The sequence below is a fragment of the Amblyomma americanum genome, chromosome 1, assembly GCF_052857255.1.
Source record: "Amblyomma americanum isolate KBUSLIRL-KWMA chromosome 1, ASM5285725v1, whole genome shotgun sequence".
In the NCBI taxonomy this organism is placed as follows: domain Eukaryota; kingdom Metazoa; phylum Arthropoda; class Arachnida; order Ixodida; family Ixodidae; genus Amblyomma; species Amblyomma americanum.
In genome coordinates this window covers 223,051,927-223,124,015 of record NC_135497.1, presented here as the reverse complement: position 1 = coordinate 223,124,015, position 72,089 = coordinate 223,051,927, and the positions used below count along the sequence as shown (strand labels likewise).

The window sequence follows — 72,089 nt, the reverse complement described above, 5'->3', positions numbered from 1 at the left end:
TTCATTGGAGGATAACCGAACTTCAAAAAAATATAGCAACTTGAAAACAGAGTCTACCTGTTTGTCACCTTTTATTGTACAGCACGTAGGAGAATTGACATCTGAGACAAATGTTATAATACTGAACTGTCGCTGCGCAGCAAAGCATCATTTGAAATCCGTCTAGATGCTGAACATGAATGCGAAGCAGATAAATGCCTGCGTGTCTAGCTTACGTGTGATGCATTGCATGCTTGCATGTCGGAATATTGTACTGAATAGTTGCCTTATTGATTGAGAGCGACGTTGGTGATTTCAAGAAGTGCAGAATCATGCAAGGATAGCAGAGGCTGGTCTGGTGGTTGGACGGGCCAATTATCCATAAGCATAAAGAGTAATAAACATGCTATAAAACTGCTAGTTTTAAAATGCCAAGGAACACATTGTGTTCACAGACATTCCTGATTTTTTTGGTATCACCAGTGTCATAGGAAAGGTTTACCAAAGCCAGTTAACATGCAAGCTATGCCGCGGGGTTCACGCCAAAGCTAGAACTGCGTTGAGAATGCCTTTCGTTCAACATTGCAGAAGACTTGGTCAAAGCAACTTGTAGAAAATGCTGAAATGAACTGTGATCAAGCTTCTGTGCGTGATGAAAATGCCAAAGCATGATTTTTACGCTTTGCGCGCTATTTATTATAATTTACTATTTGACGCTCAGATCTCCTGCATTAAACTCATTTATTACATAGTGTGTAGTATAAAATGTGCCTGCAAAAGTTTTCGCAAGACAAAGGTTATATCCGACGTAATTACCCACATGACAAGAAGAGCTTTCAGCTAACAGGAACCGCCGATTAACTTTGTAATTTTGAAGTTCAAGCGCTACCTATGTGAAGAGTTAGCGCTGTTTTTGGCTGCGGTCTGCTTTGTCTTTGTGCTTGACTTCGTTTATGTTGTGTGCCTGTAGCGAAACTGTGCAGCAGGCTTTGCTGCTAAGGTTTTGGCTTGAGGTTTTAATTAAGAAAAACAAAAGGCAAGCTAATCTACTGCCCAGCTGATTGTGTTATTGCTTGCCTACCTTACCTTGAACACTTTGCATACGATGCATCCGTTTTATATTTCCACATTTCTATAGATATGCATCAACAGCTGAGGTGCCCGCCATTGGGGATATCTGTCCGTACATTGGCTGGTGGTTCTTCTTCGACTAGCCTCTGAGCACTAAGTTCACGACAACAAAATGGCTACAGGCTCTCCTCTGCCTTGATGGGAAGCCGCACTGATTTACTTTCTGAAGGTTGTGAAAATTAAAGAGATGCCATAAAACAAAGCATTTATTTTAGCACTTCTTTTTCACCTACATAGTGCAGAAACCAGCATTGGGGAAATCAAGCACAGGAATTCCTAACATTCTGAGCTGCAAGTTATATGTAAATGGCATGTAATCTCCCACACCACCATGCAGGACGTGAAAAGCATTGCAGTGTATAACTATGCGTGGTTAATTTTGTGTCTGAGTGAGGTTCTTATGCACGTACCAAAGCCTCAGTAAACGGGTGCACCTCTCTCAGTGCTGGAATAGCTGCTATGTCACTTGCCTATCCATACCCTTAACGCACATTAGTAGAGGTTTTCAGCCACAAAGTCTCGGTGTATTCACGGTGGAATTCGTACTGGCAGAAAGAATGCAGTAGGACTGAAAATGCAATACATTTGTCACGCAGTTGCATTTTTGCATTACAGACGAACTGAAATTCAGTTGCTTGAGACAGTTGTCATGCATGCAGCTTGTGCTGTAATTATTCCATAAGTCATAAGAAATATTCGAGAAAAGCAGTTGAGCTGACAAGAACATTAATCGACAGCAAACAGATTCTGCACGTTTGCTAAGGTTGTGAAGCAATGTTAAGTACAGACTTTTGAGAGGAGCTCAACACGCCGATTGTGCCAGTTTTAGCACAGCAACTAAAACGCGGTCTACCTTGCTTGCAGGCAACGACAGCACCGGTGCCAGGGCGTGGCAAGAAACCCTTGCAGCTCCGATGCAGTGCACGTGAGAGCTTTGCAAAGGCTAGAAAATAAAAAAAATATTTTCAATTTCATGGCGTTACATCTAGAAGCGATACATGCTCAATGAGGGACGCCGTAGTGAAAGGCTCCGGATTAGTTTAGACGGCTTCTATCGCACAGCACACGGGCGCCTTTCGCGCTTCGTCTCCTTCGAAACGCGGCCGCCGCGTCCCGGATATAACGGGTCCTCCGATTCGGTCGCCGAGTGCCCTAACCACCAGGCCACCGCGGCTGGTGTAGATAAAGCACCGCAAGTATTCCGAGGATTTGCAAGATGCCAGCTCTTCGCCGTCGTAGCCACTCTGCTACAATGTGCGCCTCAGTGCGCTCGTACGTAAGGCTAGGCTACGGTTGCTGGTAGTCCATATATTCAGCGCCTGGTAGCGTGAAACCTCTGGGGAATATGTACCCTAACATATATTAGAGATATATGTAGCAGACGCATCATAATAGTAGCAACAAGATAATTTTTTAGCGAGTGAATGAAGCGTCTAAAACTTCTGCGCGAACAGACGACGCACGCCGAAACGTTCGCACTTGCAACGCTCTTTTGCCATTATTTCAAATACGGAACGTCGAGCGCGGACATAATATTGCACGTACACCATCCTTACCTTTTTACGGCTTCATTAGCGCGTATTAGCGCATGAAGTGCTGAAATGAAGCTTGCCAGATCTGCATTTAAAGCAAAGCGCTGTACACACGCATCTCGCCGAACGACCCGCAAGTCGGAGTACCCAGCATGCCTTGCGGCCCGTTCACATTGGGCACCACCTATGGACCTCCTGCATGTTTGTAAACAAACGAGGTGGCGCTGCAGTCGCTAGCGAGCTCGTGGTAGGCAAAAGGTCGGGGAGTGGCGTCGCGGATAGGTGTTGAGCGCGGGTTTTCAAGGCTTGTAGGCGCGTTTCCAGTTTCTGCGAATCATAGCAATGGTCGATGCTTCCAACTTAGTAATTTGTCGAAGTACACGAGCTCGCGTTGGTCACGTGCGGCCTATAAAGAGAAATAGTTTGCCACTGTGTATTGTATATATGGTTTAGTAGTAAACATGTTGAAAGTGTTCCTGCCGTTTATTTATGCGCTAGGCATTGAATAAAACAAGTTTTGACACTCTGCACTAGCCGGAATCATTTTACTTCGGTACAGTAGTGAGGGGAAGTGCTGGCGTTGTTTCGTCGGAGCAGACAAGCGCTCATCGTCTGCTGACATACGTACGTGTCGCGCTGCGCGAAAAGTGGGGACAGCGTCGTGTCCCCGATCTCCTGTCTCGCTTAGCGCTGTTTTTAGCCGCATGACCACGCACCAGCCAGGCCGACTTGTCCTCTTGTTAAGCTGGTCGATTTAGTGAAAGTTTTTGATTTCTAGAATTATTTTCTTTCCTAGCCCTGAAGTCTAGTTTCGTGACTGAAAATTATAGCAAAATATTGAATACAAATTTATAAATTACGCTTTTTAGAAGTGTGGTCGTCAAAAATTGTGAGGTAATTTCTTTGATTTCAGTGCCGCCTTTCTTTGAACAAAGCGAAAGCGAAGATGCCATGAACGAGGGAATAAACTTTAAGGTTCCTTTTCTGACCTCTCACATTTTCTGCGACTGGATCACTCACCTTCGTAATTCGCATGAAAATCAAATGATTCCATTTGTCGCAAACTATTCCTGAGACGTTGAGGAGCGTAATAAATCTCGATTTTTTGCCCTACATGTGCAGTATTGTGTTAGTTATTTTTGTAAGAAACGTTTTCATGTAACTATGCATGCATAAGTACTGATCATACAGAAAAAGAACTAATCGCGTCATCATACAGAACAGGGCTTTATGTACATGCTGGCATAAAAAAACTGCGCACTATCTACTCAATTATTTGAGACCTTGGGGGGACTTGACGACGGTGTTAATTATAATTGCCCAGAACTGCACCAGGTATAGCTATAAATAAAAGGAATGACTGAAACTAGCGTAGGAATTTCATATTTGCACCAAGTTTAGTTACATATCGCATGCATGAATAACGAAAACACTTTTCATGCCGCGCCCCCTCTCAATCTCGCCACGCGTCTGTTAGTAGCACGCCTGCGGCTGCTTCTTTCCAAACAAGCTTCGCGATCATGTATTATTACCTCATGAAACATGACACATGCATGATACAATGAAAAAGCATATGGCGTTTAGCACACTTAAGGTACGCTATTCTAAGCACACCAACGCGACCGCGCATGATTGACACAACTTACCAGACTTCTTTCTACTCGAATGAAATAATTACGTCGTCATATCAAGAAACAGTTTCAAGTAAATATTAAATGTCACAAAACGCGCCATTAAAACATGGTGTGCTATTAACAAAAAAACGCATTCCTTGGGGGCGAGTGAACCTGTCGGCGCCCCGTGCACCCCGGCTCAAGGTGATAAGTACATGTGCAGCTGCATATTTCTTTTTTTCCTTGAGCAATTATCAGCCTACTATCCTGAAGTTCAGGTGAATGAACGCAGCAACTTGCATGCTATTAAGTGCATTGAGTGGCAGTGCCTATCGACTCCCAGACTTCGCGCTTTACTGCCGTGGCCCAATGCCTGTTAGCCAGTTTCCGAATGCGGCATTTATGCGCGAGAAACCTATCGAGGCTAATTTAATATTTTTTATGCTACTACGCGGATCCAGCAGTGACGCAGCTGGTCAATATATGCTGCTTCTGCAGTGCACAGGCTTGAAGCAGCCGCCGCTAACTGCGGCAGCTGCGGTAGGCACGGGCAAGCGGAACCTGTTTTGCCTACCATGCGAAAGTCGCTGCTAACATCAGCGCCACCGCATTCTCGTGACGTCGTGGGGTGAAGGAGGTCCATACATGCTGCGTCTGCAGTGCGCAGGCATCATACAGCAGCCGGTAGCTGCGGCAGCTGCGGTAGGCACGGGCAGGCGGAACCTGTTTTGCCTACCATGCGAAAGTCGCTACTGACATCAGCGCCACAGCATCTTCGTGACGTCGATGGGCGATACACGAACACTAGCACCAACAAGGGTGGGGGTGCTGCCACTCTTGGAAGGGGTCGTCGCCGCCAAGACCGGTTGTCGGGAGGAGCCGCCACTTTTTTTTTTGCATTCCGCTCCCGCCGACTCCCACCCTATAGTAGGATACAACTAAAAAAACAGCAGTTGTTACCACGGGAACACGATCCGCGGTATACTGTATTACTCTGCTAGCCAATCCCAAAAGTAAACGAAATCAGCTTTTTACTGTTCTACTTTATTAAACAAGCCAGGTATAAACATTCTTGGGCTTATAACTTTTTTCTCGTGATTAGCTTCTTGTTTAGGTGACAAGAGAAGTTTTAACAACGGAATATGTTTTTGTCGAGGAGGAATTCTGTGCGCCAGCCCTTAATGTCGGCGGAGCTTCACTGCAGACTTCAGTTGTACCCGACTATAGACAGGGAAGGCGGCATTCTTCACATAGTCTCTTTGCAGAATGCCTGCGAACAGTAAAATGGATTTATATGGGCGCCACCTCTCAACAGAAAACATGTCAAGCTGAGCTGCTTATTTCTACGACGGTTGTCCTTCGCATCCAAGCAGTTTTCCTGGGCAATGAACGCTACGAGTTTTCCCTAACAAGCAGGCTACTTGAAAACTACCTTGAAAATCTTTTTTTTGGTAGTACGCCTAATGAAGCCAGTGCCGACGGCATATGATTTAAAACGTGCTCTGAGGCTTGTGAGTCTGAGCCAGCTTCCACATACAAAGCGAACAACAAGCTATGAGCTTGATGATCGAGAGTACCTCGTCAATCTCTTTTCAAAAGCAAAGAAGTTGTGCTCAGAAAATTTGCCTGAAGAAATAGACGACTCCGAGATTTTGTTCATTGAAGAGCTGACGTAAACGGAATGTTCCATTTTATACTGCCTTGGAGGCTTCATCCTGAAAAGCGTCCTAAAATCCCTACCTTGCTCCCAATGCAAGGATGCTTTCATCGGAACAGCAAGCAATGAATATGCCTCTATGACAGTTCTCTAGAAGTATGTAAGTGATGGACGGAACTTGATTTATCCGAGCAGCGAAGTGATCCGCACTCTCAAGAACTACGACGAGTACTTCACAGGCGCTGTCACGTGGTGTACAAACAAAATACAAACGATGAAGTCCGCGCTGAAATTTCTCACAGAGTACTTTGCTAAGGTAGACCAGCCATGCCTCAACACATGCGCAGATCACAAGGAAGCAAAAGGCAAAATGCTGATAGCCACCTATACAAGGCTGCGGCTACGCTTCCATCTACGTCAGTACCCAGCCACACGTGCTGGAGGTCACGGAAGCAAAACTTGTGCTGGTGTTAGTCTTCCTTAAAGACGCTGTGATCAGAGTTAACATTTCGTGTGCATGCATGCACATAAGCGTGAGAGAAATTTAAGCGTAAAAATCATAAGCTGTATTACACTTGCAGTGAATCGTCGTTCGTAATCATTTTGTAGATATTGTATTGTGCATCAAGGTATTAAATCATTGTTCTTGCGTGCGCCTAAGTCTTTATCTTTTGTTTGCATAGTGTATGCATGACACAGTGTGCCACCATTGCATCTGGAAGTAAGTATGCCATTCGTTCGTACTTTAATATGCAGCTGTTCATATGGCGTATTTCACCTTCTTTCCGCTATATCCACACGTAAGCGCAATGATAGCATGTTCACGACGCCGGTATGACAACGACGGTGAGCAGTTGCCCACCGTGCTCACCTATCGCAAAACAAAGGAAGATATCTTCTATACTTCCACCAATCGTCTTGAAATAGTGAATGTATCACCGAATCTTTACTCTTACGTTTCATCTAAACTAGAAAAGGAATTATTACCAAAGTCCAATTCAAGCTCAGACTTCAAGTGGGGCCACCTCTATCTAGGCGCGTCACGCAGCAAACGCGCGCCTCGTGACCTGCGGATGCAAGAAAATGGCGGTCGCGCTAGCAGACGACGCGGTTGTCCTCACCCTAAGCTGAGAGCGGGAGCGCATCGAGGCGCCCTAGCACCAACATTTGATTTGGAGAATCCTTTCTAGACAAAAGAAATCAGTCTCGAAAGTTTGCGGACAAAGGTTGTATATTGTAAATGATCGGCCCGCTTTAGAGTTCCTGTTCGCGGCATGAACGCTCGGTGGCCTATAGTCTACATAATGCAAGCGTATTATAAACCGATCTCACACACCATTTTCATGGATCCTTTATTAAAAGCAACGGGTATCGCGGGAACCCAATTATTTCTGAAGGCTCCTATTTTCTACATTGAGTATTCGCTCTTTTTCGCGTAGTGTTCAAAGTGTTCGTGTAGGTGGAGAGCTTCTTTACTCTCTGGTCCAATAAAAGAAACGGTGATGAGTTGGGAGCCCCGAGCCCTACAGCAACCCCTGCACTCTTTGCGAAGAAACGCGACAGAAAGCCCAGTCCCTCTAGTAGCGACTCAGTAGGGTGCCGCTAAGTTCGACACGAAACTGCCGAGTATATTTTTAGTTGAAGCGATCGCCACCGTGCGGCTGCCTGTGTAGCCCTTGTCCCCGAAGAAACCGCGGACAAGATGTGGTTAAGGAGCTGAAAGGATTCCAAGAAAAGTTGAGGGAACCTGAAAGAGCTTCCATCCATGAAGATTCCAGACAGCCCCGCGGTCCTCCGATTGTTGTACACCGGACCCCGCTTCGCCCGTGCACAGGCGCCGCTATATCCGGCATGCTCAGATGTCTGCGCCCCATTTGCGCCTGCACGCGTGTCGCGCCTCGCGCATGCGCAGACAGGCTTCAGCGTACGCCCATGCGCGTAGGCTTAAGCCCCCCCCCCCCCCCCCCCTCAATAGACACTTTGCGAGGTGTACACACGAAGCTCCTACGCGCAAAGCGCCGCGCCGCGACGGTCGTGGAAAGCGGTGCGTATCTCCATGGCCAGTTGCCGTCGCGCGCTGGGGCTCGCGCATCGCTCGTGTACAGGAACACTAGCGCTGCAGTGTCGTTGCTAGACTGCATAGGCTGAAAAAGGCCGGAACTTGCATGCTACAATGAGCGCCGCCTCTCGACATCAGCAGTGAATAGTTCGTTATTTATTATTTTATTCTGAGCCATCACCGCAGGTGAACCAAGAAAAAACGAAGAAACGGCGCGAAAGGCCGTACCGGATGTTGGGAGAGCTGCGCTCTTATTGGTGAACGTCGGTCAGAAACCGGCGACCCCCTCTCGGGCGTGTGCGCGCGGGCGCAAATACTTGACATTGTCAGATTACTGCGCCCTCCCCGCGCACCGCTCGCGCATGCGCAGACCGGTTTTCCAGACGCTCGTGCGCGTAAGCGCTTCGCGTGTTGGCCTCAGAAGTGTGTATCGAGTTGGGGCGTTATGGTATGTGTCCATCGAGCTACCGCGCGGTCGCTTCTCGCGCGTAGCAAGCAGCCGCCAGCGACTGCAACGTCAAATGGCCAGGCAAAGTACTACATTCGAAAAATGAAAAATAACCGCCGTCTGGGACCCGCCGCAGTAGCTCAGTGGTTAGGGCGCTCGGCTACTGATCCGAGTTCTCTGGTTCGAACCCTACCGCGGCGGCTGCGTTTTTATGGAGGCAAAACGCTAAAGCGCCCGTGTGCTGTGCGATGTCAGTGCGCGTTAAAGATCCCCAGGTGGTCGAAATAATTCCGGAGCCCTCCACTACGACACCTCTTTCTTCCTTTCTTCTTTCACTCCCTCCTTTATCCTTTCCCTTACTGCGCGGTTCAGGTGTCCGCCGATATGTGAGGCGGATATTGCGCCATTTCCTTTCCCCAACAATGATAATAATAATAATAATAATTGGTTTTTTGGGGGAAAGGAAATGGCGCAGTATCTGTCTCATATATCGTTGGACACCTGAACCGCGCCGTAAGGGAAGGGTAAAGGAGCGAGTGAAAGAAGAAAGGAAGAGAGAGGTGCCTTAGTGGAGGGCTCCGGAATAATTTCGACCACCTGGGGATCTTTAACGTGCACTGACATCGCACAGCACACGGGCGCCTTAGCGTTTTTTCTCCATAAAAACGCAGCCGCCGCGATCGGGTTCCCCAACAACCAATTTTCAATTTTCAACCGCCGCGGTGGTTCAGTGGTTAGTGCTCACGGGTACTGATCGGTCGTTCCCGCAACCGTTGAGCCCTGGTGGTGTCATAATCGTACATGTCAAAAAACACGTTGCAGCGTAGCCGCTACTAATGTATTATTTCCTACGAAGATAAGGGGTTAGATAGGCGTTTCACAAAAGATTTAAAAATCTTAGCGCGAAAGAAGAAATGGTTAATGAGATTTAAATATAGAAATTTGCTGTACCTCGGCTTCTTCGCCGTATGCCTATGCATACCATGCTGCTGTTTCTTCATTCCTTAGACTACACAGCTCAATGGAAATGGAAATGCTTGAACAGCGATGCCGATAGCAACAGGGATCCCGGAGGAGTTGAGGTTCGAGTACCTGGGATCGAACCCGACCGCGGCGGCCGCGTTTCGATGGAGGCGAAACGCAAAAGGCTCCCGTGTGCTGCGCGATGTCAGTGCACGTTAAAGATTCCCAGTTGATTGAAATTATTCCGGAGCCCTCCACTAAGGCACCTCTCTCTTCATTTTTTCTTTCACTGCCGGCTTTATCCCTGACCTTATGGCGCGGTTCAGGTGTCTGCCGACATTTGAGACAGATACTGCACCGTTTCCTTCCCCCAAAAACCAATTTTCGAGCAAAGCGGCAACATAAAAACAATAAACAAATTGCATATCTTACGTATATGTAACACTTAGCACTTACAACTTCCAAAAAAAAATTATTTTCGATTGAAGCGGTGTAAACCACGCAGACATACCGTACACTGTATCGCCACCGAGCGGAGCGGTAGCAAGCTGTGGCGTGCAGGACGCGTATGGAAGAATGCCCGCAAGCGGACTGCAACTTGGTGAAGGCGGCATTGAAGAAAGGCGGCGATGGCTGCATTCGCTGCTCGTGGCCAGCCGAGCCGGAACGAAGAGGCGTTCGCAACAAGAAACAAATTTTATGATTCGTGTAACTTAAGTCCACCCGTACGAGTGGTGGGCTAGATGTACTCGGTGTGGACCGTGATTAATGTGGTCTCGGGCTGCATAGGACAAAACGCGCTATCAGTTTGAGTAGAAAGCGCGGTCTTTGCACCGGTGCTCCTGCTCCTCAAAAAGTCAAGTGCTAATACCGGAGTAACGCATAGCCAACTAAAATGTGCCGTACTTGCATATGCTGCATTCATTGGTTGGATTATAACGCGTGATGGTTGAAAATGCTTGCCGTGATCAATATTATCTGTAATGCACGGTGGCCGCGTTTTGCCAATGGCCTTATTAACGTGGTCTTGAGTTCGACGTTTTAGAAACCTTTCTGAAGAAATGTCTTACTGCAGACGTCTTAATGAAGTTCCTTAAAAATTCTTGCCGTCGACATCTATAAGACGTTTCATCTAGCGCAAGACATGTGAAGCCGTTTCGAGCCTTTCAGGACTCTTCTAAGCCCCGTTTCACATGTATGCGATTTTCTCCCGCGACGCTGCGAATTCTGTCGGTGTGCGACTGGGGAGAGCCGTCGGTCTAGTCGCAGACGGGTTGCGATCGAGGTCCGTCCTGTGGTATTCAGTAGCAGTGTCGGTGTATTCGCTCTGGGACTGACCATTGGGGAGCGCCGAGAAGGCGTGCGACGTGCGGTCACGTGGGAGCTTTTACCGCGGTGGAAGCAAAACTGTTTATTCTGATGAAAACATACGTAATAATGCCTTGAATCTAAAAATACGCTGGCCATACTATCATAAACACATTCCGTGTGACGTTTCTGTCGCGTTTAAAAATGGGATGCCTATGCAAACATCGAGCAACTTTGGCTGTTCCTCCGACCGAATTCGTTGTGTCGGTGTTGCATGTGAAAGCACTGACCGAAAATCGCACTGCGGCCGGACCGACTACACCGGATGTTTTCGGTCCAGTCGAAGCATGTGAAACGGGCCTGAGACGTTTTGTGTTTCGTGGGATATATGCAGGTGATATTCAAGTTTTCGCTCTCCTGGTGGCGAAGTCTCGCGCATGAGTTGGCGCTGATTTCCATCAACGTACGGTGATGGAAATAAACTTATTATTATTATCACGTCCCGCCAATCTGCAAATGGTTGTTTTAGCTGGCACCTGAACAGCAGCGAACGTGACACTTTTTGCCGTTAAGCTACGTTGCGGTCTTTATATAATGCGCGCATCGAGGCACCCCATTTGCGAACACGAGGAACAAGCTGAGACAGGTACTGGCAACGGTCGTATTGCACCCTTTCAACTACTGTCCTCGGACGCTGGTGGCAACCGCCCGGAGTTCCAGATCACGCAGGTTAAGGGGCATCCCCCTTTCTGCTTTTCGAAAACGAAAACAATGGAGGGCGAAACCACTTTAGTGGGTAGTGCAAGAAGTGCAAACGCAGTCTGTTAACGAGGGTTTTTATTTGGAAAATATCGTTCTGTAAGCGCTCTCCTCCATCCATTTTGCAAGTTGTCAATTAATTATTAAAGGCGCGTGCTGGGGGGGGGGGGGGGGGCTAGAGGGGTTTCACAACACCTGAAACTTCAAGCCATTCGATATGAAGGAGAAATATGCCTTCAGTTTGGAACAATTGATAATTGAATAATAAATGGCCATAAAGCGAAAATGAAATAACGATACAAAATTACTGTTAAAGACACAAATAAAGATAGGTTGTTTCCTGTCCTTGACTTCCTCTCTCCCCCTCCCCCTCATCAAGAAATGTTCCAGGGTTCCTGTCCGGCTTTTTCACAAAATGCCGCTGTGAGGACGGCCTAATTCGAAGGGCTTCACAGCTGGTTCGGCAGTGGATACAGCTACGTCGGCCGGACTCGTACGTTTTGTTCCCGAGTACGTCATAGAGATATACCGACCAGTACTTTTTAAGATGAGGCTAAAGGGACCTCAAACGCATTCTTTTTCCTCGAATACGTCAGGCGGATCTGACCAATGTCTTTTTCTTTAATTCTGCCCATTTTACTCTCGCTCGCCGGTCTGCTTGATTTTGTTTTCAGTACACTCGTTTGGATTGCAATAGCTACAGGAATAGTATATACCCTTGGTTCAAGAATGTTCACGCACTGCCCGGAATGGGGTGATTGGCGTTCGGTGCGCGTACTTCAAGAGCGCGGCAATGAACTGCATATTCTAGCTGCTATAGGCGCATGTCCTCCCGTCGCACCATTTGCTGCACGTCGTAGGTTGCAATGCGAACTGAAAAATTGATCCTGGCTATTTCCATGATAACATGACGCATATATATATGGGACTTTCTGCCGTGTGACGAATTCCGCTTCACGAACTTTGAGGCCTTCCTTCTGGCGAGCCGTTTTCTGCAGTTTTAAGCTGAGTACGCTCCTCATATCTGCTAGCGTGTGGTGTCTGACGGCTGAGTGGCTGAGCGCGGTTCGTTTAGCCATCGTCTCGATGATTCGGCTCACGCTCTACATCGAACCCGAGGTAGGTTAAACTTCATGTACGCGAAATATCGCGAGAAGACAAAGCTGCTGGCTGTGCGCTTGCCTACAGTCTTCCATAAACAACGTCGATCCGGAAGCGGATCGTTCATGCTTCCGGCTTTAAGATTTCTATCCCATGCACGTTTGCATGGATCAAGTCTTCTGCTCAGTAGGCTCGCCAGCCTGGTCGTCACCGCTGTACCACCGTAGGCCTCAAACAGATTCGACATGCTTTTTGGCCATGGGTGGGATATAGACCAAATTTTTTGAACTTATGAACATTCATTTGCTCTGTTTGCGGGTGATGAAGAGCCAGCATATATCATTTCTTACGGATTACGTATACCGACGGGTGCTGTGCATGGTGAGATGCGTATTGCGACAGGTACGGGCGCCTGATCCAGTTAATTCGTATCAGCGCGCTTCAGAGCCGGTACAGAATCGCAGATGGCACCAATGTTTGCGATAGCTTGCTCAAATTACGAGCACATGGAGGTAAACTGGAATGTGATATATATATATATATATATATATATATATATATATATATATATATATATATATATATATATATATATATATATGTTTGGGTGCACAGAGTTGAAACTGTCAATGAAATGGATAAGTTGTTGTTCTGTGTTTGTCCATATTATAAAAATATCATCCAAACATAAAGTTTACGCACACCTACTCTGCCAGTCAAATAAATTTTCTTGATGTTGACATTCTGGTGGACAAGGGGTCAGTTAGTACAACCGTTTATAGAAAACCAACCGACTCACAAAAATATCTACATTTTCAAAGCGCCCATCCCCGTCACTGCAAAACCAGCATCCCTTATTCGCAGGCCCATCGTTTTCGAAGAATCTGCTCTAACGACCTAGACTTTCATGAAAACTCCGAACACATGCGCAACGTGCTCTTAACACAGCGCTATCCACGTTCCCTTATTGATGACGCCATAAGCAGAGCTTCAAATCTTAACCGTAGTCAAATACTCCAGGGGCACCAAATAGATAACCGAAATGATTACACTACAAACCTTATCCTCACATTTAACAGTAACGCACCGAACATAAACAGAATTCTTAATAAGCACTTTAACATTCTCCAGCAAAGTCAACGACTGTCGAAAATATTTACATGCGCACCCCGCGTGATTTACAGGCGTGCCAAAAACATTCAGAACCACCTAGTACACTCCAAGGAACACAAAACCCCAAAATATGCATGCCAGCCCTGTGGTAAGGGTCGCTGCAAAGTTTGCAAGCACATGCAGACTACGTGTTCCGCAACTAGTACGAGGTCAGTTTTCCAGCATTCAATCAACGGTAACTTTGACTGCGACTCATCAAACATTATTTACCTTCTTGAATGCACTTTGTGTAACCAGCAATACATAGGACAGACAAACACTGCATTCCGCATTCGATTTAACAATCACCGGGCACACGCCAAGTCTCTTCCAAACCTTCCCCTATCCAAGCATGCAAACGCAGAAGGACACCCATTTGACCAACTAAAAGTAACAATTATTCAAGGGGGCTTCAAAAACAGGCGAGAACGTGAACAGCGTGAATCCTATTTTATCCACAAGTTTAATACTATTCAAGAAGGTCTTAACGAAAAGCCTGGTACCCTTTCTTTTATTCACGACCTCAAAACAAAATAATACTATATTTCTCGTTAATTGGCTAACTCAGATATACCTTTTATAACTCCTAGTGTATATCCCAGGCAATCATACCCCTCCTTACTTACACTATCTTGCCTCGTGCAGTATTGATAAGCTTTTGACGTTCTTTCCTTACATTTTCCGACAATTTGAAATATTTGCACACAGCTAGCCCAGCCCTCCTCCCCTACAAACAAGTATTCCCGGCGAGGTCGGTTCAACGACCCACCCACGGAGAGGGGTGCACCGTTCAGTGAAACCCAGACCCCGTGAGTGAGTTCTTAGACATGTGCTCGTTAACGTAGCCCACTCCTTCCTTAACGTTCTAGCCCTCGGCTCACCGGAAATTAGTGAGACCCCAAAAGGCGCCGGGTTCGGCCTGTTCGTCACTGCCAGTGTCATTTGCGCAGCGGCTCCTCTTCGGCCACGCATCTGCAGCGGCGCCCTTTGTGTTTGTGAATTTTGTTTGTGTGTTTTGTTTGCACGTTTTGCTTTCGTATGCCTGTGGTTGCCGTGCTGCCCATGTCCCCCACACCGTCTTCCTCTCCCTTTCTCTCGTTTCACCATCTCCTTTTGTACCCCACCCTTCCTTACTATACTAGTTTTCCCCCTTTTTTCTTTTATTTCTATTTTTTTGCTTCCTCCCCCAATATTGTCCCTGTCTGCTCCCCGCACCCCCATCTTTATTTTTTACTTTTTTAAATTTTTTGAACCGTTGTTGCTATTTGCGTGTTACACTCCTTTCTCCCTCCTCTTGAGCTCACAAACTTAAAACGTCCATCTGACGCGAGACCACTACAGTCCTGAAGAAGACCGCACCGCGGTCGAAACGTTGATAAATAAAAGTGTCTTTGTAGAAGTGCCCACTTCTCTTAAATCTTTATTCTGCGGAGCCAACGCAACCTACGTTCGTAACATATATATATATATATATATATATATATATATATATATATATATATATATATATATATATATATATATATATATATATATATATATATATATATATATATATGTGCTGACAAACCTCGCATAATTCGCGTCGCCTACCGTTGTCGCTTGCATGCAACAGCGGTATGAAGACGCCGATCTGTGTCATTTGTGGGAGTGTGGAGATGTAAGAATGTGCGATCGAACTCACTTTTGCATTTCCTCAAAAGTGTCGAATATAGCGTTGCGGGAAAGTGCGCGTAGCAGGCAGCATGACGGGAGAATCGGCTGGGTCCGCCGGACGTACCCTTAAGGGCGGTTCACATGCAAGCGATTGAGCGAACTCAGCGACCAGCGGCACGGCGCAGCGATGCTTTTCGCAGGGTTCCGTTTCACATGCGTCGCTCCACAGCGTTTACTGCCGCTGCGAATCTCAGTGTTGCTGGCAAAGAATACGAGCTCGCGGTTGGTTTCGGTGGTTTGCAAACGTCAACATGGACAATGTTTATGCATTATTTTGCCACGATTACTCAAATTTTGTTAAGAAATAAAGAACTCTTCTTTTTTAAATATCAACTGCTTCTTATCTTGATGGTAATAATATCTTTTTTTAAGTCCGTACGTGCGGTGTAACCATTGGCCTGTGCGCTGCAATTGCACTTCGCACGGCCTGAATGTCCCTGTCAGCAGCCTCCACTTCCTGCCGCCTTTTCTTCTGTCGCTTGTTTCCCCTATGTGGGAGAACCTCTGGTGAAGTTGCTGCCATACAGGATGGTCCTGGTTCATCAGGAAGGCCTGGGACACTATACATGCATTCAAATTCATTTGGCGATGCTTCTACTTCTTTCGAGCCTGGCGATGCTGGGCTGCAGCTGGCGTGGCTCGTCTCGGCTGCTGCGCTGGCCACCTGCACGTGGCTCACTGCGTCGAGGTTGCAGAAGCTCCTGAGTAGAATGTACAGGCTGTTAATTGCTGTCACTTACACATTCAATTCATCATTAGTATCATTGCTTACCGTCTCGTTTCCATGGAGTCCCTCAGGAACTCCATCTGCTTTAAATGTGGCCAGGCCGTCTTTGCAGTGGCTCCTGACCCACTCTTCTTCCCATCTTTTTCGTCTTTAGTTTTTCGCCTGTACGTATCTTTTAGATTTTTCCACCGAGCAATAATCTCCTCAACTGTTACTGAAATATGGAGCAGCATAGAGCAAATTAGGAAACAATGGCAGACATGTGGCCCAAAGTTTAGCAGGAACATGTACAAATTCTCATCTGTTAGCACACAAGAATATTGCAGAAAATGTTTACAACACACGATTCAGTACGGAAGCACGAGTTTTTTTTTTTTCTTCTAAAAGGCAGTTTTACTGATTATGCATGCATGCATGACTGAACTGAGGCACACACAAGATGAATGATTTATTTTGCGGACACGCACGAGATGATTTTGCGCGGTTCAGAAGCTGCAGATTAATGCTACGTACAAGACTACGATGAGCGGGCAGTGCCGCGGGACGGAGCGCTCGCTCTACATACACGCAAGAGACGATTTTACTAGGCTCTCAGCGCCCGGATTAACTCCACGCCTGAGAAAGGTCACCTCCCGCATTTACAAACGTAGCTGAGAACATGAAAACGTGCACGTCGTGCATTTCACGATTGAAGTGAAGGGTACAAAATGATGCAGCTAGCGTGTCTTAAGAACCAAAAACATTTGCTCACGGCTGCGTGATGCCGACAATTTTCATACAGCTCATCTACGCACAATAGCTGGCGCACCGAAAAATAAACACCGAGCAGTACGCAGGAATGCGCGGGGACATAAAACAGTTTTTGACACGCTGCAGAATCCTGCCAGTGTGACGAGGAAAATTTGTTGGCTGCACAATGAAAAAATATGGCTGATAATCTTCGAGCTCGCCACAAAGCGTGCTTTCACTTACCGGTGTCGTCAATTGCTCGAATTGCGTCCCTCACTTCTTCCCAAAGGGACTCCTTGGTCGACTTATTGCGGAAGTTATCTTTAACATCCCACAGAAGTGGGCGCTTGGATACTTCGATGATCAGCACCTCATTGAACAGTCCACGCGACATGTCGTGGTGTCGGAAGCGCGTGTAGCAAACAAACATTGTCGTCTTTCCCGCACGAATCCTCTTCTTGTCACGTGGCTTTTCTGCCGTGCAGTCATTGGTCAGAGGGCGGAGCTATCGCTCTGTCGCTGCGAAAATTTCCAACTTGTTGGAACCCCGTCGCTCCGGCCCGCCGAGCCGCCGCGACGGGCCGAAACAGGTTTTTCCGTCGCTGCGACAGGATTCGCTGGCATTTTCGCTTGCATGTGAAACGGGCTTTAGACACTTCGGGCTAGGCTACCCATTTTGTCTGTACGCGTATGGTTCAGGTGTCCAACGATATATGAGACAGATACTGCGCCATTTCCTTTCCACCAAAAACCAATTATTATGTACGCGTATGTGCAATGCTTGCTGATGCTGCGACGAGATGGTCTTTATCGTCATCAGCGTTAACTATTGAACCGAGATTTACTGCTCACGCTCGAAGTGTTCCTTGTTTGTGTGTCCGAATACGCGAACACGCGACTGTATAAATGGCTTGGCTCACCTCGGAGTTTGTGAGCTTACTAGTCGGCTCCGCGAAGTGGCTTCTTCGCTAATCTGCGTGATAACATCGACTGCTGGGGCAGTGTGAGAAAAAGATAGCATTTTTGAAAGGACCGAGGGCGTTTCTCCACAGAATGGGAAATCACAGGGACTCGGAAAGTGGTTATTGGTTTGGTTTTCTGGGGGTTTAACGTCCCAAAGCGATTCACGCTGTGAGGGACGGCGTAGTGAAGGGCTTCGGAATTTTCGACCACCTTGAGTTCTTTAACGTGACCTGACATCGCGGAGTACACCTAGCATTTCGATTCCATAGAAATTCGAGCGCCACGGCTGGGATCGAACCCTCGTCTTTCAGCACAGCTGACTGGTCAGCTGAGCAGTGGGTTAGCAGTGGGTTAAAGAAAAAGTACAACAAATACATATAATATGCAGCCTACAGCGATGAGCGCAAATGAACGCATAGGTACAAACAAAAGCACAATGTGCAGAGAAAAAGAACTTAAAAATGACAAAGAATAGAATCGGCCACAGGCACGGATGTGCAGGAATGTGCATCTTTCATGGCGGATGAACTACTTCGGGATGTACATGAGCGAATGAACTCTGGTAACGAATTCCAGTGCACAATCGAGCGAAAAAAAAACGAATTTGAACACGTTAGTTATTTGAGAGCCTAACCGTAGAATTCACGATGCAAATCAGAATTTCAATGATTCGATGCTGCGACGTGAAGAAAGTGGGGTTCGGTTCAAGGAATAAAGTGTAGAAGAAAGTGAAAAGTCGCGATCATAACGATGGCATAAATCGCGCAGCCTTTTTCTGGAATGCTTATAACTTCTTAATCTCTAACTGCTTATATCAGTTCCAAACTAAAGATGCATAATCAAAAACGGGACTTATTATAGATTCATACATTTGTAACTGTTGTTGTTATAATGTTTAACTTCCCAAAGCGGCTCTGGCTATGAGGGAATCCATAGTGGAGGGCTCCAGATATTTTCGACCACCTGGTGTTCTTCAACGTGCACTGACATCGCAGAGTACATGGGCCGCTAGTATATTCCGCCTCCATCAAAATGCGACTGCCGCTGCCTGGATCAAACCCGCATCTTTCGTGTCAGCAGCCGAGCGACATAACCACTGACCCCTCCTGGACGCTTGCATGAATGAGTGTGTCCGTAGGAGAGTTGGTTAGCGTTCGCCGTAGGCAACCTAATTTTTTTAGAGCTTCGCTACAAATAAATAAATGTGATTAGACCATGAGGTCCCAGAAAAAAAAAATTGTGTCACGTAGTGGTCGACTCCAGTCCGGTGAGCAGCTAGGAAGAGGGCGGAAATGCCTTCCAAACAAAACTCTTTATTTGGGCTGACCTGCGCCCGCAAAGAACTGAATCACTCGGCGGCGGCGTAGTAACAAGCGTGCTCGGCGGTCGTCGAACGAATCTTGAAAGCAGGAACTGGTGGGCGAGTTCTTTATCACCATCCGTATCTTTATCACAAAAAGAACTTCGCTTCCTGAATTGCCCATCTTAGCTTGCAGGGAGCCTAAGGGGAGCCGGGCGCATGAATGTGCTCTTTGCGGTGGTTTCTATTTTGGTGCCAAAGCGTCTTTTTACGCGCAGCGTGCCAAATAAATGTCAGTCGGTAGTTCAGCGCAGTGTTGTGCGTTTCCTCCTTCCTCTGCTCTCTTCTTATGCCTTGGGCCTTGCGTTGTTTCGCGTATATAATTAATTTAAATCTGTTAGCGAACTTTCTATTACGGCATGCAAAGTTACAACAGTCAAGAACGACATAGAATCGGTTCCGTCTGGATGCGATCAATCGAGATAAATCTGGTAGTGTCTTGCATCGCAAACAAAGGGATAAAGCCGAGTGCCGGCAGCTTTATAGAATGAAAAACTGTACAGTGATTCGCGGCAATTGGGTACAATTGGGCTTTATAATTGGCATGTCCACTTCGTCCGAAATAGGCAACTGAAACCAACTGGATATTACAATAGGTTCCAATTAGACATTACGACTGGTGCCAATTGGAATGTCCAATTGTAACCTATTGGTTTCAAATACACAATTGGAACCAATTAGACATTCCAACTGGACCAAATTGGAAACCCCAAATACACCTTCGCCATGGGTGTAGGCATAGAAAATAGTAACCAACTAGCCCCAGCAGAAAGTGTTGCTGGAACAGAAGAAACCGGCGTTTGAAATGAAGCCGATGGGAGAAATGGAGAGAGCAATCGTAGCTAGAACACGAGACGATCGGAGGAGATCGGCGGAAAGAATACTGGGGCAGTGCCACGAACCGGGGTCTAGCCGATGCTTAAGATCGGCCTCCGTCAACACATCTCCACACCTGTCAGCTCGGCATAGAACGACTAGCCGAAGACGAAATCAGAGCAACGGCAAGCGATCCCCAGCCTGGCCACGGCAAATATACCCAGCCCTTCATCGAGCCCTTGCCATGCCACGCCGACGCAGTCCCAGTGATGAAGAACACACGTCCTGTAAGCGACATCAAGGCAGTTGATCTATTTAAATATGTCTGAAATTCATTTCTCGAGTCAGTGCTTCTATCTCCTCGCGCCCAGTGTGGACCCAGGTACATTCTAAGAAACAATTCATCACATTCCCGACTTGGAGCTCGGCCATTATGAGACCTCAACGCTCGAAATTGCCCCGTTGGCAGGGGCGGCCATCTTTTAGAATAGAAAGGGTGGCCTTGTTTTCGAGGAATCTTTATATTACACCATCCACCTTGCATTCGAAAAGCGCTGGGTTCGATACCCACCCTGGTACAAGCAAAAAAAAAACATGGAGTCCAACTAGGCATACAATAGGTCAGCCAATTGTGCTCATGAATCAAATTAGACAACCTAATTGGTTTTCTTACATCTAGTTGGGAAGTGCAATTGCAGCAGACAGTTGGTAGGTGACTGACCTTCCAGTCGGAGTTTCCAACTGGAAGCTATGACTGAAATCTGCTTATTGCTCTGTGCAAGCACAGAACAGAGAAACAATGAGGCTCTTTGAAAAAACACATGGGCAGCTTAATATGCTTAATTGTTTTCATCATTTGTGCCATCTATGTAGTCGTGTTTATTACAATAACTTCACACAACAGACCAGCGGTATTGGCTTCAGGAGGAGGGTCCAATGAGTGGTGTATATAAGCTCGAAGAAAAAAGGTATCTTAGTGGACATATAATGAACATTCCGGTTATGTATCACTTCTTCAGGATTCTAGTGTTATGATTTATGTGTCATGCATGCTTGTCTGTGTTCCACTACGACCGTTCTTACAGGCGCCAAAATGGTTCCACTTAAGTATTTGAAACCAGTTGGTTCCAATCGCATACAACTGGAACCATTGGTTTAATATACACAATTGAAACCGATTAAACTTTCAAACTGCAGGGTTCCCATTTTCATTCCAATAGGTTCCAATTCGTTCCAGAAACACAACTGGGAACTTCCCAATTGGACTGGACCAAATGGTTTTTTTTAGCTTTAACAGTGCAGCCGGGTAGCCACCGGCTTTCTAATGGGTACAAGATTTTCCCCGCGATGGTGCTCAGCTCTTCTGGGGTGCAATGTTTGGAAAAGAGTCTCGGGGTCAGTGATTCGTTCCGCCGTCAAACAATTGTTTCAGGGCGGATGGGGTTTCCCATTTGAAAGGCCCAATTTTTTCCAACTGCGTATTTGGAACCAACTGAAAGCGCCGTTTGGACGTTCGAATGGTTCCAAATACAAACTTGGAACCAAGTTGAAAACTCAACTGGACCCAATGGCTTTTTTGAGCTGGTAGCTAAAAAAAGTCCACTTGTGGCCCTTTTTATCTCAAACAGGCAGACAACCGCAGCTATCCGCACTTTTCGAAGACCACAGTGATGCTGTGAAATTTCTCTGCTTTCGAAGGATATACCCCAGGCAAAAAAAGTCATAGGGTCCATTGGGCTTTCCCAACTTGAGCTTTCTTTTGGTTCCGAACAAACAATTGGAACCATCTGAACCTTCCAATTGGTCACGCTGGTTTTTTTCGATTGGGTAACAGTTAATTAACAGATCTTATAGGCTTCAATTGGTCCAGATTTTCTATTAAAAATCAACTGGATCTAATTGTTCCAACATTCCAAAGGCAACCAACTGTATCCAATTAGTTCCAAAAACACAACTGGAAATTTCCTTCCCTCTCGCACTGGAGGACATGCAAGCGGTCATCTATGACCACCTCCAAGAGCACCACCGAAATTCGCGCATCGCACGAGGGATGTGCATGGACATCATCAGTGGTCGCTCTCTAGCTGAAAGGGCTGCAGCGCGCGATGATCCTCCGTGGGCATGTAGGATGCGTGTGGCCCGGGGACGGATGGCTGCGCCACGGATTAGCTACAAGCGATGTGTGTGGCGATTGTGACGCAGTTGAAACACTGGAGCACTTGTTCCTCCGCTGTACCGCGTTCACCCAACCACACGTCACGATATGTTAGCAGCGCATAGGGTTCAGGGGCTCATCCCGGACAATGTGTCGGCGCTCCAGTGACCGCAAGACAGTGCGCGCTCCCGTGAGATGTGCTAGACCTCCTCTCTGTTCCGCGCCAGGTAGTTACCCGCCGTGAAAAAACGCTCCGCGTGTGCTACCTTCCGATGCTTTACAGCTCGGCGTCCCCACTCCAGCTTTTTTTGCACAGTAAGCCACGAGCGTGTTTTCCATTTTTTTTTATTTTTTCCCTCTACCGAGGCAGGACACGGCAAGCGGGCGGCATATCAAAACTTACCTTGAGCGGCCGGTATGCGACGGAGAAGTAAGATACTGTGTGCACATCGATGCCCGAGCATACAGACAATGGCCCCGCGTTATGTTCCGACTGCCGGTGGGAAACCCATCTGTGCCGGCATGAAAGACATCACGTGGGCCGCGAGCGGCAGTTCCTCCCCACCAAGCAATTCGCACGCCCGCGCACCCAGTACCCTTCGCAGCCATGTGTGACAGCACCCAACATGCATTTTTATGTGTACGCTGCCGCCCTACCCCTATCTTTTCTATCTCTCCTCTTTCTTTCCCTTTCCCTGTCCTTTCCCTCAAGTTACGTGCAACTCAGGTGCTTCAGGTTTATGGCAGATGCTGCGGCTAGCATCGTCTTCTTATTACATTGTTATTTTTATTCATAAATAGCCACTAACAACAATTTCCCAATTTGACCAAATGGTTTTTTCTGCCTGGGTTGAGACACGCTCGTTAGAGCGCACGAACGCTAATTCGCAGTGAAAACAGCCCTCCTGTAAACACGGTAACACAAACCACCTGTGCAGGCTGGGGTGTTCTAAACGGCGTTTACGCCAGAAAGGGCCCAGCAGGTCACACCGAAAGGATAAAAGTGTGGTATTTGGAGTTTAAGCGTTTGTAGGACATCGGTTAGGTTTAGAACATTGATTATGATTAGAATAAGTCCCTGCAACTGTGGTACACATGTAAAATTTTCTCACCGTGCTTTTCTTGTACGCAAAAAAAAACTACACATATCTACCGTTTTTTTGTGTTTTGCCATCTGTTTAGTGCTTAAACAGCTGTGTATTTTTACTTTTTAAAAAGAGTTTTCGGTGGTATACTGTGTTTTTGCAAGTGTATGTTTAGATTTCGACTCAGCGCAATTTAAAGCAAAACAAATGGCAGGAAAAGTACAATTCCTAATGCCTAGCGAGAGTCCAAATTTACCAGTTACTAAAAGTCTTTAGTGATTAAATTCCAATTCTAGACAAACTTATGCAAGGTTTGAAGGCAGTTTTTTCAACTTCTCAGGCTACGTTTTGCCTGACAGCGCTCAGTATAAAGGGCTCACTCGTGGTATCATCTTTTGTAGTACAGTGTTTCAAAAGAGATGTGGAGGTTTTTGAGCATTATATAGCTCTACATATAAGATGAGCTTTTCAGGTTACCTGTAAACATTTTGTATGAATTACGTGACAAGCCGGAGTTCAGCAAAGATGGCTGCAAATGCACTATAGTGATCAGGAATTTGTTTTAGAGTGCGCACCAGCAGATGAAAGTGAGTAAGACAACTGAGCCTTGTTGTAGCATGCTACTGAGAAGTGCAAGTGTTCATAACAGTGAAAAAAGCCACAGAACAAAAATGACGCGTGTGCTAGCATTGAGTGCTGCAGTCTATGAAGATGACTATGCATACCGTGCAGCCAGGAAGGAAATTACAGGCTTAGAAAAGTGCGTTCACTTGTAAATGAAAAAACATTTAGCGGGGACACTTCTCCTTCCACCCATCACACCGAGCATGGAAGAATTGAGGATTTGCACCCTCAGCTATGTGCAACACCAAGACTTTATAGGTTGCGCTAGACCACGCAAAAGCAGGTCTGCATGAACTCCTAGAGTCGATGCAAAATGTCAAGTTTTATTGCTCGTGTAATGCTTTAAGCCATTCCACAATTGAACTGGTCAAAAAGCTTGTAAAGCACTTTTCAGCTCTATGCAAATGTTCATGTGTCAGAAGGACAGTAGTACAAATACATACTTTTTTTCTTAAGAAGCAGTGGTTGAATAGACTTAAAATATCAGCCAGTTGCTACTCATTCTGAGTACCATTTTACCATTTGCATGCATGTGAAATTTTGGAAAATTTCATGCCTCACCAAGGTTTAACGTCCCGGAATCACACATGGGAGGATGGACGCCGTAGTGGAGGGCTCCTGATTAATTTAGATCCCTGGGGTCCTTTAATGTGTGCAGACATCCCACAGCGCACTGGAGTTTGTGCAATCTCCAAAGCCACATTTGAAATAAGGAAGTAATTACTTATTATCATTCACCTAAGTACAGCCATAGGTGCCAAGCATCAATGCCAATCAGCAATAACTTCCTTTTTTAAAATCTTACTTCAGTTCGGGGCTTTCCCCTAAACACATTGCACTAAGGCTACTTCTGTAGAATCCAGGCAGTCACTATATACATCACTAAAAACAGCACATGGAAACGGGGCAAAGAGATGATCTTGCTTCCATTTATTCTATTTAGTCATGTTTTCGATCCATCTACTAGCCCAGTGGCAGACTATACTTACATCATACTCTCCAAATGAAATAAAAGAATAAACCAGAACAGGAACATTAGCATGACTCGCCGTTTCAGAATTAGGCCAGGAATATTGTAGAAAAGCTCAACACAAGCTTACTCAACTGGATACATATCACAGTTTGAGAGTGGCTTGAACGCAGTACTTGCACTACAGCTGATGATAACAGAAACAGATCAATTGTTCACTTAGTCACTAAAGGTAACAACTAAAATGAATACAATGAAAAGTAATTACAAATGTGTTTTGTAGTCAACTTCCTGAAAGCTGCCTAAGAAACAAGAATGTATGAATGTGGCATTCTTCGGTAGTAATCCTTTAGGTTTGTCAATTACATATCGTCGAAATGTTGCCAAGGCAGGGTTATATGCATTTGCCTTCACAGTCGCATCATTAATGAGAAAGTTTGAGCCATGTTAACAAAAAATACAATGAAGAAACGTAACAAGCAAGTATTGTTCGCACCAAAAATCCATGACAACACAAAGGCAAGCAGTCTACTCATGCATGACAACTGTTCAAGCCTAGAAAGAAAATATTCATGAATGCAGGTCTACTGAAAGTTTATTTGAAGTTGAACACAGACGAACTCAGCTGGCTGCATCTGATCACAGTTGACAAATCTTGAAATGTCCAGTGGGCATACGATCCCACTCTCACATGCTAGCTTCTATTGGCTGCCGGGCCAACATTAGTCCCTTTCATGGCCACTTTCAAATCACTCATGACTTAATGTGGAGTGCATGGGGAGACTGCGAAAACCAGGTGCTCATACGGAGTGAGCTGTGCAGCGAACTGAGGAAGGAAAAAAATTACAGGACCTGGAGGAGAGGAAGAGAGCGAAAAGTTACCGTGGAGAGCGGTAAAAGCGAGCAACGCGAGTGCATGGCGGCTGATAAGAGTCCCACTTTTTCAACGTTTCCCATTTCCATAGTTCATGGCACGAACGGGAGCCTTGAAGCTGGCTGCCTCCTGCTGCTCCTGTTGGTAGGCTAGAGGATGGATCTTGAAGCCATACAGCCTGTACAGTGAGCCAGGGAAAGAGAGAGAAAAGAAAAGGGGATTCAGGTTAATAAAAGAACCAATATTTGCTTTGAGCTGAAGCCACAAAACCTTATCTCTAGCCTTCTCAAAAGAGGGGTCTCATTAGTTCAAGAACAAATAAATTGAGCAGTGAGGACACCAGGCAAATGAGCAAGGACACTATTAAACAAAGTGAAATTTCTTCGTGAAGAAACCCTGACCAACGTCCCCATTAGACGTTCTTAGCATACCGAAGACGTACAACTAGAGACGTATACCGGTTTAACGAACCCAGCTTGCGCATGCGCAGTGGCATTGTTGGGGTGAGAGAGAGCCACTGCATGTGCAGCCGGAGTCCGGTAATCCGGTATACGTCTCCGGTATGCTAAAAACATCTATTGTCAACGACTAGAAATGCGTTTGAGAGAGTAGGGCTCCTAAATAGCAATGTCAAGCGAAAGAGCATTTTTGCTACATGCACAACAGGAGCAGAGAAATTTATGTATGACATTAAGATTCTACGGTTTCTCTCAAGTGTAAATCATCCCGCTATTTTGCATTGCCTTGTGCTTCGGGGAGCATCGCCCGCCTACCATGGCTGCAGACAGTGCCATTGCCCATGACAACCCAGCTCCCACCACTATCACCTGCAATATCACATCATCATGACATAATAGAGGAGCCATAAGCAAGTAAGGAGACCTAACTTCTGCATTTTGGGTGTGCTACCTGCCACGCAGGACTACGCAACTTAACAGAGTTATTCACAGCAGCATAGTCTACCCAGAATATAATATTGAGACAAGGTATTATGGCAACAAATGCACGAGCTCGCAAAGGTGCTCATTAACGCTCTTTCTGCATAGACTTTGCAGTACAAGTCGAATCTTAAACTCCTCACGTGTGTCAAAGGCTGCACTGAGAAAGCAAGCTGATGCTTAAATAATGCCGCCTGCATGAGCATGAGCTTTTGATACTGAACCAAGAAAGCACACATCTACCAGCCCAATGTCAAGGCTGCATGCACAAGCCTTGCCTATATGATGCCGAAGCATTGTTAAAGTGGACTGATAAAACTGCACGTTAACTTGTAAAGTGTTTTCAGAGTGGCTGTTGGCGCTGTGCGGGAGTGGACATTCCCTCTCAGTTTGTTCTGGTAACCAGGTGATGATTTTCCATCTATTTTCATTACCTATTAAGCCTGGAATACATGGATCTGCGCCGTCGGGCGAAAAACGCCGCAATCTGGCCCCACCAGATATTGACGCGTTGCGTCCAGTGAGACCGGAAGCAGCAGCCGAAGCAAACCAATAGCAGCGCAGAAAGCCAGCTCTTCCGCTCTTGGCTGCCTCCGTGCCGCTAACACGGCCGCCATGGCCGACGAGCAATGCGATGGTTATTGCACGGAAATGTTATCGTGAAAATAAACGCATTACCAGACATGAAATGTCACTTTTTTTTAGAACACGACCGAATCTTGGATCGAAATGCCTGCCTTTCATCCCAGAAGCGAAGGTGCCGAAGAAAACCGGAGCCGATGGTAGCCATGGCTGAGCGGGCGTCAAAAGGTACACGACCGCATGCATTCGAGCACGCAAAACCTTATGCATACCTATGCACACGTTCTGCAATCAGTACAGTGGTGTCCAAATGAAGAATTTCGTTATTCTAACAAAGGAGTCAGCGTCGCAGCTCTCAAAGAGCTCCACGCTCAATGGTATTTGTCTCTTGTTGATCACAGTGCTTTCGCTCCGAAAGATACGCGGCGGCGGGCTGCCGCTTATTCGTTCCATGTATCTCCGGCCAGGCGCTGCGCCGACTCGACGTATCCTGCCACTCGAACATCGTCGCAAAATACGTCGCATGCATCCCGGGCTTTAAGAGTCTGTGCATGAGCACTGTATATTAGGCATACATCAAATAAAGTGTTCATGAACATTAGCACCCATCCTGTCTTATTCTCTGCATCCCCATTTCTAGTTTGCGCTGCTGCTCTTGTTTTTTGAATTCGTAGAAGTGCACAGCACTAGTTCACTGCATAACAAAACAGTACATCCACTCACCGAGGCACAAACTTATTTGTGGGACTCTTGGGCCGGTACTCTGGATGCACCATGAACAGCATATGAGGAAAGCCAGTGCCAAAGTAGGCACCATCAGTGTGATGGTGCAGCGAAGATTTGGGCCCATACACGTCCATGCACTTGGGGCAGTACAGTTTTACCATCACTTCTCCTGGCACATCTGATAGACCTGTCAACAAAAAAAGCAAAGGTAAACTGCTGATTCAGATTTGTAGCAATCTTCTCAGCTATCAGTATACTAGGAACATTATACCTCTGCCTTGAAAGAAATGCATGCACTAATACTTGGTTCAACAATTTAAAACTATGACTATGGCAGGAAGCATACGCACATGCTGAGGCACAAACTGATTTGTAGGCCACAAATGCTCACTAGAATTAAGAGATAGTTGCAATTAAGTGTACGTACCGAAAATTCCAGCTGCTAAGTGTTCTACCAGATGACTGCCTTGCTATTCATGAGGTAGTTAAATGGAAAGGTATAACCACTCGGCAGGCAAGAAACCGATAAAAACTTTCCCACTACCTTGAACAGTCTCTCTTCTGTATTCCAACTATTTCATTCCAGCAAGACCTACTACAGTAAGAGCTTGGTAATTCGAAAATAAAGGGACCAGAAAAATGCTCGAATAATTTGAAGTTAGAACTAGCGAATGACCCTAAAAGCACCGTCAAGAACTGCTTTCATTTAGTAATTTTTGTAGTGAAAGACAGCACAATGGTGAACTGCTTTTTAGATGGGCACAGCCCTGGACAGGCGACAGGCTGCAGCGAAGCTGAAACCAGACGACCCAACGTGTCACGTGACTGACACACAACGCATGTCCGTTGAGTGTTGATTTTACCCCTCCCCCAACAGACAAAACATCCCCTATGCTCCTTGGCATCAGTTACTGTTGGCTTCTGTCATGTATGTCATAATGAGCACCTCTTTTCCTTTCCCTTGTCTGTCCCATACCCATACAAGTTGTTCAACATGCTCGTCCATTCACAGCCACCAGTATAGCTCTCGGAATCTGCTCTTCGCACAGCTGAATCTGGGATGTGATTCATGTGCGATGTCCGTGAGGCGCCGTCGCAAACTTTCAAGAACAGTGATTCTGTCATCCCAGCAGGGTGCGTCCGATAGGACGGACTACTCCGTGCACAGAAGGTAGTACGGCATAAGATGTTGCGGCAGTGATTTCTTGTCAAGCCATGCTGTAGATCTAAACTGTAGGGCTTGGGAAACAATCACATCAGTGATAGATACCTCTTGCAGCCCTTGTAATTAACAGCAGGGAACAGCATATAGTAGTGTGGGCAGCTAAGAAAAAAATAAAGGTTGTCTTCACTAGTGTTCCACTGGATAGAATGCATGATGTGGGTGGTAAAGGAAGGCGCAAAAGAGCGTCCGCAACAGAGTTGCCGTTGCCTTTGCAATGCTCAAAAGTATAGTTGTAGTGTAACAGGGGGGCTTACCAGCGTGGAATTCGCAACAGCCGATGGCCCCTTTTTTTGTCGACAACAAAGTAATAAGTGCACTGTGATTCGTGCGCAGAACAAAAGGCTGGCCCCACACTTACACCTGCCAGCGTTCGCATGCCCGAACGCAAGCTAGAACCTCATGTTCGCCAACAGATTACGTTTCTTTCTTTCGGAGTCAAGGTATGGGAAGCAAAAGGCAACAGTTTGCAGGGAATGACCACTGTCTTGCTGAAGCACCGCTCCTAGTCTGTAGCCAGAAACATATGTGGTTACAATCACAGGAAGGGCAGGATAAAAAATGCAGTATGTCGTACGACGTCAACGTGGATTTCAGTAGCTTGAAGGTTGAGTCTGCAGCAATAGTCCAAGTGAAGGTAGAGTTGCTTCCACGAAGAGGGGCACGCATGGGCTCCACGACATCAGAGAAATGCAGGAAGAACTTGCGAGTAGAATCACACACGACACAGGAATGAGTGAAGCTCGCCGATGTTGGACAGAGCTGGGGCCTTGACAATTGCTCTACGGAAGAAGAAAGCGGAAACAGTCCACTAAAACGAATGTGTGGCGAAGGCAGAGTCCGGCTTGGGACAAGCGCTCGGGAACAGAAAGAAGGTTCATCAGGTGCTTTTTCCGAGCGGTTTCATGGACAATGATATCGTTTAAGCAGACGAGAACCCCCTTGCGCTCGCGTAGAATTAAGTGTGTCATCTTCTGAAAAGCGGAAAGTGCACAAGCAAGTCCAAAGCAAAAGTGCTTGAACCTGGACAGCCCACCATGTGCAACGAAAGTTGTCAGTTCCCGACTCTCAGAGCACAGTGGTATTTGGTGATAAGCCGAGGTGAGGTCCAGCTTAGAAAAATGCCGTGACCAAGCCAAGCTATGGGGCAGCTGTTCCATTTGCAGCAATGAGGTACCCGTAGGGGAGGGGGAACACGCACGCTGGCTTTCGCTGAATTCAGGTGTGCAGAGGACAATAAACTTTGAGGAGGGCTCGAGCAGGCCGCATGAGTGGTGTTGACAGTGAATAAACAGAACTGAAACATGATTGCGTATCCATAGCTAGGGCTTATCATCCGCATTATCGCCTGCGTTATCACCATTTCTGTTATGTGCTTCATATCACCTTAACACAACCAAAAATTTGGTGTCCATCCTTATTTCAAAAAATAAATAAATAAGAAAAACACAGCATACCCGGAATACAAAGAGCAGCAGAAAAGTTTTGCTACAATAAAATATGCAACAGAAACATTTCTTCACTGTACAGAACATCCTGAGATGTACTGAGCATTGAATGACTGCCTCCATTGCTGAAGGTTCACAAAGAAATACGAGTACAAAAGTCTAATGCCTGTGACCGTTCAGTAATTTTAGGCTTATGGTTTATGAGGTTTAATGTCCTAAAGTGATTCGCACTATGAGGGACACCATAGTGGAGGGCTTCAGATAACATCGACCAACTCAGGTTCTTTAAACGCACTGAACTCGCACAGTACATGGGCCTCTAGCATTTCGCCTCCATCGAAATGCGACCGCTGCGCCATTATCGAGCCCGTGTCTTTCGTGTCAGCAGTTAACCACCATGACCCCTGAGCCACTACGGCAGCCATTCAGGAATTTTAAAATATACTCACCAATTGGCAGCATCTGCTGACTCTCGCAGTACACCCGAGGGCAGTAACCAAAGTCACCATGCTGGTACTTCTCAATCTGCATGCACACACACACACACGCACACACAAACATGCACAAAGATTTAGATTCTTTTATTTTCCCTGAAGACCCTTTTTAGACATATTTCATTGCCAGCAGATTAAAAAATATATATAAAAAAGGTGGCGTGCAACACTCCTAGAAATAATGTGCGTTATGGCTCAGGTGAATATTTAACGCTGCACATATTCAGTTGCAAAAAATAGAGAATTTGGTGCATGCAAACACAAGTCACTTTTGAAAATTTCAGACAAGCAAAAAAAAATTTTAACTAGGTTTTTGCGGCGTTTTTGCTCACATTTATCTCTCCCTATATTAACACTCCACACAAGCACTTTGTGAGTACGGTTTTTAATTCTAACCCAAGATGCATCTTAAGGGGGACAATACCCTAAAGTGGGAACTTTTGAACCGCTTGCTCAATTTCACTGAAACTTGCGGTGATGGTTTATATTACTCCTGGGACCATCTCTTGACAACCTTCCTTATTTGGCTGGGGTGTTTTCTTGAACATTTGAGCACTGAAAACAAAGTGGGGCGATTTTCAATCTTGTGAGTTCATTTTTCTTCTTTCCTATATTTTCAGCAAACTGTCCGCTTTCCTAGAAAACCTACTCTTCCAATATTACTGTATATTAGTATTGTAACAGGCTTTCTGGAGCGCAATTTTGTGAGGAACACAACTGTGACTCCGTTTTCTTTTTTTTATACTAAAAAAATGCATTAAGAATGGTGAAAAATGAATAACCAATGTCATTCATTATGTGGTAGCCTTCTTTAAACAAGCAAAAGTTAAGCAAAATTTGATAGTTGTGTGCTCTGGACACTCCTAAGGCATCAAAACAAAAAATTTGGAAAATGATTTTTATTTTCTTTATGATAGAAGCAGGCATAGTCATCCTTGTTATAAAGGTTGCCATAGCGTGCTTTATATTTATTCTAAAAAAAGAACCTTGGGAGAGATGGTCCCGGCAGATGGACCCACAAGTTTAAATGAAACTGAGCAAGCAGTTCAAAAGTTCACTCTTTAGGGTAGTGTCCCCCCTTAAAACCCTAAATGTTATAAGCCATTTGGATCTCAACAAAGTGTTCCACTGAGACATGCAATAAAAAAATTGGCATTTTAACATGCTTGGATATTTTCCACAACATAAAACTCAGTCAGGAACTGCATGTACGAAAGGAAGTGCAGTCAAGAAGGTAATCCTGACCAGCGAGTGAGCATCACTCGATTTACAAAGGAGCAATTTTTATAGTTAAAACGGGAACTGATGCACAGACCATGAGAGCAATGCCCTGGTTCGTGAGAATGTAGCGGGCATGGATGAGGCCATACAGCATCTCTGCTGCCTGCTCGATCAAAATACTCGGGTTGGCATTGTCTTCCAACTCATTATCTGCAGTAAGTATTGTACAGAAAAGCACAAATCAGGCAGACATATGGAACAAAAAGATGCTTGCTAACAGCAGCATTGAACTTAATCTAAATAAATTCTATCACATTTCTTGAATAATTCTGACACTATATTAGCTTTTATATTTGTCAGCATATTTACAGCCCATTCTGGCCTATCGGTAGGACACTGCATGACGATCAGCTTGCCCAACCCTGGCCGAGGAGTCTTCTTATTCATAAAGTGGCCTGCACGGTCAGAAAGGAGGTTCAAGTGCACTTGAACATGCTGCTTTCATTGTGTGTATGGCGCAAACATTGCAAGATGGCTGCTACCTAATCTGGGGCGATGGGAGTCGCTGCACTCAAGTGCAAGCAACAGGCAACAGAACAGCACTTTATGCATAGTCTTTAAACATGCTTTCACTGCTGTGGGTAATGTGCATGCAGATTCCGAGCAAGAGTAGTGTTTGGTAGAGTACAGCCAAGAGCGCATGAAGTTGACAGGCATACTGTATATTATGTGTCTCTGACCTAAAAAAAAGTTAATGGCACTGCCATACATGAAATGGGACTGCAGTTTTAAATCTGTCATGGAACTGTGGCAATACCACCAAATAAAAATATGGAGCATGTTATGAGACCTCATACTCAACATAGCCTTATCCACTGAAATTTAGAAATTGCTAGTAGAAAGTGAATTAATGCTAGCAACTGTTATCATGGAGCCATACATGCCTGAACGAAACAGACAACATGATCCAGTGAAAATTTGTTACATTACATGCAGTGCACTCTGGACAATGTATAAGGTCAAATGAGGACATAGCATGAGAAAACGTACCACATAACAATAGAATAGCATAAGCAAGAAGCCCAATAGCATACCTGGCACAAGATCCAGAATCATGTCTAGAGCTTGCCTGTAGTGAGGAACCTGCTCACTCAATCCAGTCAAATTAAACTTGTCCTGGATATAATCTTCGTCCACCTGCAAATGACACATATCATTAGATGGCGTATTATTGGTGTGAAATAGCAATGATTCAGCTTTCATCAGTTTAAAAGAGCTGCCAATTTTGTGATGGCTACATCTAAATGTCAAAAAACAAATGGTTTCTCTCGGGGCAGCCAAAGATCAGTAAATGCCATCAGCCTAAGGAGGAGATAATGCAGTACTTAAGGCAGCACCATTACATCATAAGATGGTACAGTCTTTCGACCACCTCAGCATCCAAAATATGCCTCACCTCCGCTGAAACCCTGCACACAGACCTGCCTACCATTCCACGAAGCGGCATTAAAGGGCGAAATACCTTCGAAAAGAGCACATCAACTCGCTCAATCACTGCATTGTGTTGTCATGAACACGTGAGCGAAAACACACTTCTACACGCAGCAGAGAACCCACAATCGCGCGTGAAAGTTAGAGACCCCTTTCCGGCGACTTCACATGTTAGCACCCTTCTCCGGCGCACCGCTCCAGCATATAGCAGTTTACAAGTGGCTACTACTTATTTTTTAAGACATCAGGCAGCTACCATGGCCACAGCCAGTAAGCGGCGCAGCTCTGGCGGGTCGGGAAACTCCTCCTCTGGCGGCGGGGCTGGCGGAGGAGCGGGTACCTTTCAGCGTGCCAAAAGGGACGAGAGGAGAGTGAAAGGCGCGAAGACACTGAAATTCTAATTTTAACTACAGATAACTCAGCTTTACAAAGCTTATCAAAAAAAATTCTTGCTGGAGGACACTTCGTGAATTTTGGATTGATAGTCACTGGCACATTCCCTAGAGTCCCTCACTGCTGCCACAACAAACTTCTCAATATACCGAGTGGAACCATTTTAAAATAGCGAAAACAGCAATCCGAAACCGAAACTCAGTGCATGGCCAGGGACAATGCTTCATGTGCCAGTGCTGATGCCAAAAACGTTAATAGAAAAACACTCATACACACGTTGAATGGCTGAAGTAGTGACTGAAAGCTAAGAGGTATTGCACAGAATGCTTGACCTAATGCAAGCCTAAATGTTTTGTTAGTAAAGTGGGAGTGAATATTAATGTGAAGAGCATATTTGTGAAGTCGAAAATGTAGTTTTACCCATAGAAATTGCCTCAATGAAGGCGATGTAAACGGCCAAATTTAAAATCGATTTTCAGCAGAATGAAATGACGCATGGCTGCCAATCTTGGCGGTAGTAATCAGGAGCGAGAGAAAAACCTCCTGTATAAGTTTCATTAGAATAAGGTATCCTTGATAAAATCCTAGAGCTGCCTTTTAAGAAAGAGAAGTTACCGCACATATAACCACAGGATAACGTACGGCTATAAACATAAAAGGAAGAGGGTTGACAACTAGCAGCAAATTTGGGGAATTTAACATGTTCAGGGCTAGCAATGAAGCCAAATCAAGGCATCACTGACAATTAAAGACATACAGCTGCCTCACGTTTATAAATGCACACAGAAAAATGAAGAATGACCTAAAAGCTTCAGCTGTGGCCCCACTTAATACCTCATATGTTTGTGCTGATGTGCTCCACCACTAGACATGCTGGCACTGTAGTCAATGTTATGTAGTTTGTAGGATCATGACTGCTTTCTGCTGCGGTGAGAAGGTTCAACTGAGTTCTGGCCACCTAATCACAAAAATTTGAAACATTTTATTGTTGAAGAATTCTCCCTCAAGCCGTCTAATGTGAGTTTGTAATGGTGAAAAGTGCTTCTTGGATGCTAAGAAATAGAGACTGCAGGGAACACACAACCAAGCTACAGTGTTCAACAGCACTGCTCACTTGTAATTCACTGACATTGTCATGTGGTTAACTGAAAGAAAACGCAATATACTTTTATACCATGCATATCTTCAGGTTACAAAGTGTTTTTCCACTTCCCCCCCCCCCGACTCCCCTAAGAAAGAATGAAATTCATTCAAAAGATCCATCTTGGCATTGTCCTAAGCTCTAAACTCAAACTACGGTTAAACCAGATTTAATGAAATGGTAACGTAGAGGCAGGAAAAAGCTATGCCGCGGCATCGTATTTGCAGAGAACCCGTGCATGCGCGTATGAAAAGTCCCCGAATGTGGCCCGAATCACTTGAGCGTGAAAAGCACAATGTGGTTAAATGGATTCAAAGTCAAGGTGGAAGACGCCGCCAACTACAGAGTCTTTTGTACCACGCAGCGGTGCAGCTTGCAGCCCTGTCAAAACGAAACCAGGGCCGTGTCTTGGCCGCCTAGATGTTACGCTTGGCGCTGCCAACAAGCTGCGAAACATTCTGGCAGAATAAGTGAGAAATCACCTTTTCTTTATTCGCTATTCCTAGACAACTTCGCTTAATTGGTTTTAGGGGTCATTTGTTTCGTTTTTTCAGGTAACTGAGGACACTGAACTCTACGGGCACTTGCCGGGGAATCAAAATTCGTTCGTTAGATCAGTAGCTTCGCAAAATCGGGTTTCGTTAGATCAAGATTCAACTTTATTGCAAGCAGCCCACCGAAACTTGCACTGCCATTGCTTCTTTTCCTCATCATCACAACACAACCACCAAATCTAGGACGCATCAACATCCCAACATCAGCCCATGCATCATCCCGCATCAGCCCAACATCAGCCCACAAGTGCGTGCATGACTTTCTTCCCATGGCTCCCCTTGTGCTTGAAGTGAATAAAAACGCTATTCAATGCATCACAACATAAGGTCCTTCCCACTCTGTCTGGCGTTAGTTAATGTCAACATCCGAAAATAAAAAAGAATACTCGAGCCCCCAGCTGAGGACTGCTGTACATAGCCCAGCAGTTTTACTATATCTTGCTTAAGGCAGCTCCTTCCTAAATGATGGAGGCATAGGCAATCTCAAAGGGGGGGTATATAAGTTTGGGACAGAGCGGGGAATGTTTTGCAGTAATGTATGAGTGCAGTGCCAAATGCCAAACCTGTTGATAGGCGAAGCTCATGTAAAAGGAGTGCTGATGGAGCAGTATAGGATGCAGCAATAAACAAGTAGGGCCCATATTCTAACTTCAATTCCCTCGACACAACTTGTCAATATCAAGACATGCCTGATTTTGTGACTATCTCTTGTTGTGCAACCTCCGACTGTGAAGACGAGGCTACACTCTCAGCAAATCTTGGAGGTGTGCTGGTACAATAGTCGGATACAACTTAAGTCTGCAGTGAAGCTCCGCCCACATTAAGGACCACCTCACAGAAGTCTTCCACGACAAAAAAGTAGTCCGTAGTTAAAAGATTTCTCGTTACTGAAACAAGAAACTGATCACCAGAAAAAAAAATTATAAGCTCTAGAATTCTGACACCGGGCTCACTTAGTAAAGTCAAACATTAAAAGGCCAATTTGGTTTACTATTGTGTTTGGTTAGCGGAACAATACAGGGCACCGTGGACCGTGGCCCAGTGTAAGCAACTACTGCTTTTTTTAGTTGTATCCTACTATAGACCACTCATAGTAATAAGGCAACTCAGACATCACAACGGTTGCATAGCAATTATGCTCTAAAGGAGCAGCCAGTTTTAGTTCCTTTTGCTACAGATCAAAAATGTGCTCTTGGAAATATTTTAATAAAGCGATATAATCTTATTAGGATATATAATTTCTTTTTAAGTGTGTAGTGCTTTAATTTTGAAAAGTGGTTTAAGCAACTAAGGTGAGATTCAGCTTTTCCATACCCACAGAGATATTAAAATTTACCGTGACACTTTTGGTTGGAAATTAGTGCCACAAGTGTCCCCTTGTATTGCTTCAATGAATTGGCAAATAATTTTGAACTAAGTTGACTATCGGTCTATGAATAGCAGCACCGAATTGTTTCAGTAATCTCATTTCTTATTTAAGAGACTGAAAACAATTTTAAGAACAATTTTTTTACCCTGGGAAGGTTAGCATCTAAGGGTACCTGATTATACAATGGTTTTAATAGAACAGTGCAGAAGATTTTTGCACAAACTTTTTTTTTTAATTGACGTCCTCGTTTTTATGCATCTCAATACTGGAAACCATGATAAGCAAGTGCAAGAGTGACTGAATGTTGGCAAGAGAACTGACATGGCCACTGCAGCCAGACAGTAGGCAGTTTCAGTACAGCTTGGTGCCCATGTGTGTTATTTTGCACTTACATCAATTGTCCCACTAATGTGCACCTCCTCGATGGTAATTTATGTGAACTGCACCTTTGACGGACTGACAAATGCAAAAACACTGTGGCGCCATCTAATAACTCAAAGCACTTCATCACTGCCAGTCATACTCTTGTTCATAATAATAAGATGGATTGAAAAAAATGGAAACCACAGCAAAATATAATCAATATTTTCGAAAACAAAAAATGATGTGCATTTAAAATAAAAATCACATTTTAAATAGACGTGGACAGATGCAGGATGCATCAATAATGCCAGAACTTCGCTCAAGCTTGTTTCATGAAATTTTCAGCGCCAAAATAAAATTATAAAACCTTCCTCATTTAATCGGTATTGAAATGCCCAAATCTGTCAATATGAGCAAGATATTTCAGTTTCCATCATAATATCTTGAAATGTCTAGATCAGTCGACAGTCCCTTCAACAAGTGAGTAAAAGTACTTCTTGATTGTCTGCTTAAGGTGCTCCACTGGCTTGTGTGACAGGGGATGTAGCGCTGTCTGTGTCTATGGATTCCCAATATTTTGCGCATCACCCGGAAAACCTGGAGATCAAAAGTGCTGCCTAGGTCTGTATGTATTTCTAGTGAGACACCATACCGGCAATCTATCTTGTCTAAAATGATCAAGGTGACAGTGTCTGCTGACAAGTCACAGTTGCAACGCCGTTTTTTTTTCCTGAAGTGTACAACCGAACACACCATGAAATTGACAGGACCGCTAGTACCGATGCTTGGAGGCGCACCACTCAATGTGATGGTAAAGCATTAAGTTCGGCGGCACGGATAACGTGGATACATCATGCACCTGCACGCGCTTACAACAGCTGAACTGCAGTAGTACAGAGCTTTGAGCTAGTTGGCAAGAAATCTTTGAAAACTAACAATGCAAAAGAAAGATGATGCTACAAAGCTCTCAAAAGGCGCAAATTGGCCCTTGGAGTCTTTAAACCGGAGAAACCAAGCGGGCAAAGAATGGTCGAAACTGAACAGAAAGCAAGTGCCACAAAGGTTGCGATGAAAGTAAGTAATGGTTTCGAGGACAGCAAACAACTCGTGCTAGCCGATGCAATAGTTTTGCTCAGCCTTACAGTGGACTTGACTACAGTAAGCAATGACTTCTGCACCTCCCGTTTCTGGGAAGGTATGACGCTGAGTGCCGTACCACTTGCATTGGAATTTCGGGCTTGAAGTAAAGAAGACAGGGGTGACAAAGGTACTCCTGCGAAACTCGGGGCCACTTTTAGACGCACAGAAGCCTGCTGCACCTTGTTTGTTTACATAGAGGGCCTTTTTTCTCTGTCAGAGAATGGAGTGGTCTCGCAAACTATGCAAAGTGTTTCAAGTGCTGGTGTTATATACAGAAACCCGAAAATGCCTTCCGGTCATGCCAAACCTCAGGACGTCGCCGGCTGACAAAAAACTATTTTTGCTGGATTGCTTTTTACACCCTTCTCAAGTTGACATGCGTGAGATAAGCTGCCCTCCGCTGGTATAAATTGCATTTTTTTGGTATTCAGCCTGAACGTGGCTCAACACAGGCATAGGAAGCATACATAGCAAAATAACTTTTCAAAACCAATTTAAATACATTACTAATTACTTTAATACCAATATCTCAAAAGCAATAAACTACATTACAATTACTGTCTCCCAAAACCTAATAACATAATGTTACAATGAAGAGTAATGAAAATTACTTCTTAGTTTCAACAAAAAAAAGTTGTGCATTGGTCATAGTTCCTACAAAACTTTCATATTTCGTTGTTTGCACCGCCACTGAGCTTCAAAGTGGGCACTGGAAATTTTGCTCCTTTTTGAATAAAGGTAGCCCTAGTCCTCTGAACAGCCACTTTACTGATGTAGATGAGGACAACTTAATCGCAAATTTTAATTGCTCGCATCACTCTCCAGTGAGAAGTCAATCGTTCAATGCGCAGTATGGTCCCACCCTCTTGATTTTGAAGAATTTTTAGTACGCGTAAACAGTGGGAGTGCATAGACTGCCTGTTAACGCTCATCGTCCTGGGAATGCACCAGGGTGCAGACAAGCTGTCATTTCTGCTGTTAAATTGTCTAGTTCTGGAGGTACGTTGGCGGAAAAAATAGCATGTCGTGGTGCCGCTATCGTCCATACTGCCCTTGAACTAAAAATATGGGCTCATATCCAGCCTCAAAAACTAATTTTCCCTAGAACTCACTACCAAGTTTGTTAGATGTCATTTGAGACTTGTCCGTGCGGCCACAGCGCAATATATATCCAGCAGTCTTAAAGAAACCACTCGCTTAAGCACTCGCAGTGCGTCTGTGGGAAGGTGCAGTACTGCATACCATGGCCGTGTAACTCTCCCGGTGGCCCTGCGGCACGGCACTCTGTTTGTGCGACCATATGCAGTGCTGGAGGATGCGTAGCAGTCCTATTAATGGACTCATCACCAAGGCGGTGCCGATGAGCACACGCACATCGCCTCTCATCCGTGTGCGCCACTTCACTGGAGTGCTGACTATTGCTGGCCGCATAGTTTTCTTGCTTTGTGGACACTTAACCCCGCAAACGCGAGGCCAGAGCACAGCCGATACAAGGAGGAGCATTCACTCATTACTCAGCAAAAGTAATTGCGCTATAATTATTTACTTTCACATGAAATTAGTGCTCCAAAATAATTCATTACACTACCAAATTTCGAGCCCAGAAAAGTGATGAATTGCATTAAAACATACCGAGAAAAGTAACTTAATTACAGTAATTTCATTACAGTAATTCAATTACTGCCATTTCTGATAGGAAGTCATGCCAGATTATAGGCTGCTTGGATGACTGCGGTGCCAAGGGCCAGAATGTCGTCGAGATATACCAGACAGGTGTCTAGAGAGAGCCCTTGCAATGGTGTTCAGAAGTGACAGCCACGCTGCGTAACTTGGAAATGCCACAAGCCCTCCCTCGCGGAAAAGGAGGTCTTCTCGTGGTCTTCCACAGCCATCCCTATTTGCCAATACTTAAAAGCATGTCTAACATTGAAAAGCGACACCCCTAACAATATATTCACCCTTGGCCTCTACTGACAGCAAAGCAGGGGCTACTATGACACTATGAGAAAGTCCAGTGATGGAGGTGTCCCAAACCAACACAAAATGGCAATGTGTATACTACAGGTCATTACTGCGTAAATAATGGCTGCTGGAAACATCGCACATTGCGAGCAAATCACCGCCAATGTAGACGCCCTGGCGGTAGGCGGTTTGTGATATCCTACATGCTACGTCAAGGAGCGTAAGGCGCACCTTGGCTTTCTGCTGGAGAACACTTGCACAATTGCTGATTAAACTACCGAAAACGACTTCAAATGCCAGCACCTTTCTGCCGCTATTGTGCCCATAAGTCGCCAACTCGTAATCCTAAACAAAACAAAAACAAAAAAGACGAGGGAGGGTACGGAAGCGACGGCGTTAAAGGCGGGAAGATGCAAGAATAACATGCAAAGGTAGGCACGCTTGCAGTAAATGCCGCCTTCTGACGGGAGTCAGCCGACGTCGCAGTGTTAGAAAAATTTGTTCACTTGCCTCGCAGAAGAACTCGTTCCCCCGTAGACCGCAAAACCAAGATATCCATGACACTTCCTCGGAAGAACTCATTGTCTCAGACAGCTTACCTGGACAGAATCACAAAAACAAATGCGCAGATGAAGCAGGGCAGCAAATGTGAATGTGCTACTGCCAGGTGCGAGCGCTCGAACAAAAGCCGCGAGCATCCGCTCGTGCATCATCACGATAATCTTCCTCTTCGGTGGGGTGTGCAATGGGTAAGTCTGAATCATGAGACGTGTTTAGTGCCATATCAGTAACAGGTAAGTTGAAATTTCAACGCGTGGAGTCTCTGAAAATCAATAAATACAGGAATGGTTCGCGCACATGATTGGACCGTGTATGCGAACGCTATATGAACCTTACAAAAAGTAGACCACTAACCGATTTCAAACAAGAACACGAGGCAAGAAAAACGCCTGGTCGTTAAAATCGCGGACAACGGCTACAAATGCCCGCGATTTTAAGGACTAGGTTGTGAACTCTTCACACAGAAGATCAAGCAGCCGCAGAAAGGAACGCTAGGCAGCACGGCAGGATTTGCAGCATGTCACCAATGACTAGGTCGTTTTCTACGTTCATAGGTCGCGGGGAGAGGCCTTGCCACTCCTGACGCAGTGGTGCAGCCATGCGCCACTGCCACGGGAGGCTGCTCATCGGTGGGGTCTGCGAGACTGGCGTTGCTCTTTCCGAGCAACCTCTGGCGAACAGTCATTGATTTAAATAGCGGCCATCTTGCCACGGTGTGTAGTTTCCTCACAGTCGAATGTGAAGGTTGTCACCTGCCACAGTGGCCAGATGACGTCCCCTAGGTCGCGTGGCCTAGATGGCAGTTGGGCCTCTGCTGTTTCGCTGACAACGCTGGCACTGGCTTTTAAAAAGAACGCGAGCCTTAACGCTCCAGCGTTAAAACTTGGGACGCTTAAGTCACCTTAAGAGTGGTATATTAGATATTATAGTTGTATTTGTCGCTGCTTCAACTGCAACTTCTTTGTGTGCTTACGTAGGTTTCTTTGACATTTTCGGGCCATCAACCGCAATATTCGCATGATTAGGGGATGCAGCCAGGGATACATACTGACTAAGTACAAACCAAAACTCTAGTGCAACATTCAGACTGCAAGCTGCAGAAGCAGGTATGCGCCATGCTGTCACAGTGCCGACATTTGGGTATGTCGCATTTTAACGACATATCCCATTGTCCAGAAAATTCAGCGTCTTCATCGTTGTAAGCGGAAAATAACCGGAAAAGAAGCCCATGTTGGCAACCTATGTCCCGTGACATTATGGTGTAGTCACAACCTGCCCACCGGATTGTGAACAAACTGACCACCGTGGCAGGTAGCAGTTAAATTAATGAGTGGTCGCGAGAAGTTGCCCAGGAAAAGCAACCTGAGACGCACAAGCCCCACCGATGGCTGCAAGTGCCATCGCAGGGCGATCGCTTAACCAATGCACTACTGCGCCGGGAGGGGTATGTTGACTCCCAGGTATCTATGAATGTAGACAACCACGAAATTAAACCCTCATAAACCACCGCATTAATCGGTCATAAACCAAACCATCCAAAAGCTACCGCGTCGTACCCTTAAAAGGGCTCTGAAAGGGGCGCAAATAAAGTTGCGGTATTCCTGGGATCTTAAAGAACGCCGCTTCACGAATATTGTCCAGCAAGATTATTGTTTTTAATGCGTTTTGTAGAAGCTGAGTTATCTGTAGTAGGCAGCGCCTGTGTCTGTCCGCTCCTTTAGTCCTGTCTTTTTGCGCTGTACCTTTTCCTGCGAAATGTACCGACTAGCCCAGACTAACATCCTTTCGAGTCAAAATTTGAACTTCAGCGTCTTCGCGCCTTTCCCTCTCTCTTCACTTTTTGCCATGCTTTTTGCGCGCTGGAAGGTCGGCGCTCCTCTCCGCCAGCCCCACCTCCGGGAGCGGAACTTCCTGACCCGGCGGAGCTGCGCGGCTTATTGGCCGCGGCCATGGCAGCTGCCTGATGCCCGGTAGAATCTAACCAATAGCCATTTGAGCATGAAAAGGTCGCCGGGAAGGGCTCGCCAAATTTCGCGCGTGATTGTGGGTCCCCTGCTGTGTGTAGAAATGTATTATTTAGCTCAGGTTTTCACGATATCACAATATTTTCATTAAGCGAGTTGATGTGCTCTCTTCGGACGGTGTTTCAGAGCCCCCTTAATATTTTTTTCTAATTTTTATTTACTCACAACATTGTGGGCAGGTTGTGATGACGTCTCAAGGTCACGTGTCCTCTATCCACCAATCGGCGAATTTCGCCTCGGACGTCGCCGGGACCTGGTGCGACGGCAACTGTCATGTTTCCGCAGTAAAAGGAAAAAAAGTGCGGGGCAAAATCTCTCCTCAAAGGCCTGCCACAGGAAAACGTCGCCTCAGCAATGCGCCCCCGGGAAACCTGAAAGGCACGGAGGGCGGAAAGTAAGCACAGTGTAGTGATACCGAAAACGAACGCACCCCAAGCAGCAGAGGGGATGAAGAAGAAATGCCGGGGTGCAGCCAGTTTTGTTGCAATACCATCCGCCAAGGGCAGGGAAGGGGATGGATGAGGCGGAAAAAAGTTTTTATAAAAAATATGAAACAGTAAATATGAAAAATCAGAACCTTAGAAAGGCAAGAACAGGACCCCATAGTCACAACATCAACAAAATTGGTGGGGACACTTCGGATCCGCCTTAAGAGTATGACGCGATATCGTTATTCTGTTTATGTCCATATCAGTGGCGTAGCCAGAAATTTTGGTCGAGGAGGGCTCCGGTTGCAGCGCGCCCTCCTGCTTATATAATCTGTAGAGGGATCAAATACACTAATCATAATTGCATTGCCATTGCCAATGATATTGCGTAATAAATGCTGCAAATTCTTGAACTCTAGGCAGTGTAGAGGCGAGTAAAATAAGTATTCTTCATAAAAGAATATATTCGTATGTCCCAAAACTGTGGCAGAAATACTAACTGATATCATTGCTTCCATCTTTTTTGTCTTGTATTTAGTAAGTAAAGAAAATGCCTCATGAATTTTAGAACTATATCAGTTGGAAACCAGCAATGTAGCGCATGTCAGTGATGTGAATAATCATGTTGAGGACAAATATTTGAACAAATCTTTGTCATTCAAAAACCTTGTTTACAATTTTGTACATATGCAATGGCCAGGAAAAATCTTAGTGACACTGTCCTTGGTTCCAGTGTATTGCGCAGGCGCAGCTGCCACCGGCCGAGTATTTTAAGTAATTGCACCGAAATTATAGTCGCAACAGAGATCACATATAAAAAGCAGGAATTCTGGTAAATATACACTAGAAACGCGGAGATAGGATGGAATACTACAAATGCAAAGATACAGCTTGAGAAAGGGCAAAAAAGCGTCGCTGGAAACAAAGTTCGCTCCATGTATACACAAAACATGGCAAGAATATATTTAAATAAACGTATATTCTCTAATAAATCTACATACCTAAGTTAAAGTTGCCATATATAATATGTCAAACAAACCAAATAAACATGTTGCGCAATCACAGATAGTAACCTTTATGCATAAAATGATAGAGTATCCTGCAAAAAAACTATGATCGCAGAATTCGTGATATGTATTTGAGCCATGCTATGGAGGCGACAGCACCATATGGATAGAATAATAAAGGAAGAATGCAGAAATCAATACGAAAATGTGTGTTTTCCCTGCCTGCAAAATGGCAGCAATCATTCTGCACAGAAAATTAAAGAAAGGTATTGGTCTGGTTCAAAAAAGAGGTAAAAGCAGGTAGATGAAAAAAAGGAAAGAAAAGGACACACGAAAGCCACTGATGATGCGACAAGTTAAACTACAAAATATCCGAGAGTTTTTGTTGGGAAACGCCTTGTGGGCCAGGTTTACGTGTACTAGCCAGGCTCTCAATGAGCAATGTCGGTCATATTGGTTAATGATGTCGTCGTAATTTTCGTATTCGCTTGATAACTTTGATCATGATGCTGTTACAATAAACGCCGAAAATTTGCGGTTTTAAAGGCTAATGAATGGTCATACGTTTTCCTAACTGCGCGTCTATAAACCTGAAGGAACAGAGCTTTTTACTTGCATTGGTTTTGCTGCTTCGCTATGTAAAGGACAGAGTTGATGAGAAATTTATTTCCATAAAGTTTAATAATACTAATAATTGGTTTTGGGGGAATGGAAATGGCGCAGTATCTGTTTCATATATCGTTGGACACCTGAACCGCGCCGTAAGGGAAGGGATAAAGGAGGGAGTGAAAGAAGATAGGAAGAAGAGGTGCCGTAGTGGAGGGCTCCGGAATAATTTCGACCACCTGGGGATCTTTAACGTGCACTGACATCGCGCAGCACACGGGCGCCTTAGCGTTTTTCCTCCATAAAGTTTCGGAATTGAAATCCATGCGCTCCGTAGATACCGCGCGCGGCCGTCGCGAGATGTCGCGACGAGCCTGCTTGTCATCGAAACGCCCTTGAAAACTCGGATGGGGCTCCTTGCATTATGTGACTCCAGGTGCATGGAGTTAATGGCCACGAAATTCAGCCCGAGTTCGCAATGTTCGCGCCTAAATGCCTTTTCGAGCATGAAAAAGACGCTCTAGACAAAATCCAGCATGAATTCCAGCGCCGGTAGTTGTTTTGATCGGCGGTGCACTACAGTATGAAAAAATTGCGAGAGGGGGGGGGGGGGGGGAATGAAGACCCAAAAGCCACCCCTCTGGCTAGCTACGCCCCTGGCCCATATGTGCGGAATTGAGCATTCTATACTTTTAATTCATAGTTCGCTATGAGTCCTTCCTCACACCACTCCTGTCGCAGCTGTGCAGCGGTTAAGCGATGCGCCACTGCCCTGAGATATGGCATGGTACTGCCACCGGTGGGTCTTGTGCGACCAATGTTGCTGTTCCCGGGCAGCTCTCGCGACCAGTTATTAATTGCACCGCTACCTGCGACGGTGGCCAGTTTGATCACAATCCAGTGGGCATGGTTGTGATGGCGTCACAAGGTCACGTAACCTAGGCCCCCCACCTAGGTTGCTTCTCCGCAGATTTGTCACTCAACGTCGTCGTCGCCGACGACGACCCAGGATATTTGCAGAACCGGAGCCTTAACGCTGTCGCCTTAATAAAGAAGGAAAAAACAGCGCACGGAAGACGGGAACAGAAGGGAAAACGCAGCTCGATGACCATAACCGTTAGCAGAAAGCTACGCCTTTTCTCTTTAAATGGGCTCTGAAAATGGTTCTCAGTTATGTTGTGGTATGCCTAGGGTGTTAAATGACGCCGCTTCACAAATATCATCCAGCAAGAATTTTTTCAAGGCGCTTTGAGGAAACTGAGTTACCTGTAGTTAAAATTTAGTTTTCTGCGTTTTCACACCTTTCTGTTACCTCTCGTCACTTTTGCATATTGAAATGTAAGCGCTCCTCCCCCGGAAACACCCACTCGGCTCTCCGCCGGCTGTCGACGCGCGCGGGAGTTCCCCGGGGTGCGGAGCTTCCGGCCGCAGCCTTGGTAGCTGCGTGACGCCAGAAATAGCTGGCACGGCGAACCAATGACAGCTCTCAGCTGCTGACGCAATGAGCACTGCATGACGTTTTGCGCGAGGATTCGGGCGAAAGCCCAGCACCGCTGGTCGCCCCGAGTCGTAGAAGCGCGAACTTTTAAAACTACAACCTTTCTACGGAAAGTTCCGAGGCTGAGTCCTCAGGGCGACGGCGTCGCAGTACTTCACGCATGTGTTGGAGCACGCGGATATAAAACTACTGATTCACTGTCTGCCCTTGTGGGACGAACTCGTGGTGTATGACACCTCTGGAATCGAAAAAAACTATCAGCATCGTCTTTGTTTTGGTCTTCTGTCGCCTCACCTTTCACGACGCTGGAGAGCTTGTGGACCGCCATTTGGTGCTCTGCCTCTTTGAGGATCGTATTGAAAACACCATGTTTCGTGTTCAGCAATGATGCTGTCTACGAATGCAGCATCCTTCTCTGCCTCAGAGAGCAAATCAGCGCTCACTGATGCCCGCGTGTCCTTCTGGTCCTGTGTGAGGGAGCGCGGCACAAGTCTGGCATTCAGCTTTCCTTTCCCGAAGTTGTCACGCAAAATTTGGTGGCATGTTTTCTTACTAATGTCGAGAGCATCTGTTAGCATGCGGACTGTAGTGGTGTGGTCTTGCTGTACGACTTCCCTGATCCGAGCCTCGTTGTTTTTGTTCGGTGAGGTTGTAGGGCGCCCCTATCTTGCGTCGTCTTCCACCGACGTTCTCCCCGAAACGAACCTATTGTGCCACTCGAAAACTAACGCCCGCGATAATGTCTCGTTGCTCTAAGCGTCACAAAGAAGCTCATACGTCTGTGCGGCTGTCTTGCGAAGCTTCACACAGAATTTTATGTTTACACTCTGTTCGAGGTGGACGTCCAGCTCTCCACATTCACTCACAGTAGGATGCGCAGAAGACTAGTGACAAATTATTTTTTCTACATGCGGTGTCATCTAGAGGCTGTCGCAGCAATTAACATAAATAGCTCAGGTTAGCCCGAAAAGATGGCGCTACACATACGCAGACCATTAGGGTGCCTCGATGCCAGCCACGGGTGGAGACAACTTAAGCGACGCCGCGATATTGAATCACAACTGGCCTCTCCCACGTACCCTGAAATGTTCGACTAGTAGCCCAGTGTAGCTCTCGCTGCAAAAGGCCGTTCAAGTTAAAGCACTTTGAAGCGCGCCGAGAGCATGAACAGCGCCGTTACAAATGCTAGCGCCGCTGATCCCGTGTGATTCAATGTGATTCAATAAGGTGGTTGTCTCCACCCCTTCGGCGCTGGAATGGAGGCACCCTAGCAGAACATAGTGTTCCTCTAAATGCTCCCGCAAATGCTCCCTGCGGGAGCATTTACAGGAGGAGGAGGAGGAAAAATCTTTTCTTGCTCTATTAAGCAGAGGTGTTAGCGGCTTCCGGATGTCTTCATCCCTTGGGCTGAAGTCCCGCCGCCGCTAGAGGCGCAACAGCCCTACCGCTGGCTCCACGCCTGCATCTGCGGCGGCGGGTGGTTTTTGCCTGCTTTCGCGCTGTAGCCCGCTGGTTCATGTGAGCGCAGCACCGAAATCAACGAAAGCAAAATGCAGAAGTTTAAGCTGCGTATCTTCAACACAGTGCACTTGTGCACAAATTCTTCGTCACAAACTTTGCTCGATGAAAACATTTAAAATGAGGGATCATACTCACATTTCTCAGACCTATGTCGAGCATTTGTGGCTTTAAATCCAGAAGGAAATACTCTCATCACTTCCTCGCGTATGTCTCATGGTCCGTCATTAAATGACAAGTTAATGCTAAGGGGAAAAGAACGAAATTGTTCCGCTCGTCCCATGAAAATGTACTGTATCGAGGAAAATATTCTCTACGACGCGTGAGCCGTAAATCCGAGAGCGCCCTAGCTGGTGCCTTGAGCCGATACTTGCAAAGTTGAAAGTCAGACTCATGTACACCAACGTTGAACTGTCAAATAAACTGATTGCTGGGAGATGTATATAGTACATAATTACTCCGATATCGCTTTTCGCCCGTCCGGAATGCACTCATTTTCACCCTCATATTCATCACAACTTTCTCGGACGACATGCCTGTATCGATAGCTCGAACGATTGATAATTACTAATATGCGAGCAAGTGTCAAGAAGTATTGTAATGCATTGTTCCGTGCTCGAAGCCAATGGCACGCGGCCTTTCCGCTTTTGTTGTAAAACGAGAGGCCACCAGATTTCTCTGGAATGACAGTAGCCGCGCACATGTCTCTCTTCATCTTCAAAATTTTGATAAGCGCATTAGGCGTCTAATGTTTCAAGTTCCTTGTCACCTTTCAATTTTGTTTTATCGCTGCGTCGCCTGTTTGAGGACACGAGTTCGCCCAATAAACAATTTTCGACTTGGACGCAAGCTTCCTCGTCATCGTTCACAGATATTGACGCGTAATGAGTATCGCAATTTCAGAGAGAATGTATGTCCAGTGGTTGACTTCGGCTACCATAAAGAGCACCATTTTTTTGTTTCCGGGGTGTCCTGAAGCTGCCTAAAAAATGTTTTAAATATCTTTGCGAAAGATCTCAGATTATGCAGTAGAATGTGCCCATTAATCTCTTTAATTCGGAGACTTTTATTAAGATGTAAGCATCGCAAATGTACCTTTTTATTTCCTTACATTGTAAGCAAAGCCTGCTGGTATAACGCGCATTGCTGTGAGTTTTAGTGGAGCTCCTTTAGGTTGCTGAAAACTTCTTTTTGGGGCGCAACTTTGTTTCCTGAATGATGTGAGGAAAGTTTGTGCCCTCGGGAGTTTTGTCGAAAGCGATGACGAGGTTACAGAGATGCAGGGGAATAATGCGAAGTTTTTATATTCATCGCCTCTCAGATAAGTCTGTTCGCTCGTAAAGGCCTATTATATTGACAGAACGCAGTTCCGTACTAATTTTGCTTTGCTGGCAAATGATGTTTGCACTTACTGTCAACAACTGACTTAATGTTTGCGTCAGACTTCAAAATGTTGTTCCAAGACGAGATCTTGGACGTCGCGTGCGTGCAATGTGCTCTTACCCTGCGGCCAGGTTTGGGTTAATTCTATACCCGTGTCTTTCGCGAATGGCATGATTCGTTTTCCTGGAGAGCACCATGAATCTTGCTAACGCCGTCGTTGTGCAAAATTAAAGCAGCTGCGCTTGAAATTTCAGGACCTATATGTACGCTGCAGAATCTTTTACTCTCTGAAACCTTCCATCCAAGTATTACATGTCGCATATCATTCTACAGACTCATAAAGAACCTGCCTGAAGACGAACTATGTAAGCTGATAGCCATGCTTTTTAGCCAAATATAAGGGCAGAATGTGTTGACGTCTGTGCTCGAAGCATACGTTCGATCATACACAGTCGCACTGAAGGAAAGAGCGCGCAAACGTTAATCTGTTGTTTTGGGATTTCTCCCATGGCGAAGGGGCTGACTACGCGGTCTTTGCGTAAAGCGTAAGAGGTAAAATATGAAGGCTTGACGGTTACCACTGGCGCGGGCCGAACTGGGAGCGCGCGCGCGCGTTCTCCTTCCGCGTCAACGGCGGTTGCAGCGGCGGAGCGGTGGCGCAGTTGCGACCCCACCGAGGTGCGGCGGGAGGCGGAAACAGACGAAGGCCGTAATGGGGTCTGCATGTTTGCAAACAAAGGTGGTGGCGCTGCAGTCGCTAGCGGGCTCGCGGTAGGCAAGAGGCCAGGGAGTGGCGTCGCGGAGAGGTGTTGAGCGCGGGTTTTCAAGCCTTGTAGGCGCGTTTCCAGTTCCTGCGAATCACAACAGCGGTTGATGCTTTCAATTTAGTAACTTCTCCAAGTACACGGACTCTCGCTGGCTACATACGGCGTGTTCAGAGAAATAGTTCTCCACTGTGCATTGTATAGGTATATGGTTAGTGGAAAACAGAGAGCGTTTCTGTCGTTGATTTACACGCGCGGCATTGAATAAAATATAAAAAATGACACTGTGCACTGGCTGTAATAGTTTTACTTCGAGACAGTAGAGAGGGGAAGCGCTGGCGTTGTTTCAGCGGTACAGACATGCTCTCACCGTTACCGTTAGTTGGCACACGTGTCGCGAAGTACGAAGAGTGGGGACAGCGTCAGGTGCCCGATCTCCTGTTTCACGAGTAAGCGCTGTTTCTGGCCGCAAGATCACGAAAAAGCCAGGCCGAATTCTCCCCTTGCTAAACTGGTCAATTTGGTGACTTTTTTAAATTCTGGAATTATTTTCTTCCCAGGCACTCGGGTCTTCTAATTCGGGACCAAAATTGTAGCAAAATGTTCAGTTCAAATTTTAAAAAAATACGCTTTTTAGATGTGTGGGCGTCCAAACCTGCGAGGTGGCTGCGCTTCTGATGGTCCTGGAGTGCATGAAGCGAATTCCGCAGAATTTCGACGATGGCCCACCACCATCTTAATATTACGAGGAATAGAGATCACAGGTTTCGTTGATTTCAGTGCCGCATTTCTTTGACCACAGCGAAAGCGAAGAAGCCATGAATAGTGAATAAACTTGAAGGTTCGTTTTCTGACTTTTCATATTATCTGCGAATGGTATCACTCATCCCTTTGTAATTTCTTAACGAATGAAAATAGAATGATACTATCTGTTGCGAGCGATTGCTGAGAGGTTGATGAGTGTAACAAATGTCTCGTTTTTTTTTCCTACGCGTGCAATAGTATGTTAGTTATTATTGTAAGAAAGATTTTCATGTGACTATGCACGCATAAGTACAGAACATGTAAAAAAAAAGAACTAGTAGCGCCAACATACAGAACGGCTTAGTGAACATGCTGGCATAACAAATGGCCCACTTCCTATTTAATTATTCAAGACCCGGGTGTAACCTGACGAGGCTGTCAACTATAATTACGCAAGAACTGTACCAGGCATAGCTGAAAATAAAACGCATTACTGAAATTAACATAGCAGTTTCATATTTGCACCAAATTTGTTTAAATATCTCATGCATAAATAATGAAAACACTTTTGTTTGCCGCGTCCCCTCTGAATCACTCTACGTGTATCTGTTAGCAGCCCGCCTGCGGCCGCTTCCTTCCAAACAAGCTTCGCGATCATGTACTACCTCACGAAACAGATTATGACACATGCATGATGCAATGAAAAAGCATGTGGGCTTTAGCACACTTAAAGTACCCTATTCTAAGCATGCCAACGTGACCGCGCAAGATTGACATAACTTACCAGACTTCTTTCTACTCGAATCAAATAATTATGCCTGCCATATTAGAAATTGTTTGAAGTGAATATTAAATACCATAAAACGTGCCTGTTACACGTTCGTATAACTTTTACACCCGTTGAAACATGATGTGCTATCAACAAAATAACGCATTCCTTGGTGGCGAGTGAAGCTGCCGGCGCCCTTTGCACACCGGCTCAAGGAGATAAATACGTGCGCAGCTACATATGTGCTTTTTTTTTCCTTGTGAAATTTTAAGCGTAGTGCGGTGAAGTTCAGGCGAATGAGCAGAGCGACTTCCCTGCAACGAAGCACTCTGACTGACAGCTCCGATCGACACCCAGACTTCGCGCTTTACTACCACGGGCCATTTCCTGATGTGGTATTTATCTGAGATAAAGCAATCAAGAATAATGTAATTTTATTTTTTATGCTACTACAGGGATCGAACGATGACGCAACTGGTCAGTAGGTGGTACCCAAACTACGGCGGATATTGCGTCGCGGCGAAGCTCCGTGGCGTGATTTTGGACTTCCGGGTCATTCATGCGGTTTCGTTTGTATAGGCATTGCTTGTAGTCGTGCGGTTTGGACCTTTCTTTCCTTAATACCAACGCTCACATCGCTAAAAAAATGGTGTTGCGCGCTGCCTCAAACTGCAGCAACTTCACTGCAACGGAATGCAACGTGTTCCGAGTGCCACCAAGTTGTGAACGGCGAAAACAGTACGCCGTTGCGATCCGCTGGCAGACTGAATGCTACGAGCTCCACGGACAACCGTTGGCTTTGCTTAGAGCATTTTGTTGGTGTCAAACGTTTGAGAGCGTTGTGGGAGTTTGACAATTCGGTCAAGTGGGCTGTTTTCTGTCTTTGAGGAGCACCAATATATCTCTCGGGCAACTTCGGCCACAGCCGGTCTCGCATGACGGCGACAGAACAGCGCGGTCGTAGCTGTGCAGGTATGTGCTATTCGGCCCGCGTCACTACAGCTCGACAAGATGTTAAAGGACAGAATGGTTTATCCCTCAGAAGTTTGTGCTGCATGCGAGTTGCTGGAATTCAAAGCTAACACACTTCAGGCCTATGCGATCACAACTGTCAGCTGCCGAAACGGCGATACCGGCCGCGGCGGGGTCCCGTTGCCTGACATTGCTGGTCGCAGTATATGTTTACGAGCACTTTTAGGATTTATAAATTGTTATATAAGAATATATTTCTAACTTCATGCCCAAAGCGAAACACATGTTCTCACCAGCAGACCAGTAAACATGTGCACGCAGCAGGTATGGAAAAATTATAAGCGAGCTCTTACATTAAAGTTCCTCGTTTGCTTAGACCAGCATATTACAGTTATGTGTCTTCGTTTCTGTGTGCGAAGAGGGAGGGTGTCCGACAAGGTGATCGCATTGCAAAGTGATAAGTATTATTCACCACTGTGGCTGTAAGTTATGAGAAGATTCACTTCAGGATAACCGAACTTAAAAAAATATACCAGGTAGCCAACAGTCTAGCTGTTTATCACCTTTCATTGTACAGCACGTAGGAGAATTGACATCTGAGACAAATTTTATAATACTGAACTGTCGCTGCGCAGCAAAGCATCATTTGAAAACTGTCTAGGTGCTGAACATGCATGCGAAGTAGATAAATGGCTGCGTGTCTAGCTTACGTGTGATGCATTGCATACTTACATGTCGGAATATTGTATTGACTGGTTGACTTATTGATTGAGAGCGACGTTGGTGATTTCACGAAGTGCAGAGTGCTGCAAGGATAGCAGAGGCTGGTCTGGTGGTTGGACGGGTCAATTATCCGTAAGCATAAAGAGTAATAAACATGATAAAATTGCTAGCTTTATAAGTTCAAGGAACACATTGTGTTCACAGACATTCCACATTTTTTTTGGTATCACCAGTGTCATATATATAGGGACGGTTTTCCAAAGTCAGTTAACATACAAGCTGTGCCGCGGGGTTCACGCCAAAGCTAGAACTGCGTTGAGAATGCCTTTCGTTCAACATTGCAGAAGACTTGTTCAAAGCAACTTGTAGAAAATGCTGAAATGAACTGTGATCAAGCTTCTGTGCGTGCTGAAAATGCCAAAGCATGATTTTTTACGCTCTACGTGATATTTATTATAATTTACTATTTTCGCTCACATCTCCTCCATTAAACTCATTTAATACATGCTGTGCAGTATAAAATTTGCCTGCAAAAGTTTTTGCAAGTCAAAAGTTATATCAGACGTAATTACCCACATGACAAGAAGAGCTTTCAGCTAACAGGAACAGCCGATTAACTTTGTAATTTTGCAGTTCAAGCGCTACCTATGTGAAGAGTTAGCCCTGTTTTTGGCTGCGGTCTGCTTTGTCTTTGTGCTTGACTTCGTTTATGTTGTGTGCCTGTAGCGAAACTGTGCAGCAGGCTTTGCTGCTAAGGCTTTGGCTTGAGGTTTCAATTCATAAAAACAAAAGGCAAGCTAATCTACTGCCCAGCTGATTGTGTTATTGCTTGCCTACCTTACCTTGAACACTTTGCATACGATGCATCCGTTTTATATTTCCACATTTCTATAGATATGCATCAACAGCTGAGGTGCCCGCCATTGGGGATATCTGTCCGTACATTGGCTGGTGGTTCTTCTTCGACTAGCCTCTGAGCACTAAGTTCACGACAGCAAAATGGCTACAGGCTCTCCTCTGCCTTGATGGGAAGCCGCACTGATTTACTTTCTGAAGGTTGTGAAAATTAAAGAGATGCCATAAAACAAAGCATTTATTTTAGCACTTCTTTTTCACCTACATAGTGCAGAAACCAGCATTGGGGAAATCAAGCACAGGAATTCCTAACATTCTGAGCTGCAAGTTATATGTAAATGGCATGTAATGTCCCACACCACCATGCAGGACGTGAAAACCATTGCCATGTATAACTATGCGTGGTTAATTTTGTGTCTGAGTGAGGTTCTTATGCACGTACCAAAGCCTCAGTAAACGGGTGCACCTCTCTCAGCGCTAGATAGCTGCTATGTCACTTGCCTATCCATACCCTTAACGCACATTAGTAGAGGTTTTCAGCCACAAAGTCTCGGTGTATTCACGGTGGAATTCGTACTGGCAGAAAGAATGCAGTAGGGCTGAAAATGCAATACATTTGTCACGCAGTAGCATTTTTGCATTACAGACGAACTGAAATTCAGTTGCTTGAGACAGTTGTCATGCATGCAGCTTGTGCTGTAATTATTCCTTAAGCCATAGGAAATATTCGAGAAAAGCAGTTGAGCTGACAAGAACATTAATCGACAGCAAACAGATTCTGCACATTTGCTAAGGTTGTGAAGCAATGTTAAGTACAGACTTTTGGGAGGAGCTCAACACGCCGATTGTGCCAGTTTTAGCACAGCAACTAAACCCCGGTCTACATTGCTTGCAGGCAACGACAGCCCCGTTGCTACCGCGTGGCAAGAAGCCATTACAGCTCCGATGCAGTGCACGTGAGAGCTTTGTAAAGGCTAGAAAGTCTAAATGATATTGTAAATTGCATGGTGTTACATCTATAAGCGATACATTGGCAATGAGGGACGCCGTAGTGAAAGGCTCCGGATTAGTTTGGACGGCTTCTATAGCACAGCACGGGGGCGCCTTTCGCGCTTCGCCTCCTTCGAAACGCGGCCGCCGCGTCCCGGACATAACGGGTCCTCCGATTCGGTCGCCGAGTGCCCTAACCGGCAGGCCGCCGCGGCTGGTGTAGAAAAAGCACCACAAGTACTCCGAGGATTTGCAAGATGCCAGCTCTTCGCCGTCGCAGCCACTCTGCTACAATGTGCGCCGCGTTTTTATGGAGGCGAAAAGCTAAAGCGCCAGTGTGCTTTGCTATATCAGTGCACGTTAAAGATCCCCAGGTGGTCGAAATTATTCTGGAGCCCTCCACTACGGCACCTCTTTCTTCCTTTCTTATTTCACTCCCTCCTTTATCCCTTCCCTTACGGCGCGGTTCAGGTGTCCGACGATATATGAGACGGATACTGCGCCATTTCGTTTCCCCCCAAAACAATTATTATTAGTAATAACCGCCGACCGGAGCCGGAGCCGTCCACTACAGCACCTCTTTTGTTATTTCACTACAACCTTCCTACTTTCACTTACGGTGCGGTTCAGGTATCCGCCGATATGTTAGACAGATAATGCGCCATTATCGTTCCCGAAAAAAACAATATTCACCGCCGTCCAGAGCCCTCCACTACGTGACCTCTTTCTTCCTTTCTTCTTTCACTTCCTCCTTTATCCCTTCCCTTATGGCGCGGTTTAGTTGTCACCGATATACGAGGAACACTGCGCCATTTCCTTTCACTAAAACCAATTTTCAACCGCCGCGGTTTCAGCAGTTTCAGCAGCTACAGGTACTCCTTAATTATGACTTCATAATGTCTCATTTGCCTGATGCATATTTTCAGTATTAAAGATGACATCCATATATTATACAAATTGCTTTCAGTCGAGCTATGTTTCATTGTATGCAAGAAGTCTGGGGCAGTATCTGTGCTGTTTTCATGGCATGATTAGTTTGTTCGCATCTAGCATTGCTTTCTGGCCCATTCTCATTTAAGAGTAATGCCATGGAGGCATTCTGACAGTTTTAATGATGTGAAATTCGTGGCACGCAAAGGCAGCTTTGCACAGTAGCCATTTTGCTCATTTTTTTGTTCATTCATTCAAAGTGCCCCTAAAGGCCCTCATTGCAATGGATATCACGTGTGTGTGGGGGGGGAGGGGGTAGCTGAAGCAAAAAAAACGACTAAAATATTATATACAGCAAAAGCAAGGAAAATTAAGTGGAAGAAAAAAGATCATTAAGGTACAAAGAAAGCGCATGCATGTGATGCAGTAAAAATCTGGCTAACAAAGGAATAGGAACGTCAATAATAGCAAAGTTGAAACAATTCCAAGCTGCAAAACAAAGTGGTGTACTGATAAAAGAGGAAGGTTAAACACACAGTACGGCATAAAAGAATGTGGCATAAAAAAGCACATAAGACAAACAAGAGAACCGTTTACTAAGGAAAACATAAGCCACGAAAATTGTTCTCACAATATAAAGAATACAGTTCAAATGGCAATGTCTGAATCTGTTTGACCTTAAAATTTAGTTACGCTTGTGTTTGCTGCGATGTGTAACATCAAGTTGTACTAGTGTGACTTTGGCCAGCATGATCGAATGATCTTGCAAAACGAGTGAGATGGTGCACATAACTTTGCAGAAGTGGTCATTATGCAGAAAGATGAATTGGGTAATTCTGCAGTATGAACCCCAAGAACTTTGCGCACAACTGTGATACTAGGGCAAAAAGTTGATTCCGGCTTAGACGCCACCGTGCATAATGTGCAGTGCTGTATAGTGAGTCGAAGATCAAATGACAAACCGGACGCGTGATGCTATGGCAACATGTGCACCATCTGGCCCCGCTTCTTTTTTATTTTTCTTCGTCACGTACACATATTATTTTCCCCCTTTAAAAAAATGGGCACTGCTAAGAATGAAAGTCCTACTTTACAACATAATCCTTCAATAATGCAGGCGGTCGTGATACTCAAGTAGACCCTGGTCTGGCTGCTGGGCTTCACCTTCTTCTGCGTGTTCTGATGCCACATCTTCATCTTCCAAACTCTCAGACTGTTGCACTGTCTTCATCTAGCCCTTGGAAGGTGAAAAGGCTTATATAGCTTCCCAGGAATACCCACTGGGAGAGTTGACATGCATTCCTCTTAGCAACGCGTTTATCGGGCCAATGTCTCCGGCACCTGACACAACTTGGGTGCGTTCCATGTATGGCGATCTTCAAGAGGCAATGAATAGGCCCCTTCTGTCCCACAACCTTCTATGGCTTGCTGTAGACCAGATCACCCTTCTTAGCAATGAGAGGCTTTTTCACCCACACCGTCATCACGGCAAAAGGTTGGAGTCTCTGCACCCCACTTTCCGTCAGTGTACTTCTCGCTCAAATGTTTTTTTGCTCTCATTCATTCCCGGAGCTTTGTCAGTTGTGGTCCTGGATTGGAGAACCCTGTAATCGGGCAACCAACAATGTCCATTATAGTCCTTGCAGTGCAACCGTGCAGCAATACCGCTGGTGCAGTTCCATTTGTCGCATGAGGTGCACTGCACTAAACAGCCAGGTACTCCAAGACGGCAGTCTCAATAGAGCGCTGTTCCTTTGCTGCAAGTTGGACAAAGCCCTTGAGTACTCTGTTGGAGAGCTCTACCTGCCTGTTACTCTGGGAGGGGTAAACAGATGAGCAAGTGTGCTTGATTCCCCGTTGCTGAAGGAAGTCTTCAAAAATTTCAGATGTAAGCTATGGCCTATGATCAGTCAGTACCTCATCACAGTATCCTTCGTGACTGAAAATCGCAGTTAGAAACTTAACACTCTCGGACGTTACGTTTGTAACAAAACAGACCTCTGGCCACTTGGAGTAGAAGTCAGCCACGGTCAGTGCAAACTTGCAACTTTCGATCCTTAGCTCTTGCAAATATACCAATACTGTGGCAATATCTACTGGGCATGTTCTGGTAGTGAAACTGGCTGTAGTCATGCCACCAATGGTTTAACAAATTTATCTGCAGCTTGGAAAATGTGCACATTTGCAAATGCGAAAATGTTCACTCTCGCTATGGTGAGAGTGAACGAGATCCTCCACCTGTTTATCACGTCCTGGCCACCAGTACTGGTTGCATAGTCTCTGTTTTCTTAGAACAATATGGCAAGGTGACTCATTTTTAGCTGTCAGCTAAGCTGGCGTCAATGATTACGGCTTCAATGTTCTTACTCATCTTATAAGAACAGATTTTCCATTACTGCCAACTTTTCCCATACATTGAAGAACGACAACAGCTTAGAGCTGAGGGTACTTTTGGCAGGCCACTTGGTTGTTATGTACAAAATTACATGTTGCAGCACTGGGTCTGCTTTTACAGCTTCCTGCAGTTGTTCTTTAGTGATACATGATGAAACCACGGAGACAATCTCTTCTCCTTGTTCGTGTAATGCACGCAGTGGTAAGCGTGACAGCGCATCTGCCACCTTACATTGTCGCATTCGTGATGGTAATGCACATCGAAATCATAGTACAGCAGGCATGCAGACAATCTTGCATTACGTGTCGTTCAACAACTTGTTCCATGCGATGAGAGTAGGGTAAAGTGTGCTTGATGACCTGATTCAATTCGAACTTCCTCTCCCATAAAAAGTAATGCCAATATTCATATGCCCATACACACGACAGTGCTCCCTTCTGTACACTAGAGTGTTTACACTCAGCCTGGGAGAGTTGAGATGCGAATGCAGCAGTACGCAGGTCTCCATTGCATTTTTGCTACAAAACAGCTCGAATGAGTTCTGCACCAATTGCGCGAATTAATTGTCAACTCTTGCAGGAGAAAATATACAGTTTAGATTTCAACAACGCATATCATACAAATGTTCACACTGAATTTAAAAATTTTGTTGAGGCTCTTGAGTCTGCCTTATCGAAATGCACATTATGCACTACCCGTAGGTACGAACAATCTTTGTGCCTGTGGATGAATCAGAACATACTTGAGGCTATACAAGACAAGGATAAATGGTACCATCAGTGGAAGCGTCAAAAAGAAAACATTTATTATTCAAACAAGTTAAGATCCTCCAGAAACTATGAAGTGGCATTAATACAGATTAGAAAGAAAGAATACAACTGTATGTTTATACAGAAAGCACAAGGAAACTCCTGCAAAATGTTGGACGTGGAAAATAGCGTGATCGGTAGACAATTGAAACAGCACGTAGTTCCTGAAGATACTGATGAAAATACAGTTGACAGGTTTGATAATTACTTCACAAACATTGGCCCTAAGCTTGCCGCGCATATCCTAATCTACCGTGCTCTGTTAATGACCCACATGTTCATGACACCCTCTTACCGCAAGCCATTGCCGATTGTGACATCACAGCAATCGTGAAAACTCTTGCCGCAAAAAGGCAACCGGACATGACGGGACTACTGTGAGAGCATTAAAAGAGAACATCCACCATTTTGCACCACTCCTGGCAACAATAATGAATCACGCAATTTACGAAGGTATTTATCCAAATATTTTGAAGATCGCTGGAGCTATACCAGTTTACAAACAGTACAGATCCAGGCAGTTACAGTCCAATCTCTGTTTTGAGTATCATTAACACTGTGTGCGGAAGACTTGTCGCAAAGCAACTAAATGACTACTTGGAGAGAACTAGAATCATATCTCACTACCAATGCCAATAAGGTTTCAGTAATAAGAGGCCTACATCTAAAGAATCAATGGCATTGTCTCAAGGGTATGTTCATCTTTGCATAATAATGAAATATATGTAGCCTTGTGACTAGACTTAAAGAAAGCATTTGGTACTGTTAATCATAACATTTTAGTTCAAAAGCTAGAGCACTATGGTTTTAGTGATTCCACTCTTGATTTTTTACAAGTTACTTTACTAGCATAAAACAATTTGTCCACATAAAACACTTAAAATAATCTCGACAGCCTGTCTGTGCTGGAGTGCCCCCAGGGGTCAGTCCTAGGCCCTGTGCTGTTTTCTATTTATGTTAACAATTTTCCTTTCTGTTTGCAGAATTCAAAAACGGTGATGTACGCTGATGACACTGCAATAGTCTTTACAGGCAACACTAACTGAAATTGGGGCTAAAACACGCTGGTTAACATCTCTGCATGGTTTAAGGCTAACTGACAATAAATGCTGTGAAAACAAAGCACATCCTGTTTAGGTCAAGGCAAAAACATATCACAGACACTCAATTACATAATTTCCTCGATAACGTTTTAATTAAGCAAGTTGACGCTGTTAAATGCCTGGGTGTAACCTTAGAAAAGAACCTTAATTGGCACAAACATATTTATCGCGTGTGCTCCAAGCTTGCCTCGGCTTGTTACATTCTATGTAGAACATGGGGGAAATATCTGTGCAGGAGATCGTTTATTTTTCTCTTTTTCATTGCATATTTGACCTACTGCTGCGAGTCATGGGCTAGTACATACAGTTCTTACATTCACCAAATTATCTCTTTGCAGAAAAGAGCACTGCGAATAATAATATACTCGATCAGGTATCAGTCCAGTGCTCCTTTGTTCAATAGGTTACAGATTTTGCAGTTTCTTTTATTATATAAAATGAGAATCGAAATGGTAGTAAATAACATTATACAAAATAATTACCTGCTTCAATTAATACTTTTGTGTTGCCTAACAGGAATACTAGAAATGCAAGCAATATTAATTTTAATTCCCCTGTAACCCGAAACGCCTATGGTCATCAACTAATTCAATATTGCGGGGCGAAAATATGGAATAGTCTACCACTTGATATCAAAATGGCTAACAATTTCCTGTTTGCTGATAAGTTCTACTTTTTGAAGGTTGAGGGTTATGTTTGTTAATCTTTTTATGTCTGCTGTTGAGTGTTGTTGGCTATTACTTTGTCACTGATCATTTATAACCAAGTTTTATGTTGGCATCTTCTCTTGCTGTAATAACAAATGTGTACATTGGGCCTACACTAGCTTTGGCTATTGGCCCAGCAGTTTTTGAAAACGTTTCGTAGCATCTGAAGTGAAAAGAAAGAAAGAAAGAAGGAAAGAAAGAAAGAAAGAAAGAAAGAAAGAAAGAAAGAAAGAAAGAAAGAAAGAAAGAAAGAAAGAAAGAAAGAAAGAAAGAAAGAAAGAAAGAAAGAAAGAAAGAAAGAAAGAAAGAAAGAAAGAAAGAAAGAAAGAAAGAAAGAAAGAAAGAAAGAAAGAAAGAAAGAAAGAAAGAAAGAAAGAAAGAAAGAAAGAAAGGTACATGCTCTGAAGCATCTATGGTCATGACCACTGGTAGAGCCGGATCATACAAGTGCATTGCCTCACAAGTTTAAAGTAGTTGCTTCACTTCATGAAAGCTTTCAGCTAACTCAGAGTCCCAAGCGAAAGCAACTTAGTGTCGCAAGAGCCTGCGCAAAGGCTCAACAACATCTGCATAGTGAGACCACAAGTGGGACCACTTGTAAAAACCACTTGTTTTGAAGTGGCACCATTTGAAAACAAGAGGGACCGTTTGGAATCCCACTTCATATTTGGAATCATTGTCTATAAAGTAGGAACATTTGGAATCCAACTTCATAAACACCTCGCATTGCCATGAACTACATAAGCGCACACTCCAAGGGAATGTTGAATATCCGCTGCAGCAAGGAGAGGCTCATGTTGAAGGAATGCAGATGCAGGAGCCATTGGAAGCAGGCTGTTGTCAATGCACAGTGTTTGGAATAAATGGTACCATAGGCCCGCAAGGGCAGATTTTGTTTTAAAAAATCGGCCGTCATGTTAGCATCAATGCCGCAGTGTCCAGGTATCCAGTGAAAGTGCACTTCTTTAACATGTAGTGGAATGAAAAATCTTATAGAATGGCCGAGAAGAGCGTCCCTCGAGCATTCGAGTGCAGTCAGGACAGAAAGGCTGTCAGCAAGTACAATGATATCAGTAACGATGCAAGGGACCTTATCTAGGGCCAACTGAATCGCTAGAAAATCAACAGCGAATATAGGTGTATAATCAGGGGACCAAAACGAATAACTGCAATCTAGAGCCAATAGCTGCCTTTTCCTTTTCCTGAAAGGCATCTGTGAAAATTGCATCATGTGTTGGAATTTAGTCCAGACACTCTTCTACAAGCCCATTTAAAACATTAGCAGAAAAATTGTTTGCATTTAATTCTTAGGAGGGTATTCTCATCAAAGTGAATACCAGCATTGGTCCACAGGTTGTGAACCTATACTACAAAACTGAATGTGACTGAAATTTCTGACAGCAGAGAATTTGTGAACCTAATCTGAGGGAGCTTATAGCTAGGCCAAATACTACAGAAGAACAGAGTCGGGGATGTCGTAAATATATGGGGCTAGCCAAACCTGGAATAGGCTCTAAAGTTCTAAGGAAAGTTTGCACAGTAAGATGCTGAAACCGTGAGTTTAAACCAGGTATACTCGCACCTCCAAGAGCAGCACAGCATTGGCCACAGTTTTTAGTCGTCCAAGGCAAAGACGTAGAGCACGTCTCTCCAAAAGAATCAAAGGTCACCTTGGACAACCAGAAAAAAGAACACAGCCAGGCTCAAGTAGTGGCCTTAGATAAGATTTATAAAAAAAGAGTGAAGTGTAACGCTGCATGCAGAATTTTTGTGGCTGATTCTCACCAACCTGCCAAGGGCGTGCTCACCTTAGAGTACATTTTCTTTAATTTGTAGTCGCCAGTCTAACTGCAGATTGTAGGTAATACCCAGGTATTTTACGGACCATCAAATTGTGAGATTTGGGTATTGTGATCCAGCAAGGAGATGAAAAGGAGGGATGCTGGTGGGAAAACAAGGAGGGCACTCTTATTAACAATTAAAGCCGACCTTAGGCCACAGCCAGGCTTCCAGAGCGTTGAGGTACGCTTGCAACATCTGAAACAGTGTGGATGTCCTTCACAGAAGCAAAGAATGCAATGTCGTCTATGTAGACTTAGGCCTTGACAGCCAGGAGCACAGGAATATCTATCATGAGTATATTAAACAGTAACAGTGAGAGCACTGAACATTGAGACACGCCCCTCAATCAAGCGTGTGTTGGAATTGTACTAGCCACCAGTGCAAAAGAAATGCCTATCGTTGAAGAACTCTTTTATCCATGCAAGTAGGTGCGAAGGAGGTTTGAGGTCAGCTAGTTTATGAAGCAAAATACTGTGTTTAACACTGTCGTATGCATTTGCAATATGCAATGTAACTAGAGCTAGCTGAGAACTCCTTCTGCCTTCGGTTTGAGCTAACTGAAAACTCTGGAGAGGAAAGTGTTCGACCTATCAATTTCTTAAACTGTACAGTGCTAACTAATTTTTGAGTTGAACCGGTCACCCTAAGAGGGCTGCACACTATAGTGAAAGTTGCCGAGTAGTGATCCCTCGACGTAGCACAGTCAACTGGCGACAATGAAGATATCCGAACCCCATTAATGGTGAAAGTCAAATCAACCGCTGAACGCGAATGAGCCCACATACAAGTTATGGCACAGCTGTTGTAACAATGCACATCATTTGCAGATATTCAACACCAAAGTACTTGCCAACTGACATCTGTGCAGAAACCCCATATAGCATGATGTAAAATGAGGTCTCCCGCAAAAACATTGGAGTTATTGAGCAATAAAACATCTAAGCAATCCGTCCTATGAACGTCAGCAGAAAAGTAAATATTCGCAGCTGTTAGAGCATCATACTGCGGTACAAGGATATCAACTGCAAGGACCTCACAATTCAGGAGCATAAGTTTTTGTGACACATTCGCGAATGAAATCAACGTTAAACTCCCATCCCTGCCGTTCGTGCGATCATTTCTAAACACACGGAAATTCTTAAGTGAGAAGGACTGCTTAGGAAAAATCCAGGTTTCCTCCAATAAAATAATGTTTGGGCTAAGCTTACGTAAGAGCTGCTGTAATTCGTTGAAGGAGGATGCGATTGAGTAACAATTCCATTGGAGGACTGATAATCTCACTATAATTACTGCTTTAGAAAGGAGGCGGCAACAGCCTTTGTCAACACGTCGGTTTTCTTCGTGATAGCCAAAGATCGACCCTTTTGTGGTCTTGGCATGAGCACGCTCATATTATGATGGCAAGGACAAAGCGCGACGTTTCTCAGTTGGCTATAACATTCCTATGTCAGAGGGGCAAACGTTAGAGATAGGGACTGTGTCTGACATTCGTCAACACTGGCATTGATGTAAGAGAGGTTGAAGGTTGGACTGAGTTCAGAGGAGGAAGAACATGGTTTGGCTGCTCAGAACAGATGATGCAACCAGTGCAGAAATAACCTGGGACAGGGCATCAATGAACGTGATCATATGATCGAGGATACCAGCAAGAGCTTTCTCCACAGCAACAACTAACTTTGCCAATCCAGCTTCTATATCATTACCAGCTGTGCTGACAATACCTGCATATGAGCAGCTTTTTCTATCCAGCAGGGCATATGCAGCTGCTCGTGAACACCTATCGCACTGAATAATTTCCAGGACAGTCTGCTCATCCACATGCTTCAGACATATGAGATCATCAGCTGGGTGAGCACAGTGGCAACTACAGCAGATGAGAGAATCAGAAGTGCATGTGATGGATGATTGCCCTTGCAAATATGTGACAGCGCGTTGCCCGGACTTAGATCACTTGGTGCTGTGGCCAAACCGCCAGCAGTTCCCCCTGCCATGGCCGTGGCTGCAGTGGGTTTACATGATAGACTATCGGCCAAACCTTTAGTTCACATGGACAAAGAACACTGAAAAAGTCGCAGTAACTAATTCTGTGGGCACCCAAGAACCACCTGCCTCACTGCTACAGCGGTAGGTGGGCAGAATTCCAACACGGGCATTTTGAAAATCCAGCAGCACTGAAAAGCCATGAACTTCACTCACTTAATTGTTTTCTCTTCATCATTTCCATCCTTGCATACTTCCTTGATGTTCTGTCTCAACTGTACTTTTTGGAAATGGCCAACTTTCTTGCATTTGGAACAATTTCTGCCCTTCCAATGAGTGGAATCGGCCAAATGCTGATTGGAGCTCCAGGTATACAGCAACGTCCACCTTTATTACGTACGCATCGGAGTAAACGGCGGCAAGTGAGCAGCGTCCAGATTCAGAGCTGCGTGCATGAGGATACGGCGCGTGTACGAGAGGCGCTCGAACTTGCCTTTACATATTTGCTTCACGCTGTCAGAAGAGGCGATTTCATTCAAACTTTTAAGGCGGAAGCCTTTAATGGCTCATCGTTGTGTGTCCATCCGCGAAATCTGCCACACTATGACGTCATCAGTGGTATAATTCCTGTAACCCATGTGCTCTTAGAAATTACGAAGTAATTGGTGTTTAGTAATTAGTCATAAGTTTGTAATTAGACATTAAGAAATTTGTGAAAAAAATTAATAGTTAAAAAAACAAGAAGTTAAAATTAAAAATAAATAACTACATAACAAATTTAAAGAAAAATAAAAAGGAAAAATTAACGTATGTGACAATGCAGTTTAAAAAATGAGAAATAATTAAATAAAAATTAAAAGAAGCAGTCACAGTGGGCGCGGAAAGGCTTTCACCTCGCGCACTTTACATCGCCAAAGTGACCACTGAATTTTTAAAAAAGTGCCTCTTCGCACAAGCTATTAATCGCCTTTTCCCGGTTCGCCCTGCACCTTCGAGCAACAATTTAATCCTAGGAGCTTGTCTGACGCAACGCCAGAAACGACCTGGTCACGAACAGTGTTCACGGAATTGTCGAAGTCGCAATTCTTCGCAAGTTCGCGTAACTGAGCAATATAAACCTCTGACAGGCTCACCAGGGTTTCTGTATAAACATATCTTGAACCACGGTGGCGTTCCGTCGTGGCTGAGAACAGACGGTCGCAAGTGCTGAGCGCGGTTTCAAACGCATCTTCGCCTTTCGTAACTTCACTTAATTGAGGTCCCTGCTCTTTCGTTTTAAAATTGCGCTCGTGGCGGGAGGCGTTCCGGAACGACGCTGACCTTCGACGCCGCGCGAATGCAGAAACATAGCTTTGCGCCGGGATGAAGCAAACTCAGGCGACAGACGCCTCTAAGTAGCTAGAAAACAGTGTCTTCCACTGCTTACATGGTATTTGTGGCTGGCCCGGGGTTTCCAGCAGTGTACGAGGGGGCGTAAGATCCCGTGAAACTCATAGTAAAGGTTTACCTCGTCGGCACGTTGTTGTATTGTAGATGCAAGATCGAACGACACACCGCAGCGAGCGATGTCATGCTGACGTTAAGTTTCCGCCAACCCCCTTCCCCTCCCCCTCTATTTTTCCTGCGTCACGTATACGTGGTGTCAAGCAACATGCATATGTGTCTGAAACTGAAACTCTGAAGAAGCGAAACTCAAAGTAAGAGAACCGAAACTGAAAATAAGAGAAGAGAAACTGAAACTCCTGCATAGTTCATTACCTGATGGACACTACAGTATCACGTATTACTTAACGTCTTCATAAAACCGCTGTTTGTTCTTCTATAGGATTAGCAGCATTAGTATATGTTTGCTATTAATGACACCTAGCTAATGAACATGATTTACCAACTTAAGTAGTGTTGGTTCTGGTGTAACACACGAATAATTTATAGGCATGCCTTTGTCTATACGTCATAAATCAAATTGTAAAGCAAGCCTTAAAACTGCCTGTGCATTTCTCATAAAAAAGGAAAAATTATTTTGCTTTCATAGCCTGCGTGTCATCTATATCAGATGTGACTGTAATCTTGAGCTATATAACTTGAAAGTACCCATGCTGGCTGCTATCAAATATAATTTTTTTAATTATTCAACAAACATCATAACTCATTTCTGTCAAGAAAGGAATGAAGTACTTCACTTATATCTCATTGCTTTTGTACAGTCATGGTTCATTATGCAATGTAAAATCTTATTCAGGAATATTTTTGTTACTTGGTGCACGGTTTGTTCCTGAAATTCAGCACATCCACCAGTGTTGCGTTCCCGCGTGGTTTTCTTTTTTTATTAATTGAGTACAGGTGAATAGCCACCGGATTCTTGGCCGATCGTCCAGTGGGTATGCGCCATCTTTTGATAGGCTAACAGAATCAACAACATTCGTCTTTCACTTCCAATCATATGTGTGCTGCACTATACTTGTTCTTCTACTTTGTATTGATACCATTCATAATTATGTCAGAGTTTAAAGACAAATCCTCAATGCTTGCAGATCTTTACTTTGTGCCCAATTTTTACTGCGACAATGATGGCACAATATGTAATGAAGAAGTTAATATAGTTCACCACTTCAGCTATTTCGCAAACGGACTATGAGAGAGAAAGGCCAAAGCACTCACAGCCAAAGTACCTTTCACATACTTCTAAGCTGTGCAGATAAAACGACTAAAAAGGTAATTGTCCCTAAACTCATTCCATGCTGCGGCCGGCTTTCAGGCTAGTTGTGAGAAATGTATGTGTAAGCATGGAGAAAGGGGTGAGCCGGAATGCTGTCATGATTCATGGAAGAAAAAGACAGTAGGCATGGGAGGCATTGGCCACGCTATCAGCTTCCGCAAGTTAGGTTCACGCAAGCTCTGCTTAAGGTTGATCTGATCTCCTTGCAACGAGTTGCTGATACGCAGGCTGACCCCGTCTTCTAATACGACCACGTTTACCTGTCCCATGCGAAACATATGCCCGAAAATATCGTAAATGGTCTTCTTTCTGAACACCTACAGAATTTTCCTCATCATACTGTTCAATTCCACTGATGCCTCCGGCAGCTGTGAGAAGGCGGGGATTGGGATATATTCGCAGTATCTGGCTTGGAATTATTCCGTTCGTATCCCTGATCATACTAATATATATATATATATATATATATATATATATATATATATATATATATATATATATATATATATACATTCTTCGTAGAGTTTTTGGCTATTGGTTTGGCTCTTCTCAAAATTCCCAGGCAGGTATAGCACGGGTTCTTATTCTTGCAGACTGCCTTGCATTTCTAGTCTCTCCGAAATCTCGGAAAAACTTTACTGAATCGGCCACTTAGGTTTTTTGTTCCGTGCACAGTTCGTGAGGTCCGCTTTGTCCGGGTACCTGCAGACATTCGGGTGTCTATTTTAACGAGGTGGCTGATTTATTGGCAAGGTCAGCTCTCAGCGCTCCTGTAATCTATCCCGTCCCTTACTTCATTCTGTTGGAAACTCCACGTCTCCAGCGGTTCCAACATATTTCAGCCAGCTTGAGTGACCCGTTGCTCAATACCCTGGATTTTCACCACTTAAAGTACCCATGGAATGTCCGGTGGTGTAAATCAAGGCGTTATGAGGTGTCATTGACATTTCTGCGATGCAGAATCCCTCACTTAAATTTGTACTTACGCAGATGCGGGTTCGCTGCTACAAACCTTTGTGTCTCATGTGGGCAAGTTGAAACATTAGATCATTTTCTCCTCTTTTGCCGGCGGTTCGCATTTCAAGGAAAGCAGTATTTGGAGGTCCCTCTTTCGAGGTTAGGACTCCTTCTGTCTCTTCCAGTTCTTCTCTCGTTCGGTGCGAGCGCCAAGGAATTCCCGTTAAGCAGTGTTTGTGGCTACCTTCATGATTACATAAGCGCGACTGATCGCTTACCTTGTTAGCTGTATACAAAATTCTGTCGCATGTCCAAAATGCTTGATTCTATTCCTGGTAATTCATATTTCTTAAATTTATTTGAATTTTCCTATTTTTACCTTGATTCGGTCTTCTACGCCGCCACCTTACGTCTTTTTTCCCCTTGCAAATACTTCATTGGCAATATCCACTGTACCTTGGCCAGTCCCCCCGCGTGGGTAAGTGCCATATTTACTGAGGTGAAGAAGAAGAGTGTGGACTACAAATACTATCTGTACTTGTGCTCTGTGTCGTTTTGTCTGTTTGCATTGTAAGCCATTAATAGTTAGAAAGGCATGCACGTAATGGGCATACCTGTGCACATGAATGCGGAAAGCTAATCATGGTTGTCCAAGCATTGCCAACAAAGCAACGGGACCTTCAAGAAACAGGATATGATTGTGACCGCTCACATGCAATGATTTTCACACAATTGGAAAATGTGGCAAGTTACAGCAGTCCCGTGGTTAAATTGCTGCAAAACAAGCTAGCTCATTTATACGGAAACATTTTGAGAGGCTGCCAAAAAGGAACATGTCAAAAAGTTGCACATAGCATTCTGTTTCATTGATGATGTTTATATGTGTGGTAAATGAAATGAACAAGCATTTGTTTGTTAACTGCTCTGCAATCCACGCACTGTCATGCAGTACATACACAATCACAGTCCAGTGACTGCAGAGCGGTCTGCAACCAGTAACTTGCAAAAAACTATACTCTGCAGCAAGCTTCTTTGCACGGTATTTGCGACATTTATCGAACGGTCACATGGAATTAGTATGGCTATTTCTACACAGTGCATTTGCTAAAGACTCCTTTCTGACATACTGTACTTTTTACCCAAAAATCTTCCTACAGAGTCATTCAAATTGCTAAGTATAAAGATGTTTGTAGCAGGTGTGTGAGCCCGAACAAAAAAAACTTTTTATTTTCCTTAATTATTCAGTATTCCTGATTATCACTACATGGGCATTTATATGTTGGTACAACTTTTTTCAGGCATCACAACTGATGCACCTATGTGTTTGGTACACATTCATCTTCAGACATTTCATGTCTGTTGGGTAAAAAAAATATGAAATAATAGTTGACTGCATTAGTTTTGACTGAGATAACTAGCATCACATAGCATGCTCTTGAAATTCCTCTAGCTGTTGTACAGAAGTCTGTAATTGGCTTCATTGTATAGCTTCATACTTGTTTCATTTAGGCTCTGCACCCTCCTCTTTTCACCGCACATGGCGGCATGGCACGCGCAGCCCCGTGGGAATGGGCGAGGAGGATTAGGAGGTCAACTGCTACTTCCCTGGAATCCAAACACAGCCAGGCACTTGTTAGTCAAGGTTAATTTCGGAAAGGCGGCTTTGCCCGCTTCCTTTCGTCGTTTTGTCGATCGTGCGTCGCGTCTAGCGGCGAACCAGACAAAAGGGAGGCCAACACCCCTCCCCTCCTGAATAGGAGGAAAGATTCCGCAAATAGTTTCCCAGAGACATCCTTTTTTTCGTGGGGTCAACGAGGGGTCAAACGACAGGCCCTAGTAGTGTGAGGCAACGTTCTCTGTTCATTCTAGATTCGCAGGCTTACACTGCAAAATGAAACCTTGTTTTTCTCTTCCAAATGCAATTAACTAGGAGTCCTGCCCAAAAACCCTTTCAGCCTATCTGGGTAACCCCAACCGTTTTTTATTTGCGTGCAACTACAGCCCTTCTTCACGTTTGTCATTGTAGCCGCTATTGTTTCTCAAGTACCATCTTGATATTAGCAATTCCTAATTCAAGCGTTCTGCAGGGTTTGAATTAAGGACCTATTTAATTGGAAATGAGAACACGGGCACAGGGTGGAAAGCGCGTGATCTGCCAGGAAACACTGAGGCGGCCCCGAGAAAGGCCTTTATTAAGGATGACAGCCGTTTTGTGCCTCTTCACTTGGCAGCGACGACACAGCGTGTGCGGTCCCCGTGGTTTTGACCCAGGTGTCGAAGCAATCGTCGGACACGACCATGACCTTCGACATCTGATGTTTTTATTTAAAAAACACAGGGACCAAAGTCGTGGTGTATGCAGTGCGATCGCCATGTGGTTCCATTGACGGCGAACAATCACCCACCTAGCCCGGCTCTTTGGACGGATTCAGGAAACAACTGAAAAGAACAAAAGTAACGAGCAAACAAAGGTGCGCTGCATACAAGTTAGAACGCAAAGAAACGAAGGTGCGCTGCGCTAATGCCGTAGCGAGGTCTAATATGTAAATTTTCACGGCTGGCGTCGATTTCTACAAAGCGCGAGTAGTCGCTACGGAAATAAAACAGAGGCGCGCTGCAGCTGGGTAAGTCTGTAGCTACAAGTACAAGCACGAGTTTTTTGTCTCTATCGCCTATTTCCACACTGCGCGATCGTCATAACTTTTCTTGGACTTGCTGTTGAAGCTGATAGCGATCATAAAATTAAGGGCGCCGAAAACGAACAAAGCCGTGCCCTTTGTCAACCCGGTAAAGAGGCCTAGCGCGAGTTTTAGAGCCGACTTAGACAAAGCGCGAGACAGCGCGCGCTTCTAACGCTTGCCAACGCAAAGAAACAAAGGCGCGCTTCGCTGGGCTAATGCTGTAGCGAGGTATAATATGTAAATTTTCACGCCTGCCTTCGATTTCGGCAAAGCGCGAGAAGTCTCTGAGGAAAGAAACAGAGCTTCACTGCACTGGGTGAATGCTGTATACCAATCATCATCATCATCATCATCATCATCAT

General features: G+C 45.0%; 2 protein-coding genes across 3 annotated transcripts; both read right to left on the bottom strand.

Annotated features, from left to right (window-relative positions):
* Nucleotides 1-15,785: 15,785 nt before the first annotated feature.
* On the bottom strand, nt 15,786-17,268 carry LOC144115849 (uncharacterized). Its single transcript, XM_077650386.1, has 3 exons — nt 17,118-17,268; nt 16,191-16,359; nt 15,786-16,119 (listed from the first exon to the last, which is right to left on the bottom strand). The coding sequence occupies exons 1-3, from the start codon at nt 17,266-17,268 to the stop codon at nt 15,786-15,788; spliced, it is 654 nt and encodes a 217-aa protein (XP_077506512.1).
* A 7,043-nt stretch (nt 17,269-24,311) lies between these two features.
* Nucleotides 24,312-41,722, bottom strand: LOC144095276 (casein kinase II subunit beta-like). Of its 2 annotated transcripts, XM_077629057.1 has the most exons (7): nt 41,681-41,722; nt 41,276-41,364; nt 33,447-33,549; nt 32,447-32,562; nt 31,087-31,162; nt 27,965-28,154; nt 24,312-25,899 (listed from the first exon to the last, which is right to left on the bottom strand). In XM_077629057.1, the coding sequence occupies exons 2-7, from the start codon at nt 41,345-41,347 to the stop codon at nt 25,791-25,793; spliced, it is 666 nt and encodes a 221-aa protein (XP_077485183.1). In that variant the 5' UTR covers nt 41,348-41,364; nt 41,681-41,722; the 3' UTR covers nt 24,312-25,790. The 2 variants fall into 2 exon arrangements, with proteins under 2 accessions (XP_077485183.1, XP_077485190.1); XM_077629064.1 differs by lacking the exons at nt 41,276-41,364; nt 41,681-41,722 and adding an exon at nt 33,809-33,881.
* Nucleotides 41,723-72,089: the final 30,367 nt, after the last annotated feature.

Excerpts from the sequence above, each read along its gene's own strand:
- LOC144095276 (XM_077629057.1), bottom strand. The coding sequence starts at position 41,347 with ATGAGTTCTTCCGAGGAAGTGTCATGGATATCTTGGTTTTGCGGTCTA. Across the intron at positions 33,550-41,275 it reads GGAACGAGTTCTTCTGCGAG|GTGGACGAAGATTATATCCA; the intron begins GCAAGTGAACAA and ends TGTCATTTGCAG. Across the intron at positions 32,563-33,446 it reads GATTCTGGATCTTGTGCCAG|ATAATGAGTTGGAAGACAAT; the intron begins GTATGCTATTGG and ends TACTTACTGCAG.
- LOC144115849 (XM_077650386.1), bottom strand. The coding sequence starts at position 17,268 with ATGTCGCGTGGACTGTTCAATGAGGTGCTGATCATCGAAGTATCCAAG. Across the intron at positions 16,360-17,117 it reads TCGAGCAATTGACGACACCG|TAACAGTTGAGGAGATTATT; the intron begins GTAAGTGAAAGC and ends TCCATATTTCAG. Across the intron at positions 16,120-16,190 it reads GACTCCATGGAAACGAGACG|GAGCTTCTGCAACCTCGACG; the intron begins GTAAGCAATGAT and ends CATTCTACTCAG.